This window comes from Pinus tabuliformis, chromosome 4_2 (genome assembly GCF_031772625.1).
Source record: "Pinus tabuliformis cultivar Carrire ecotype Pingquan chromosome 4_2, CPIR1, whole genome shotgun sequence".
In the NCBI taxonomy this organism is placed as follows: Eukaryota; Viridiplantae; Streptophyta; class Pinopsida; order Pinales; family Pinaceae; genus Pinus; species Pinus tabuliformis.
The window spans coordinates 929,788,674-929,860,762 of record NC_142304.1 but is presented as its reverse complement, the minus strand read 5'-3'; the positions used below and the strand labels follow the sequence as shown (position 1 = coordinate 929,860,762).

At 39.9% G+C, this 72,089-nt stretch overlaps 2 pseudogenes; both read left to right on the top strand.

Moving 5' to 3' along the window:
• The first annotated feature begins 31,186 nt into the window (after positions 1 to 31,186).
• Positions 31,187 to 66,468, top strand: LOC149172748 (uncharacterized; annotated as a pseudogene).
• Positions 66,469 to 69,468: 3,000 nt separating this feature from the next.
• LOC149172747 (leucine-rich repeat receptor-like serine/threonine-protein kinase BAM1 pseudogene) lies at positions 69,469 to 70,641 on the top strand (annotated as a pseudogene).
• The last annotated feature ends 1,448 nt before the right edge of the window (positions 70,642 to 72,089 follow it).

Genomic DNA, 72,089 nt, shown 5'->3' with positions numbered 1-72,089 from the left:
GAACAATATATTTTTAATTACCGTAAAGAATATGAAATCTAACCTTGAGTGAAACCATTCTATTCTTATTAAATTTTGAATTATCAATGACCATGGTCAATGGAATTCATCACATGTGACTGTGTGATGTCTCCATGCGATGTTGTTCAATCCTTTAACTAGAAATGCGCAACATGTCTTTAACAAATTGAATTTTGAGAAACATTGAGGTGGTATTGGGTTGCTTTTTAGTGAAAAACAAAACAAATATTTCAGTGACGAACCTCAACGATAAGATTCAAATATGTCATAGTCATCCTTTAGATGTAGTCAAAGTCCAATCAAAATGTTGAGGAACAACTTGAGATACTTCTTTTTAATAGAAATATAGCAAAACGTTCCATTCGTCATTACGTCTAGTTTTGTTTATGAAATTGGACACAGAGATTAGGCACTTCAGTGGAGCCTGTTGGAGGTACTACACACCTAGGACCTTCATTATTGGCACATGCGGACACTTAGTTAGAGCATTCATTGACATGCAAGGCTTCAACATTGGAATATTCACCAGATTGGCACCTATGACTGTCCATGCATGCATGGGACTACATGCAAGATCCTTTCTGCATGAATTACTCCCTGATTTGCTCCTCCTTTCACTCCGCAACTAGCTAGTTCTCTCCAGAACTTGTTGTAGGTGTCGAGTCCTCTCATTGATCACCACTATAGCGCATTACCTTGGGATCTTCACCCAGTGATGCGTATTAGTTGACTCTCATTTAGTATATCATGAGCATTGTAACCTATTTTTTGTTAATCAATCATTCTTTTTGTTTTTTCGATTTTTTAGTGTTTTTGCTCTATAAAACTTTGTGTTCAACCTTTACTAGCTAGATTCATTTGTGCAAGTTTTCTAAAAAATTTACATGGTATCAGAGCCCACAGGTTGCTAGATAAAAGGTGGACCAGTACTTTATTTTGCAGGTATTACAGCTTGGAGATCGAAGATCAACAAAGAATGGAGTTTCCCAAAGCATCTATCCTAACACTGTACAACTATCAAGAATGGAAGAACCAAATGGCCCGATACCTTTATCAGAAAGTGTTGTACAGGATTACCATGGTTGTAGAAGTGGAACCCACTTCAGCCATAGAGAAATCCAAGTACCTCAACCGCATGGATGAGGCCCATGAATCCATATGCATGTGCATCTCCCCGGAGTTTCATTTTCATCTATCTGTCTGCAGTACTCCCAATGAGATTTGGAAAAAGGTTGAAGAACTCTATGGGAAACAAGATGAGATGAAAGGAAATCTACTCGAAGTGGAGCTGCTCTCATTAGATCCACGAAACTATGACAAAATTCAAAACTTTTTCACCAAATATAATGATCTATTGTTGCAACTCAAGGGTTGTGGAATTGACAAATTCGAGGAGGAGAGTCACCAAGTTCTCTCTATTATGTCAAAGCTTGGAGCAGAATACTTCATCTTTGTGTCTACATTTTACTCAGTAAGGCTCGCAACTGGTAAATCCTACACTATGCCTTCTCTCAAAGAGTACATGGAGTCCCTCACTTTTGAGCAAGATAAACTCATTGGCATGGGGAAAATCAAACCTCCATAGCGCATGCACTTGTTGTGCATGATGGTAGCCACAATAAAAATCACAGATCTGATTCAAATTAGAAAAATCAATAGCAAAAAGACAAGGGAAAAGTGCATTCCCATTCAGAGAAGGAAGGGTACACCAATCCCTTCAATGACTCCTCCAGCTCCAGAAATGAGAAAGGGAAGAAAGGAGAGAAATGCACCTACTGTCACCAAGGATTCCATCCGGAATCCTCTTGCATGAAGAAAAAAATTGACCAAATGGCAGAAATCCTTCAGAAGCACAACCTTGGGGACCACATCCCTCAGGGCACCAAGAAGAAAACTAAGGATCTGCCACACAGTAAAGGTAACAATTTTCATGCTTTAGTTGCAATTAACTCTTCCCTTGATGCATGGATTATAGATTCTGGTGCATCACATCATATGGATGCTGCAAAGGAAGTATATTCCTCTTTGGATGCATGCAAAGGACCTCCCATCCTCATGGGAGATGACTCACCTATTGAGGTCTCTAGAAAATGTAGAGTGGAACTTTTACATGGAAGCTTTGAAGATGTGCTTCATGTTCCAAAACTTTCGGTAAACCTGCTTTTAGTTTATCAGATCACTCATTCCCGCACTGGAAAGAGAGTGGAATTCACTCTAGATGAAATGAACATATATGACCTACATAACAGCTCCAAAATCGCAACCGGTGAGGTAAACAATGGAGCTAGACTGTATACATTTTCTGAATTTATTGAATTTGAATCCTCCTTATTGCTTACACATGCTGATGATAGTAGTAGGATTTGGCACGAGAGGTTTGGTCACTTAAATTACAGGTATATGCAGCAGCTAAGCAAGCATGAGATGGTGGAAGGCTTGCCAAATATCAGTTTCTCCAAAGGGGTTTGTGAGGGGTGTGTCCTTGGCAAACATCCTAGAGAAAAGTTTAACACCGGCAAGACTCACAGAGCATCCTCTCCTCTAGATCTGATCCAAAGTGATCTCATGGGGCATTTTCCTCATCCTCCATCAATGAAGCAAGGTATGTGCTTACATTTATTGTTTATTTCTCACAGTATACTTGGGTGTATCTTCTTAGGGCCAAATCTGAAGTTTTTGTGCACTTTGAAGATTTCAAAGCACTAGTTGAGATACAGTCAGAGAGAAAGATCAAAGACCTCCATACAGACAATGGGGGGAGTATTTTAACACAACACTTCAGAACCTTTGCCTTGAGTCTGGCATATAGTTGCAGCACACAGTTCCATACACTCCGCAGTAGAACGGAGTTGCTGAGAGAAAGAACTGATCTCTCAAAGAGATGGCTTCTCGCATGCTGCATGCTAAGTCACTACCTCATAAGCTATGGGTTGAAGCATTTAATTGTGCTAACTACATCCCGAACAGATCTCCTCATAGATTTGTCAAGGATGAGACCCCCTTTTAGGCTTAGAGCGGAACTAAACCGGAGGTCACCCAATTCCGTTTTTTCGGCTCCTGAGCATGGGCCAGAATCCCTTCTGAAAAGAGGAAAGCTCTTGATCTACGGAGCATTGAGTGCATCTTTGTTGGATACCCTGATGGTGTGAAGGGATACCAACAATTGATTTCCTTCACGGACAAGCTCATCATTGAGCGAAGTGTCCAATTTTAGGAAAGTCTCTTGCATGCACCTCAATTGCCACATGTAGACAGCTTTTATCTACCTCATGATCGAGTTGATCACTCAGTACGCTCAGATCCAGATATAGAGCATGCAAATGCAGAGATAGAGTCTTCATATACAAATCCATTGCATGCATATGATGATCCACATCCAAGCCCAGATCGGGCTTCCAATAGTGAATCAACCTCCCCTATCATAAATCAGAGAACAAGGAGCTCAAGTGAGATATATGTACAAGACCACCCAGCTGCTAGAAATGGTCTTGTGGGGGATAATTATGATCCGTGGAGGACTAGCTCAGAGTTTATTGAGCCTCCTCTTGCCCTCACTACCACTGAACCAATGCCATCATGGCATTGTCATTTGGTTCAGTCTTCTGATCCGCAGTATTATGTTGACACTACTGGGCATCCCTCTTGGGAGTCCGCCATGGAGGAGGACTACAACTCCCTCCTCGAGAACCAAACCTAGGATCTGGTATCCCTTCCTTTAGAAAGGAAACCTGTCCGATGAAAATGGGTCTACATGACTAAGAGTGATGCAGATGGGCAAATCACTAGACAGAAAGCCAAGCTAGTAGCCAAAGGCTTCCAACAAGTGCATGGAATTGATTATGATGAGACCTTTGCTCAGGGAAAATTTTAGGGGCTAATATTCGCCCATGGGCTAATTTTCTATACTTTTTCCAAAAAAAAGATTCGTTAATCTCCATTTTTTTGTAAAAATGGTTCACCCAAATTTTATAGAATGAAATCATTTTACCCTAAAATTGCCAAAAAATTATATATAGACTATATAAAAATATTACAAATTTGAATATTTTTACAAAAATATCTCCAAACATTTTATAGATTGCATATTATGGACTCGTGGGATTCACCAAGGTTTCTAAACTTTAAGATAAATTTCCATCCTTAAAATTTTCCCTGCCTTTGCTCCAGTAGTAAAGATGGATTCCATATGCCTTGCACTTTCCATTGTGGCTGCCCAGAGGTGGGAAGTACATCAGATGGATGTGAATAATGCCTTTCTTCACAGAGACCTATCTGAGGACATCTACATGGAGTAACCACATGGTTTCATTCAGGATTCATCTTTAGTCTGCAGACTAAAGAAGTCTCTCTACGGCCTTAAGCACACCCTGAGAGTTTGGTATGTGAAGATTGATTCTTTTCTCTTATAAAAAAACTTCGAAAGATGTAAGTCTGATCCAAATGTTTACATGCTCAAGACACATGACTCTCTTCTCATCTTTTTTTCGTATGTGGATGATCTCCTGATCACCGGCAGCTCGGCTTCAGCCATTGCTGCAGGCAAGAGGACCTTGCATGATAGGTTCTTGATGATGGACATGGGTTCATTACACTTCTTTCTTGGTCTTGAGATCAGCCAAGATGATACAGGCATCAAACTCTCTCAGGCTAAGTATGCACGGGATCTCCTCGAGAGATTTCACATGACTGACTACAAGCGAGCACCAACTCCTTTTCTGTCTGGGGTTCGCCTTGAGGATGGAGGTACTCCATTATTTGACAGTACCCTCTACCAACAGCTAGTGGGGATCTTATTGTACCTCACCCACTTTAGACCAGATCTCTCATATGCAGTAGGAGAAGTTTCCAAATACATGCAAGAGCTGCATGAGCTACACTAGAAAGTTGTCGAGCACACCCTCCGATATGTGCAGGGCACCATCACCTTCAGGATTCATTATGCAGCAGGCACTACATTGAATCTCCTTGTCTTCACAGATTTTGATTGGGCAGGTGACAACATTGATCACAAGTCCACCTCTGGATATTCACTCAGTCTAGGGTCTGGCCCTATCTATTGGTCGAGCAAGAAGTACGCTGCTATTGCTCTCTCTTCAACTGAGGCCAGTACAGAGGAGTAGTCAACATCACCATTCAAGCTCTGTGGCTACATGTTAAGTTATGGTATGTTCTATGCTTATAAAAGTTTACTTCTTTTTCTTATTATATTCCATGGATTAGAAATCACATGTACATAAAGTAAAGTGTAGATAGAACATTAAACGATCGACAGAAAACAAGCCAAGACAAGAGACACAAGATGTGGTGGCTAGCCAGGGACAAAACCCACAATGTGTGGGGAAACCCTTTTATCAAATATTCTTTTATCTTCAATAATTCAGCAGAGAGAAATAGTACAATAAATCTGATTCATATCAGCAGTAGCAAACCCTAGATCAGTAGCATCAACATTAGCGGCTTCATTATCAAACTAGGGCAGACCATATCTCACAAACCGACAATCGGATTGACTTCATTCCACCACCAAAAGTTTTGGCTTCCAGAGACGTTTCAGATGAACCTACAACGCAGTTCAGATGAGGAGATCTTCTAGGCCACGCAAGTCAATTTTCACTGCTGCAGTTGCAGCTTTAGTTTCAGCAGTTTTCGGCTTCAAACTAGGGAAGTCGATATCTTGCAAACCGTTCGTCAGATTGACTTCATTCCACCACCAAAATTTGCGGCTTTCAAAGGAGGTTCATACGAACCTATAGGCCAGTTCCAAAGAGGAGATATTCTAGGCCACGTAAGTCAATCTTTACTTCTGCAGTTGCAGCTTCAAATTCAACAACTTCCGGTTTCACATGTGTGAGAGAGAGAGACCCATTTCAGCGCAGTAGAGAAGAGACTCATATCTGCGCAGTAGAGAGAGAGAGATGTGATGAGATGAGTGAGTCCAAATGAGGAAAATTCCTCTTATATTTATACACAATGTTGGTATGTGAATAGATGCGACTGTTGGGCTTCTGAGCCTACATGAGTTGTAGGTTGGCTTGATAATAATTCCACAATCAAAATAAATTCATATCTCCATGAATACTTATCGGAATTGGATGATCTTTATATCAATCCTACACCTCTCGACGAGAGGAATCTAATAAAAATATTATTAGCCATGAATAAGATGACCCACATGAATTTTTGCCCTGGTTGCCAATTTTAACACTCCCTCTCAACCATGGAGAACTTCATCTACAATCTGTCTATCAGTCATTACTATTCATCCATCAAATGCACTGCCCTATACAGCCTGACCCTTGCCCTGCTCTGCTCTATTCTGCTTGTTCTACTTTGTCTTGTTCTGCCCTACACTGATTTGTATTGTTTTGCTCTGTTATGCTCTGCTCTTGCATTTTTCTGTTCTGCTCTGCTTTTGTATTGTTTTGTTCTACTCTGCTTTTGTCCGAATTATGAAGAAGAAGAAATGATCGAGGATGTATCATACTGACTCAAAGTCAGTCTCAGAGTATGTACCAATGGTCCCAGACCAGTCTCAACCAACCCAAAGTCAACGTCATAGTGAGTACAACTCCAATGGTCCCAGACCAATATCATCCTCCACTGACTCAAAGTCAATCTCAGAGTATGTACCACTAATCCCAGACCAGTCTCAACCGACCCGAAGTCAGCATCATAGTATGGTACAACTCCTACCACTGGTCCCAGACTAGTATCATTGATCCCAGATCAATGGAGGTCATCCTAGCGTAGGGAGTATGGTAGTTACAACGATGCGTCCATCGGTACTACTATGGTCCCTAACTTCATTTCCCTGCTCATTGATCAGATGAGAGGTACTTCCCATGAGTCCTAGACTGCATGGGTAGGATGCCTCGACATGAGAACTAATAAATCCTGTCCTCACAGGAGAACACATCAATCCTGCTACAATTGCCATGGAGAACACATCAATCCAGGCCTCACAGGAGAACACATCAATCTTGTTACAATTGCCATGGAGAACACATCAATCCAGGCTGCCATGGAGAACACATCAATCCAGGCCTCACAGGAGAACTAATCATCCTGCTACACAGGAGAGCGAATCATCCTGTTCCACAAGAGAGCGAATCATCTTGTCCCACAAGAGATCGAATCATCTTGTTCCAGTGTGCACCACCAGGGGAGGGTGAGTCACCTTGTGGTCATATGTTGCTCCAGTAGGAACCGCAAGCCCTCAGAGCTCCCAGAGCTCAATGTATGCAACATACAGGACCCTTGTACAAGGGTTTCTTTCCGACTCCAAGTCGTTTGGGAAAATCATAGATTAGATCTTTCTTCAAGGCTTTGATAAGGTGTATCAACCTGTACATCATCTTGATGTGATGTAGCTTCCTTGCTAATCAACTTACCATATCCCAGATGATGTCTATCTGCTGGAGAAATTGATGAATACGGGATTCCTCAATAATCGAATCCCACCTCTGGTTGTTACAAAGAGTCACAATGGTATCCAATGTAAATCCAAACAGCTCACTAAAGAGCTTTCATAACCAGACTGCCTCACACGAGGTTATGCTAGCAACAATATATCTTGCTTCGGTGGTGCTCAAAGCCACCGACTTCAGCTTCCTGCTCATCCAGGATATCGAAGCAGATCCCAAGGTGAAACAATACCCAGAAGTGCTCTTACGGTCCACCACACTGCCTGCCCAATCAACATCAGTATATTCAAGTAGTCTCACATCTCCGGTAGTGTAACTTAATCCATGAGATATTGTGTCCAGAAGACATCTCAGAAGATTCCTGGCATCAATCCAGTGAGGCTCAACCAAATATGAGCTCACAATGCAAACTGCAAAACATATGTTCGGATGGAGGTTCACCAAGAACATCAATGCGAATGAGTTTTTGAAACTCAGAGGCATTTCCCAAGTCTGGTCTGACATCACTACCATATAACTTCTAAAAGTTAAGATCCTCGAGGTAGTCATAGGCTTGTAGTCCATCATACCGATTCTTTCCAATATATTTACCACATATTTTCCTTGAGATAGGAAAATTTCCCTTGGCTTCTACCACACTTCAAGTCCTTGGTCCTTCATTTCAAATTCAGCAGCCATCTCCCTCTTACATTTGTGAATGAGAGGGTTTGCACCTGTTAGAAAGAGGTCATCCGGATAAAACACCAGTATGAGAGGCTTGTCATCTTCAACCTTAAATTAAAGGTTAGGATCAACTTCACTCCTAGTGAATCCCATCTTCATCAAGTAGCTATCGATCCTCTCATACCATGCTCGGGGTGCTTGCTTCAACCCATAGAGAGCCTTCTTCAACCTACGTACATGAGATTTTTAATCATAAATCTCAAATCCTTCAGGTTGCTCCACATAGACCTCTTCTTTGATGAAACCATGCAAGAACGTGGTCTTAACATCCATCTGATGTAGGTTTCATCCTTGTGAAGCCACAAGGGCTATGATCAGGCGGGTGGTCGTATATCTGGCAACATGTGCAAATATCATTGTCTATACCTCCCTTCTGGGATAAACCACAAGCAACAAAATGAACCTTATAATTTTCCATACTTCCATTTGATGCATGCTTTATCTTGTAAAGCCATTTTGAGGTAACAATTGTCTTGTCCAGGGTCTGGGAACTACTTCCCAGACATCATTCTCCATAATAGACTCATATTATATGGTCATAGCATCCTTCCATAGTTAATGCTTGATGACATCTGAGAATGATGAAGGTTCATTTTGTATGATCGTGCTCATGATGGTCAGGTATCCCTGATACCTGTTAAGTTTCTTACTTTGATGTAAGGTTCCTCGGGGTGCAGCATGTCCTTTACCATCATCAAGTATCCCCCTAGGCCATGAAGGCCTCTTCCTAGAAGAGGAAGGCTCATGTGGATGAGGATCAATCAGATCCATGGGTTCTTCTACATCAGGCATTGATTCATCATCCTTTTCTTTCGGTTCCCTAGTGTCAGCTTCTTGAGAGCTACTCAAAGTCAACAGATTGTCTACCTTGCTGAGAGCCATATCCTTGTCAAAGGTGACATCATGAATAATCACGACTTCCCTTTGACCGGTGGTGAACATTTCTTCAGGAGTTTAGGAACCCAATGCTTGATGAGGGCATCGAGTTTGTACATATACAGTGGTGATTGTAGTTTCAACCCATAGAAAATTTGGAAGTCTTTGATCATGTAGCATGGCCCGGGCAGCTTCCATCATCGTGTGGTTCTTCCTCCCCACCACACCATTCTACCAGGGGTATGTGGTGTAGTATTCTCCCTCTTAATGCCAACCTCAGGTATGCCTGAGTGAACCAACTATAATATATCAGAGGTCTTGCTTTGACTTGAAGGGAATGGTCCCCTTTTGAGCTTTCCTTCGGCACATCTCGGACATACACCTTCTTTCTCTACTTGGAATTTAGGCATCCCTGTTACCATCTGTCTTACATCGGGTAGAGCTTTGTAATGAAGGTGGGCAAACCTTCGACGCTAAAGTTCGGACTGAAGCATTGTGTCACAAGACATGACGCCTAGCGGACTTCGACCGACCTGATATAAAGAATCAACTCGAAACCCAAGAATGAAAGCATATTTAACATTAATTTTCCATATACGTACCTTGCCATCGCTGAAGGTTACCTTGTAGCCTTTTTCTTTCGTTGCCGAGATGGAAACTAGGTTCTTTTTTTAGGTCAGGTGCATTTAATACATCATAGACTTTCTAGCCTTCTTGAATGGTTGTCCTCTTCCTCGATTCCCAGCTCTCCTCTTACCTTTGCTATTGAATTTTTCATTCCTTTGATTACCATCAGAGGGATTTTTATCATCATCCCAATGTGAATGCTTCCTTGCATAGTGACCTGCTTCATCACAGATGAAACATCATCCTTTTCTTCCACCCTTAGATCCATCATTTCCTTTTGATTTAGACCCAGAATTATTTCTTCTCTTAGCATGAGAAGAAAAAGCAGCATGAGGACTTTTAGGCATGGGCATTTCTTGCACTTCTTCCCTTGTTTCTTCTTGAATGCATCTAGCCATTAATTCCTCGAAACCAGGAATTACATTATAGTTCAAAAGAGTAGTCCTGAACACATACCATTCAGATGGTAATCCTCCGAGAGTTGTGAGTGCCATTTCTTTGTCAGTAATGGTTTCCCCAATAGATACGATATCGTTCATGATCTCGGTGATTCTTAAGAAGTATGCTTGCATACTTTCATCTTTACCCTTCTTGATTTCTCTCAACTTATTTCTAAGAAACAAAACTTGATTTGCATCATTAACTTTAAATAAACTCACCAGTCTATCGTAGATTTCCTTGGAGGTGTCTAGATCAGAGATGTAGGCCACCAAGCGCTTGTCGACAAAGTCCCGGATGATCTTCTTTGTTTTGACTTCTCCATTTTTCGATTTGTTCCAGGCAGCAGCAGATGCATTTAATGAAGGCTCAACAATATTGCCTCTTACATGGTCCAGCACTCCTTGATCTTCAAGGGTTAGATCAATAGACATCTTCCATCCGTGATAGTCAGCTTTCTCACGGAGCTTGTATTCGACAGGAAAGAGTGTTGAGGACCCCATAGTTCTTTTAGGATAGCCTTGCCAATCTTCTCTTCAATGATTGCTCTTGCTCTTGCTTGGGCTTTGTCTTCACCTCAGCGCTGATACCATGTTAATTTATGGTATGTTCTATGCTTATAACAGTTTACTTCTTTTTCTTATTATATTCCACGGATTAGCAATCACATGTACATAAAGTAAAGTGCAGATAGAACATTAAACGATCGACATAAAACAAGCGAAGACAAGAGACACAAGATGTGGTGCTAGCGAGGGAAAAACCCCACAATGTGTGGGGAAACCCTTTGATCAAATCTTCTTTTATCTTCAATAATTCAGCAGAGAGAAATAGTACAATAAATCTGATTCATATCAGCAGTAGCAAACCCTAGATCAGTAGCATCAGCATTAGCAGCTTCATTATCAAACTAGGGCAGACCATATCTCACAAACCGACAGTCGGATTGACTTCATTCCACCACCAAAAGTTTCAGCTTCGAGAGAAGGTTCAGATGAACCTACAACGCAGTTCAGATGAGGAAATCTTCTACGCCACGCAAGTCAATCTTTACTTCTGCAGTTGCAACTTCAGTTTCAGCAGTTTCCGGCTTCAAACTAGGGCAGTCGATATCTTGCAAACCGTTCGTCGGATTGACTTCATTCCACCACCAAAAGTTGCGGCTTTCAAAGGAGGTTCAGATGAAACTACAACGCAGTTCCAAAGAGGAGATCTTCTAGGCCACGCAAGTCAATCTTTACTTCTGCAGTTGCAACTTCAAATTCAACAGCTTCCGGTTTCACATGTGTGAGAGAGAGAGACCCATTTCAGCGCAGTAGAGAAGAGACTCATATCTGCACAGTAGAGAGAGAGAGATGTGATGAGATGAGTGAGTCCAAATGAGGAAAAGTCCTCTTATATTTATACACAATGTTGGTAGGTGAATAGGTGCAACTGTTGGGCTTCTGAGCCTACATGAGTTGTAGGTCGGCTTGATAATAATTCCATAATCAAAATAAATTCATATCTCCATGAATACTTATCGGAATTGGATGATCTTTATATCAATACTACACCTCTCAACGAGAGGAATCTAATAAAAATATTATTAGCCATGAATAAGATGACTGACATGAAGTTTTGCCCTGGTTGCCAATTTTAACACTACAACACTTCCTCACTGAGTTAGGTATCCAGTTCCACCAGCCCACTGTCATCTGGTGTGACAACCAGAGCACTCTCAAATTTTGCAGGGATCCAGTACAGCGGCAGCGGACGAAGCATGTAGAGATCCATATGCACTATATCAGAGACTTAGTACATGATCGGGTCATTGATTTTCAGTTTTGTCCTTCAGCAAAACATACTGCAGACATCTTCACCAAGACATTCACTGAGCAAATGTTTGAGTCTCTGCGTGATATCGTCTTGGAGTGAAGGACACAGTTGCTTAGCAACTGTCTTTTCTTCCTCTTTTCTTTTGATTACATTGTATGTTGAGGGGAGGGGAGCGGGGGGGGAGGAGGGCTTCCCACGATGTTTTCCCTCTTTCCTCAATTTTAGTACAAGTTGCACTATATTTTGGGTGACCTTTGGCCTTGGTTTCCAGGGCGCATTTTCTATTTTTCCCATAGTGGTGTTTAGGGGGGGTGTTGGAGGTACTACACACCTAGGACCTTCATTTTTGGCACATGTCGACACTTAGTTAGAACATTCACTGACATGTAAGGCTTAAAAATTGAAATCTTTACTAGATTGGCACCTTTCACTGTCCATGCATGCATGAGACTACATGCAGGATCCTTTCTGCATCATTTACTCCTTGATTTGCTCCTCCTTTCACTACGCAACTGGCTAGTTCTCTCTGGAACTTGCTGTAGGTGTTAAGTCCTCTCATTGATCACCACTATGGCGCATTACCGTGGGATCTTCACCCAGTGATACGTATTAGTTGACTCTTATGTAGTATATCATGAGCATTGTAACCTATTTTCTGTTAATCAATCATTCTTTTTGTTCTTTCGATTTTTTAGTGTTTTTTCTCTGTAAAGATGTGTGTTCAACCTTTACTAGCTAGATTCATCTGTAGATGTTTTCTAACACATTTACGGAGCCGTTGAGCTAGTCACGCATAATGTACAATAAAAGTATTGGAGGTGGGCGTATAATAGAAGTTCCAAGCATCTTCACATATTTTATTGAGCATCCACAAAGTCATCACCACTTGCATCTTATCGGCGTGCCCGCATTAAGATAAATCCCGACATGGTTAGAAATATGTTGGAAAGGAGGATTGCAAAGTGTATATAAGTTCACATTCTGTGACATGGTTAGAAAAAGGTTGGAAAGTAGGATTGCAAAATGTACATTTTATTTGCTTGTGGATGATAAGAATAAATCAGTGGCTCATTATGTCGGCTTCATGACATTCCTCATAATTTTCTTCCAACCAGAAACTAGTGCCACCATTCTATTATGATTATGAAATTCAGACTTTGACCTAGAAAAAACCATGGTCAAGCAACAACATTTCTTTTTGTAAATAAAAAATTTCACATCTTTGTGTTTAACACGGAGCATTCGAGAATCTTTGACCTGGGATAGCCAGGTGTTGGCCAATAAAACGAAACGAAATCCTGCAGAAACCATCTGAATTGATATTCAAAGATGGCCTACTGTTCTTCATCCATGTAATCAAATTCATCTTAGCCATGGAAAAAGGTTAGATGCTTAATAAAATAAGAATATAAAAAAGAATTCACTCTATTCGTCCTTATATTAGATAATTTTTTCCCTTGCATTTAGATTGGAAATATTCCAGAGAGAGTGGAGATTAAGCACTATCAGCGGTTTACTAGTTCAGATCGAAGGAAGTCAAGTAAGGCATTATGATTTTATATATGAAGTGGTCTACTCGCATATTAGCAATACAGGTTAATGCAGTGACACAGAAGAAGAAGAAGAAGTATGGATTTTGAGTGTGATTCAATTGTTGTAGTGCGGTGAGAATGTCATTATTGCAAACGTAGATATAGTCACTGCAAGATTGTTTTGACATCGTGCAAGATGAGGTTTCTTAATCTTCCCTTGGCTATGTTTGTTTTCCTTGGCTTTTCCTTGTTTCTATACCCATCCGCTGCTGTCCACAACTCTTCACTCCATGGAGATGTCACAACCCTCATATTAATGAAAGCAACAATTATTGATCATAATAATCTTTTAGATAGCTGGAAGGTTTCCAATCATACCACCCATTGCTCATGGCCCGGTGTCCAATGTAACCGTATTGGCCAAGTAGTAGCTCTAGATCTAATGGGGCCAGCCCACGTGGTCCCGCCGTTGATGTGCTGAGGTGTTATACGACCGTAATGAATATAATAATGTTTTGGATTTTTTGGATATTTATGTTGGTTGATTTGCAATCGGCACCATATTGATTTTGTTTTATGAAGGTCTGTACCTTAATGGTTTTCCCGTTGAACACCTGTCCCTCCTCGAGATCCCACGAATCCGCCCAGGTTTGGGGTTTTTACTCCTTCGCGCTCATTTCATTCTCGTTGTTTCGCCTGGTCTTTTGCTCTGTGAGCTCTGCAACTTTGGTGGTTTGTTTGTTTTGGATGTGGGTTCCTACGATTTGTTTACACGGTTTGCTGGTTGTGGCTCCTCGTTACCCTTTCGACTTCGGTCATTGGTTTCTGGCCTAGTATGCCTCTGCTCTTCTGGCGTTTTATGAATACTTTGGTAAGTTTTGCATGGCACTATTCCTCGGCTTGCATGTCGATTACTATTGTGATTTGGGGTTTTGTTTTTCTTTCGAGGGTCCCCGTCTCTGTGTATGCTATTTGTATCCTGTGAGTGATTTCAATTTCTCTGTTAATAGCTTCCGCCTCTGTGTGTTGCTGTTTGCTTCCAGTGAGGGTTTAAGCTATACGACAGTTGTGTAATGTTTGCTATTTATTCCAACACTGGTTCAGCTTTTTTCACAGTCTTTGGCAATCCGATGGCGGCGTCCTCAGTTGGGGTCTCTGCAAACTCATTTGGTAAGTTTTTGGTTTTATGCCGGAATTTTTGCAATCCTCCTTTACCTGTACCTGATGTCTTGGCTCCTTCGTGAGCAGGGGTCTTCTAGGGGTCGGCTGGAGGCTATGGTTCACCGAGCAGTTAGGGTGCCATTTCCTTTTTTTTGCTTATTCCTTTCAATTTCTATTTAACTCGGTTGATGTTGTTGCTTGGTCTAACCACTCCTGTTCATGCTCTTGTAGGTGTGACCATTCGAGGGTTCCGGTGTTTGAGCTCTTGGCTGTTCGGGCAAACACGGGTAGTTTCTATGTTGTTTGGTAGCTTGTTTATAGGGGTGTTTCGACTTTATTTGCTGAACTTGGTTTGTTGGCCTTAGGCTGCTCTCTGTCTGTACTTAACTCTTCTTTAGTCGCTGGGCACGACGTGGGTTGTGATTCTGAGTCATACGGGAAGTTGGTTTCTTGTTTGCTGTAGGAGTTAATGTCTCACGACTGTGGATTTAGTCCAGTCTTCTATTTCGGACAGTATGTAAACATATATGGAAATTTTGGCCGACTGTGTTATGTATTCATATGAATTTAATGATGAATAGTTAAGACTTGTGTTGTATTTTCCACATACCTGTTACGAGGTCTTTCTTTTATGGTCTGGTTATATGGACTCGTGTTGTTGCTTGTCGTCCAACTGGTTTATCTTTCCCTCTGGGCCCTGAACCTGTAGCAACACATTCAGCAGTATTTGTATAATAATCTACTAGTGAAATTACACAATCTTTGAGGACACGATAGGAATATATGTGCACAGAATGTTTTTATTAATCTCTCTGTTCTTTTTCATACAAAGTCGAACCCCTGTAATGGTTTGTTTCACACCTTTTGTAACACTGTTTTCAAACAGTTTTGTAACTGTTGTTAGTTGTGTTGTTGGTTATATCAGTTATTTCATATACGAGACTTCTCCATAGCTAGTTAGCACATTCTATTTTACATGCATTTACAACCGTAATTCAGCTGTTTGGGAAACAAAAGATTCTAACTAATCACTATTGCTCCTAATTAAAAGTCATTAAATTATTCTTAGGCAATTTAAAAAGAAAAGTAAAATAAAAATAAAGACAGATATACTGTCCATCCAACGAACTGTGTTCTCTGTCCTTTTCAGAAACCATTGCCCTGTTAGCCAGATGCTCCTGCATCAGGCTCCCGGGGTAAAAGAAATTCATGGCTCCGTTCCATGAGTTCCTCCACCGAATAGCCAGCCTTTTGTATCTGCGCCGCATCGAGCCATGAGTTTTCCTCCATTGGATGGTCTCTCCACTTGACGAGGTAACATAGATATTCTTTCCTATGTGTCTTCTTGGCTACCTGGGTACTGAGGATCCCTTCAATCTCATGGGACTGGGCCGAAGGAAATTGTTTCTTCCAAGAACTGTCTCCAAGTTGGGTGTTCCGTTCTGGCCATACCACACTATCATCCTCTACCTGGGCATTATAGGGGAATAGGTCTGCCATATTGAAAATAGGTGATATGCCTATGTCAGGTGGCAGCTGAATCTCATAAGCATTGGCTGAAAATTTACGTAAGATCTTACATGGACCAATTTTCTTATATTTTAGCTTATTATACGTGCCCTTAGGAACCGTTCCTGACACAGGTGTGCAAGGACCTCATCTCCAACATTAAAATGCACTTCTTGTCGCTTTGAATCTGCTTGCTGCTTGTATTTCTGTACGCTGTCCTGCAACCTTACTTTAACTTTTTCATGAAGTTCACTCATTGCTTCAGCAAAGTCTTCCCCATCCACACTTCTTCGCTCCAACTTTCCCAAATCTCGCAGTTCATGTATTCCCCGAGGATGCATGCCATACAAAATCTGAAATGGGCTGTGTCCGATGCTACGATTGGGCGAATCGTTATAACCGAATTCTGCCTGGGCCAGAGCTCGATCCCATAATCGTGAATTTTCTCCAGTCAAACTTCGTAGTAAATTCCCCAAGCTCCTGTTCACCACTTCCGTTTGTCCATCAGTCTGTGGATGATACGCAAAGCTGAAATTTAGTTGCGTGCGCAACTTTTTCCACAGGGTGCGCCAAAAATGTCCTGTGAATTTTACATCCCTGTCTGAAATGATAGATCTCGGTAAGCCATGTAATCTAACAACTTCCGTGAAAAATAGGTGTGCCACATACGTGGCATCACTAGTTTTCCGGCAAGGAATAAAATGAGCCACTTTCGAAAATTTGTCTACCACCACCATTACTGAATCATATCCCCGTTGCGTTCTAGGAAGTCCTAGGACAAAGTCAATGCTGACTGAGTCCCATGGCCTGCTTGGAACAGGTAGTGGTGTGTAAAGTCCAGTATTTTGACTGTGTCCTTTCGACAGTCAGCAGACTTTACACCTATTTACATATCTCTGTACATCCCTGCCCATTTTAGGCCAATAATAAAAATGTCCGAGTTGCTCCAAATTTTTGTTGATGCCAAAATGTCCCGCTAATCCACCACTATGCTTCTCCCATACAATATTCTCCCTCATTGAACAGTCTGGGATACATAACTGCCCACCTCTGAACAATAATCCTTCCTGTAAATTATAGTCCAACCATGGGCTTGCATTCCTTAATACGGGATTTTGGCAGGCTTCAAAAGCTTCCTTGAAATCTGTGTCGGTTTGGTACAAATCCTTCAAATGTTCGAATCCCAGCACCTGTATGCTACTCTCCTGTAAGAGCAAGGCTCTTCTGCTCAAGGCATCCGCCACTTTGTTGGCTTGCCCACTTATGTGTTTTATCACGAAAGTGAAACTCTTCAAGTATTCTACCCATTTGGCATGTTTATGATTTAACTTGTGCTGCTGCATTACATATTGTAATGCCGAATTATCAGAAAATAAGACGAACTCATTGCCTAGTAGGTAGTGCCTCCAATGTTTTAAAGCTTGTACCACTGCATAAAATTCCTTGTCATACGAGGAATATTTCTGCCGGCTCTTGTTTAGTTTTTCACTAAAAAATGCCACTTTTCTGTCTTCCTGACTGAGCACAGCGCCAATAGTTGTTCCACTTGCGTCACACCGAACTTGGAAAAGGTTATTGAAATTGGGCAGCCTCAAGATTGGCCTCTCCCTGATCTTTCGCTTCAAAAGCTGAAAACTATCTTCTGCCATCTTGGTCCAACAAAAAGGCTGACTGGCCTTTTTGATGGTCTCTAACATTGGTGTGCAGATTTCACTGAAATTTCTAATAAATTTTCGATAAAAACTTGCCAGTCCGTGGAAACTACGTACCTCAAATAAGCTTTTCGGTGACGGCCAATTTATAATTGCTGCAATCTTCTCGAGGTCCATTTTCAATTCATTTTCTGCAACTACAAACCCCAAATAGACCATCTCCTTCTGCAGGAAAGTGCATTTCTTTGAATTTATCAGCAGTTTGTTCTACTGTAACTTCTCTAACACCCTTTGAACATGTTGAAGATGCTCTCTCTTTGTTCCGCTGAAAATTAAGACATCATCAAGATAAACTATCACGAACTTGCCAATAAATTCCTTTAACATCTCATTCATCAATCTCATAAAGGTACTAGGAGCGTTGCTCAATCCAAATGGCATGACCAGCCATTCGTACAGCCCTTCATTAGTCTTGAAAGTTGTTTTCCACTCATCTCCTTCCCTAATCCTAATCTGATGATAACCACTCTTCAGATCAATCTTTGTAAAATAAGATGCTCCACTAAGACAATCCATCATGTCGTTCATCCTGGGTAAGGGAAATCTATATCGAATAGTGATTTTATTAATAGCCCGCGAATCTGTACACATTCGCCATTCTCCAGCCTTCTTAGGTGCAAGCACTGTTGGTACTGCACAAGGGCTCAAACTTTCTCTGATTAGTCCCTTATCCAGTAACTCCTGCACTTGTTTACGAATTTCTTCATTGTCTTTCGGACTCATCCTATACGCTGCCTTGTTTGGCAAGCTTTCTCCAGGTATAAAATCAATATGATGGCTAATACTCCTCTTGGGAGGAAACTTATCTGGTAGATCGTAAACTACAATGTCTTGAAATTCTTTTAATAGCTCCTGAATTTCTACAGGCAATTCTGATTTTTCTGTGTTTAGCAACATCGGTTTTGTCCTCCTTACAATCGCATAATTGACCTCATTTTCCTCAATCTGCTTCACAAACTGTTTTCCTCCAATTAACAATGCCTTTGTTCCACTTGATTCTGTTGCATCCTCCTCTTTGATGGGTACAAGCGTATGTTTGACCCCATCTGTTGTAGGGAAAAGTATCCGACTCGGATGACCCTATCCCACTCTAAGGGTGATAGTACCTCAGCAACAACTGTAAAACAAACTACTTAAGGTTTACTTCTTTATGAAAGCAAAAAGAGAATGGAGAAATGCACTAACCGTTGCCTTGCGCTTAATGTCGAATCCAAACTCTTCTCTTTGGCTGCTTACTCCCAGCTCCTTGCTCTTTTGCTGGCCCAGCTACGACGAGATCCTGCAAAATAACAAAGAAGGAAACTACAAGAAGCATGCAATCATAACTGGTTCAAGGATTAGTGTAAACCAAACATGCAATTATCACAATATATTATTGAAACAAGAGCACATAGAAGAACCTCAATAGCTTTTATTAATGAAGAAGTAAAGGTTCTGAGAGTATTACAACCATTGAAGGCTCCAATCCAGCAACACCTCCCAGCAGAAATAATTTCTCCTCTTCACCTCTCTCAAACAATCACCCAATAGCTCTATAGTGAAACCAACAGCATATCATTACTTTGCACAAAATTCCAACCCCCTGAGCTCATAGGAGAGAGCTCAATATATAGATGAATTGAGAAAGGATGAGTCAGCTTGCAACTGATGTGTAGCTGCCTTGTGTCCTCTCTCTCTTCAGTTAATCTTTAGTTGATCTTCAGTTCTTGAGTCCACTTGGAGGACCTTTCTTCCACTTGGAGAAACAGAGCCTCTGACTCATCACAAGGCGAAATCCCTGATCCAAGTGTCATTTTTGGAAGATTCCAGAGCAATGACTCATTGTGCCACTTGTCCCATCTCGCTCAGCGCAGGTGGCCTTTGTTCCACTTGCTTTGCAACGCAGGTACACCATGGAGCAACTGAGTTTCAGCGCAGAAACCTAGTGGAGCACCTGCTTTGATTTTAGGATTGCTTGTTTTTGAGTATTTTCAGGTGGAGAACTGATCTGAGAGCTGTTGGTTTGCTGACCTTGTTCCTCTAGGGGTAGGAACATCATGTTTAGGGAACTTTGGATCCCTTGGATTATTGACAATTCATGTCTGTTGCTGTAAGGCACAAAATTGTCTATAACAGATGCCCCCTAAAGTATGAGGTCGTTTATCGGGTGAAATGCTTTATTGAGAGGATCTGAAGTTCATTCAATCTGCTGAGAAGTGTCCTGTAATAAGATACAATACAATACATTATTTTTCATACATTTTCATGATCTAGCTGAGGCGGGCATTCCCATGCTCAGCTTTTATAAATACATTTTGGTACATAGAACAGACGATCGTCTGATTGTAGACTGATAATTCTCTGCTGAAATTATCATCCTTTGAGAAGGATGATCATCTGCTGTAATGATGTACATATCAAATGTCTTTATGTCCTGAATATATATCGCAGCCCGGATGGATGAAACTAGATCCGGGGTCTTCAATCTCTTCCGATCTTCACTCGATGTACAAGTCGATCCATGTGAGAATTTCTTGAAGTCGAACATGGAAAGACATCGCTTGATTACCGGTCAATGATGTAAACCGTTAACAAGCGCGAGAGGAATCACCGATAAGGGTGATGACCCTCAAGGTACGGCAGTACAATTCACATGGTGGGAATAAAGGACTTGGCATCGACCACCATGCAAAATCTTCTGGTCGAAGGTCATTGATGTATACCTGTCGCCGAAAGTGAGAAACTTGCCATTGAGGTATGCAAGCTTCAAAGTACTGAAGGGGTTGTTCCTAGATCAACTCCTTGGATAATGAGCTGATGTCGACAAGGAGCGATCCGTCAAAGGAGGGCCTTAATGAATCCCACATCAGTGACACGGAATGGAGCTAGTGATTGTGATGAGGTGAAAACAAACTGTGATGTATGATTCAGGGTGGCGGTCATGAAATGGATGAAGGACAATGTATGGCAGTGGATGGGACACGGTTGACTCTTTGCAGAACCACATCTCTTGAACATATAACGACACTGATGTGATGGATTGGTAGCATTACCCCAATTGTGGATGGTGTGGCGAGGACCATGGTTATGAGACCGGTGAATGAAACAACCCAACCCGATGTGATACGGAGGACAAAGTGCCATGTTCAAGAGCGACTTGCTACCATTAATGCTGTGAGGTTCTCCCAATTTTTCCCCAGTCATTGCTGACCAGTACCTCTTTATTTTTGTCAAGCTTGAGGAGGATAACATATGCTTGTTCTATAACCTGTCCTTCGGGCAAGCCCATCGCTATGTTTTAACGAGCCTAGCGATAGGGAAACCCGTTCTCGTCTAAAGACAAGTTTGTCGCTATTTAATCATTTTAACGAGTCTAACGACAAGGAAAACTCGGTCCTTTTCATTTTTAGAGAGTCTGAAAAGGTACGAAAAGTTAACTCCAAAATTCCTTTTTCGTCTTCTAATCCCTTAAGTCCGAAAAAGTATAAAACCATACAGAAGGGATGAATTTTCGATTTCTTTAACGAGCCGAACAAAACAAGCGCTCGATCTTTTTGTGCAATAATCCCTCAGGTCCAAAAAGATTAAAATCTAGAGGAGGGATAGCTCTTCCGGTCCTTTTAACGAGCTGGAAGGCCAAAACTCGGCAAACTTTTCATATTTTACGAGTCAGTGAAAAGAGCTCAAAGAAGACTCGTCTTTTGAGGAACGAGTGATAAACGGGGATAGCAGCAGATTCCAGGTACAGGTTGGAATTTTCCAATCACGGCAGTGTCACAAGGATGGCTAAGTGAAATCACTCTTCGCAGCTGTTCCTCAAAATGGGTAAACAAACATATGGAGATGAACGATTGGCCAAATGAACGGATGGAGGTGATGGCATATAAACACGACCAAGGGCTTTTAATATGGCTGTCAAAGGTTACATTTACCAAGGTTATTTACCGGTTCATTTTTCTGGGTGAGCTTGAACTGTTAGGGAAAGATTGCTCACAGCTTATGTTTATTTTTTAACGAGCATGAACTCTATACAAAAACTGCTCGATTCTTGCGTTTATTTTTTAACGAGCATGAACATTGCTAAAACTGCTCGATCTTGATGCCCCCAGCATAAAAATGCGGACGAGGCATATGTCCTCTAATTCTTAAGGGGACATTTCATTTTTTAATGAGGTTGACATCGTAAAGAACTATCCTCTTTACTCTTTATTTCATTTTTTAAACGAGGTTGACTTGAGATAGGAACTATCCTCGAAACTTTTAGATCCATTAAAAATAGAAGGCTTCATATTCCGTTGCACCCATCTCCGTAAGATTACTTGGTGGTGGTGGGGCAAAAGTGCCCATTAAAGAAGGGCCTTTTAGGAAAATTACTCCGATATATTGGAGAGGATGATTGCCCCCATGGATCGTTGGAATGCTTCTTGTATTGGATGGCGGCACAGCTTCTGTCGAAGTTGTTGTCGAACTGCCTGATCGACCTTTTCTCTTGCCATCCAACAACTGTGAATTCCCATGGTTTTTGTTTAATGTTGAAATTAAAGCATCATCTTGGCGCTTAAAACTTGAAAACATCATAACTTGTGATGGGGAAGCATTTCCACTATCAACCAGATTTTGACTTGGGTCGGGAAAAGGATCAGTCAACACAGCTGGAGTATGCGGATTTTTTACGAATCTTTTAAACTCAGCTTTGTACGGGCAATCTGCCATCCAATGATCATCGTCACATATGTGACATCTCCTAGGTGTTTTCTCCTTTCTACGAGGATTTTTTCGAGGAGGTGACTTTCTTTAATCTTTCTTCCCTTCGTTTTGATTCTTCTTGCTTCCTGGTTGATTGGTTTCTTTGCCCTTATATGTCGATACAACATCTACCTCCGAAGCAAGAACTTCTTCATGCGCATTTTGATTCGAATCCTTACGGGCCTTCTTTTGATGGGTCCTTTTCGGATTTGTGTTTGCCGTGCCAATCACGCCATCGCCGGCATGAGAGTCACTATTTGATTTAGGAGGAGGAGGGATTGAAAACTCTGGTCTAGGGGCGTCTGGTATTTTGTCATAGAGCGTGCTGGACTGAGTATATACTAAGTCCAAATATTGTGCACGAGCGATAACCTGCTCTTCTGTTACGACTCCCCCCTTTGCTACATCTTCCGTTATGGCCGGAAGTAACGACTTTATAAACCACTCAGCTAAAAGCTGATCAGGGATGTATGTTTTAACCATTCTTCGTCGACGTCGCCACTCATGTATATGATCTGATATATGAGTTGCGGTTGTCTGTTTGAAGTTAGTCAATATCTCTGTTCCTGTTTCATACCTTATTGGTAATTGAAAGTGGGTTAAGAATGTCGTGGCAAGGGAGCTAAAATTGTCGAACGAAGCTCTTGGCAATTCTATATACCATTTTGCCGCTGGACCTGTCAATGTCCTCTGAAAGAGGCGAAGCCTTATCGAATCATCATTTAAAGTGTTCGACGAACACCATAGATGAAAAGTCATCACATGATTTGACGGGTCTTCACCTGGATTTCCATTGAATTTAGGAATGTCAGATGGAAGTTTGTGCGGAATCACTGGCCACCATGGGGCGTAAGCAATTGGATCATTAGTTAACCGATGTAAATCAGGCAACTCTAAAGTCGCCACGAATGGTAACTGTTGATTCAAGTTAGGTGAAGCGTAACCAGGATACGATGGAATCGCCTGAACAGTCGGTCTTTGCATACCAGCATAATGGAGTTGATGCTGGTATGATTGATACGGTTGATGGACTTGACCACTATAAAGTGGTTGATTTTGACCATTTTGAATATATGGTTGTCCAGTATTCGCAAAGATTTGTTGTTCAGAACCTTGGTACACTTGTTGGAATTGTGGCTGTTGGTATTGCACTATCCACGGTTGTGATACCATGGGTTGTTGTGCTACACTAACCATTGGACCAAGATGTGGGCTAGTTGTACCCGATTGTACTTGTGTCGCCCCACCAGTAGGCGATTGTGGTTGGGTCGCCGGGTCAAGGGGCTGTTGCATGAGAACCTGAGAAATCTGAGGTTGACATACAACAGGCATCGTTTGAACTTGCGACACGGTTACAATAGCCGGTGTAGTTGGGATGTTCGTCACAGGTACACACTGTTGCATGGAATATACAACTCTTGGTGGCTAGGATAGCATAGGTACCCAGCTACTCGTTGCAATTCCACCATAACTTGAATAAGGTTGAGAACTCCCGTATGGGTACCCTCCGGGAGGGGATAATGAAAGGGCATACTGCCCCCCATACGGTAGCAATCCAGAACTCAAGGCAATTGATTGTCCTGGAGGACTGGATGGCCTAATTAGATTCCCAAAAGGGTCAATTTGATGAGTCTCACCATGAGAGTTACCAGACATCACTCCGGAACAAACAGGAACAGACCATACTGTTGAGATAGTCTCTTGGTGGACTCCTTCTAGCGATTGAGAGCTAGTTGGGACAGATGGTATGCCGGCGAACATTGTTGGATTTGCAGCAGGTAATTTTGCTGTCGCCGTGTTATTTGACACAGTCCTAGATGTTGACGGTTGTTCAGACATTTTTAGTCTATCCAATTGATCGCCTAGTGATTCTACAGGAACTTCCACTGGTGATGGACAAACTTTTGTTGTAGCAGGAAATAGAGTGACCCCTACTCCAAACTGAATTGGAGTGGATACTTGCGGTTCCTCTATAATTTCCTCTATCGCAATCAGACCAGGTGGAAGAGGAAGACCGTCAGGCCCGTAAAAGATTTCCGGTGCCGAAGAAGGGGTTGTATCAAAAGCGACAGATGTTTGAGGCACAAAACTCTCTGGACCAGTTACAGATGGAACTGGTTCAGTCATACAAGTATTTGCCCCCAGACTAGGATCAGTATTACTGTCCCTCTGTGGCGGTTGAACTTCTTCTATGGAGGCAGGGTTTCCGGAAATGTTTGGAGTGACCAGAATCTCAGATGTTGTTGGAACACTTGTTCTAACTTTTAAAGGAGATTTTGAACTGGTTCGACGAGTTCGCTTTGCCCGGATTGTTTTCGATTCCGGAGACAAAGACGGTTGACTCGCAAGCCTCCGAGAACGACGGATATTCAATTGACTTTCTTCCACGATTGCGGATTACTCGATCAACTAAAATATAAAGGGGAAAATTTGTGTTTCCGATTTGAATGAATTTTATTAGACGCTTTTAAACATAACTTTGCTTTTTCATGTTTTAAGAGTCGAGAAAAAGCTAAAGATGACTCTAGTCTCCTTCGATGTATTAACGAGCCCGAAGTGACAAATGCTCGGTTGGACCTTTTAAGTTATAGAGTTTGAAAAGGGCCAAAAGAAACTGCTCTGGAGATCTAGGCAGAGGGTGTGCCAAACCTTTCGCGAAACCACAGAATACGTTTTACGGTACGGGTGGTCGATCTTCGTGAATGCTGTGTTCACTGCATCACGATCAGTAGGGCGGCCGACACGGCTTCCTATGGATAAAGGATAATTGCCTATAGGGGTCTCCCAATATATACGCGACGGTACGTGGGAGCACAAGTCCGTATTAGTGCCACCGACTCTCAGGAGGAATCACCCACCTTCGTAGAGATCGACAGTCACTATGTTTAACGACGCCGGAACACGTCTCTACCTAGACCTCTAGATGTTTGCGTTATGTTACAATGCGTTGTTAGGTTCATTCAGTATATTTTAAGTTGATCTTTTTAAAGTTTGCCTTTCAAGGTTCACCACGAGATGTATATGACAAATTCCTAAATGCAGCCTAAGATGAGAAGCAAGCTTTTTCAAATCTTTTTGACTGATGAAAATCTTAACTACTGAGAGAGAAGAAAGGCAAATTCTTTTCACACAGTTCATACAGCACAAACTAATGCACTTTCTCCTAAATCATCATGCAAACTTTTTCAAATGCAAAATCCACAATGCATGTATTTTCTTTTCCCTTTCTTAATGTTGATGGATTACAAAAAGAAAGTCGTTATATAACTTTGATTTCGATTTAAAGCGAAAGTAAACAAGCTTGTCCAAAATCAAAAGACACCTTAAGATTTACTTGCTTAATCACTGGAAATGCATGAAATCAAACCATAATGACGAAAGTAAAATGACTAATCAGCTATGGACAGCAAACAAGCTAACTCTTTAGACCAGCAAAATGCCTAACACAGGTTCAGATCTAAGAGGCCAAAAGCAAGACTATTTTACTCTTCGTTATGGGAAATTGTAAATGAGTAAGAAATACAAAGAACAAGTACAATTTCGTTATATAACAGAGGCAAAATGATGGCAAGTAATATTGGCTTCAGAACAGGTGCAAGACTGGTAACTGGCAGCCAAATCAATGGTGAAAACAGGCAAGAGAAAAGGAGGAAACCCCAACAGCACTAGGCAAAATTGGGCCAACGCAGGTGCTGCACAGCCAGTCTGGCTCTCAGCGCAGGTAGCCCCTTCGGGACCTGCGTTGCAAAGCAGGTAGCCTGTGTACTACCTGCTTTGGAAAACGAGAATTGCATTTTCACAGTTTCCGGGTCATAATTTTCTCAAAAATGCACAGTTTTTGCTTAAATCAGAGACAATCAGTCAAGCACACTCAAAGGGATGATTAGGAAGGTGAAAAGCTATCACTAAGAGCTTACAAGGATCCTTGTAGATCAGCTCTTCAAATCACGAACTTGCTCAGAAATGAGCTAGAGTAGCTGCCCTCTACTTCGCTTTTGATATAGTCAAAAGCTTTTCGATTTGGTACTCTTTTGTTCAGGAAATGAATAGCAAAATACTACAAACACAATCAAACGGATACGATCCCCAGTGGAGTCGCCAGTTTGTTGTACGGAAAAGTATCCGACTCGGATGACCCTATCCCACTCTAAGGGTGATAGTACCTCAGCAACAACTGTAAAACAAACTACTTAAGGTTTACTTCTTTATGAAAGCAAAAAGAGAATGGAGAAATGCACTAACCGTTGCCTTGCGCTTAATGTCGAATCCAAACTCTTCTCTTTGGCTGCTTGCTCCCAGCTCCTTGCTCTTTTGCTGGCCCAGCTACAACGAGATCCTGCAAAATAACAAAGAAGGAAACTACAAGAAGCATGCAATCATAACTGGTTCAAGGATTAGTGTAAACCAAACATGCAATTATCACAATATATTATTGAAACAAGAGCACATAGAAGAACCTCAATAGCTTTTATTAATGAAGAAGTAAAGGTTCTGAGAGTATTACAACCATTGAAGGCTCCAATCCAGCAACACCTCCCAGCAGAAAGAATTTCTCCTCTTCACCTCTCTCAAACAATCACCCAATAGCTCTATAGTGAAACCAACAGCATATCATTACTTTGCACAAAATTCCAGCCCCCTCAGCTCATAGGAGAGAGCTCAATATATAGATGAATTGAGAAAGGATGAGTCAGCTTGCAACTGATGTGTAGCTGCCTTGTGTCCTCTCTCTCTTCAGTTAATCTTTAGTTGATCTTCAGTTCTTGAGTCCACTTGGAGGACCTTACTTCCACTTGGAGAAACAGAGCCTCTGACTCATCACAAGGCGAAATCCCTGATCCAAGTGTCATTTTTGGAAGATTCCAGAGCAATGACTCATTGTGCCACTTGTCCCATCTCGCTCAGCGCAGGTGGCCTTTGTTCCACTTGCTTTGCAACGCAGGTACACCATGGAGCAACTGAGTTTCAGCGCAGAAACCTAGTGGAGCACCTGCTTTGATTTCAGGATTGCTTGTTTTTGAGTATTTTCAGGTGGAGAACTGATCTGAGAGCTGTTGGTTTGCTGACCTTGTTCCTCTAGGGGTAGGAACATCATGTTTAGGGAACTTTGGATCCCTTGGATTATTGACAATTCATGTCTGTTGCTGTAAGGCACAAAATTGTCTATAACACCATCTTTCACAAATTTATAACAATTCGTCCGTCCATCGTGCGTCACCTTCCGATCATACTGCCACGGTCTCCCTAGTAGTATATGGCACACGTCCATTGGCATAATATCGCAGACCACCATGTCTTGATATTTTCCAACGTGAAATTCAACCTCGCAGTGTTCATCAACTAGTAGCTGGTGGCCTTTCTGTAGCCACGGCACCTTGTTAGGTGTGGGGTGTTTAAGCCGCTTCAGTCCCAGCTTTTCCACCATTTCAATGGCAACCAAATTTTCTGTACTCCCGCTGTCTATAATCAATTTACAACACTTCCCATGTGATTTGAAAACTGTTCGAAACAATGCCTTTCGTTGGGTCTGTTCAGCCATCTCCTTGGCTGGCTTCAACAGAACTTTGTTCAAAATTAAAGCTTCCCCTGTTTCTGCCACGTTTTCTATCTCCCAAGTTTGTGCTTCAACTTCCTCAGGCTGCACAACAAATGCTCCCCTCTGGCCAGCATGCTCAGCTTCCGAGCATTTGAAGGATCTGTGCCCCCACTTATGGCACCTGTAGCACTGGACATTAGTCCCTCTTCCGCGACCATTTCCTCTTCCCCGCTGATATGGCCAACCTCCTCTAGTGCTATCTCCCTTCTCTACTATCCCTGAAGCCCTGGAACTGCTGCCTTCCTCGTTGTTAGTGGCAGTTCTCCCTCTGCCATAGGACTGTCCTCGTCCTCTGCCATTTCCTCTCCCTCTCCTATTGTTCTGTTTCCTGTTAATTTTCTCTTCAGCCTTTACAGCACTCTGAAAGGCTTCTTCAATATTTCGGGGAGAGAGAATACTGATCTCGTCCAATATTTCCAACCTCAAGCCATTTACATACCTCACTGTTTTTTCTGGAGTATCATCCATATAACCAGCACGTAAATTTACTCGATAAAATTCCTCGGTGTACTCCTTTATAGTCATACCTTTCTGCCTTAAATTCTGTACTCGTCGATAAAGTTCAACCTGGTAGTCTTTAGGAAAAAACCTACCCTTCAATTTTGCCACCATCCTTGGCCACTTTCTTATCGGCAACTTGTTCATCCGTCTTCTGTCCGCTTGGACACTATCCCACCATAGGGCAGCGTGTCCTTTTAACTTAGTCGCAGCAAATCTAACTCTTTTGTCCTCACTGATCTCCTCATTTTCAAAATACTTGTCTAACTCACTCACCCAATCCAGCAAAACATCAGCGGACAGACTGCCATCATAGTTAGGGATCTCAGGTTTGGGTTTACTGCTGGCTAACAGTACTGATCTTAACAGTCTTAACTCCGGGCTTCTTCCTCTGACCCGTCTGTAACAGTTGCTGCCTCGTCTTCACTATCATCCCCAAGTTCTGGGTCCCTTCGCCTACCTGCCTCTACTGCTTCCAAGCGAGCAGTAAGGATTCTCAACTGTTCTCTCAAGCCCTCGTCTGCTACTCTGCATGCACCTCTTCCTCGTCCTCGTCTTTGTACTTCCATATTCCCCTGTTTCCTTAAAAACCTGACTCTGATACCACTTGACGGGGCCAGCCCACGTGGTCCCGCTGTTGATGTGCTGAGGTGTTATACGACCGTAATGAATATAATAATGTTTTGGATTTGTTGGATATTTATGTTGGTTGATTTGCAATCGGCGCCGTATTGATTTTGTTTTATGAAGGTCTGTACCTTAATGGCTTGCCCGTTGAACACCTGTCCCTCCTCGGGATCCCACGAATCCGCCCAGGTTTGGGGTTTTTACTCCTTCGCGCTCATTTCATTCTCGTTGTTTCGCCTGGTCTTTTGCTCTGCGAGCTCTGCAACTTCGGTGGTTTGTTTGTTTTGGATGTGGGTTCCTGTGACTTGTTTACACGGTTTGCTGGTTGTGGCTCCTGGTTCCCCTTTCGACTTTGGTCATTGGTTTCCGTCCTAGTATGCCTCTACTCTTCCGGCGTTTTATGAACACTTTGGTAAGTTCTGCATGCCACTATTTCTCGGCTTGCTTGTCGATTACTATTGTGATTTGGGGTTTTGTTTTCTCTCGAGGGTCCCCATCTCTATGTATGTTATTTGTAGCCCGTAAATGATTTCAATTTCTCTATTAATAGCTTTCCCATATGTGTGTTGTTGTTTGCTTCCAGTGAGGGTTAAAGCTATACGACAGTTGTGTATTGTTTGCTATTTATTCCAACACTGGCTTAGCTTTTTCCACAGTCTTTGGCAATCCGATGGCGGTGTCCTCAGTTGGGGTCTCTGCAAACTCATTCGGTAAGTTTTTGGTTTTATGCCGGAATTTTTGCAATCCTCCTTTACCTGTACCTGATGTCTTGGCTCCTTCGTGAGCAGGGGTCTTCTCGGGGTCGGCTGGAGGCTATGGTTCACCGAACAGGTAGGGTGCCATTTCCTTTTGTTTGCTCGTCCCTTTCAAGTTCTCTTTAACTCGGTTGACGTTGTTGCTTGGTCTAACCACTCCTGTTCATGCTCTTGCAGGTGTGACCGTTCGAGGGTTCCGGTGTTTGAGCTCTCGGTTGTTCATGCAAACACGGGTAATTTCTATGTTGTTTGGTAGCTTGTTTATAGTGGTGTTTCGACTTTATTTGCTGAACTTGGTTTGCTAGCCTTAGGCTATTCTTTGTCTATACTTAATTCTTCTTTAGTCGCTGGGCATGATGTGGAGTGTGATTTCTGAACCATACGGGAAGTTGGTTTCTTGTTTGCCGTAGGAGTTAAAGTCTCACAGCTGTGGGTTTAGTCCAGTCTTCTATTTCAGACAGTATGTAAGCATATATGGAATTTTTGGCCGACTGTGTTATGTATTCATATGAATTTAATGATGAATAGTTAAGACTTGTGTTGCATTTTCCACATACCTGTTACAAGGTCTTTCTTTTATGGTCTGGTTATATGGACTCGTGTTGTTACTTGTCGTCCAACTGGTTTATCTTTCCCTCTGGGCCCGGAACCTGTAGCAACACATTCAACAGTATTTGTATAATAATCTACTAGTGAAATTACACAATCTTTGAGGACACGATAGGAATATATGTGCACAGAATGTTTTTATTAATCTCTGTTCTTTTTCATACAAAGTCGAACCCCTGTAATGGTTTGTTTCACACCTTTTGTAACATTGTTTTCAAACAGTTTTGTAACTGCTGTTAGTTGTGTTGTTGGTTATATCAGTTATTTCATATACGGGACTTCTCCATAGCTAGTTAGCACATTCTGTTTTACATGCATTTACAACCGTAATACAACTGTTTGGGAAACAAAAGATTCTAACTAATCACTACTGCTCCTAATTAAAAGTCATTACATTATTCTTAGGCAATTTAAAAAGAAAAGTAAAATAAAAATAAAGACAGATATACTGTCCATCCAATGAACTGTGTTCTCTGTCCTTTTCAGAAACCATTTCCCTGTTAGCCAGATGCTCCTGCATCAAGATCTGTCCACCATGGATATTTCAGGTCCATTCCCCAGCCATGTCAAAAACCTGCGAAACCTTCGACTGCTCAACGTCTCCTCTAACTTCCTCAGTGGAAGCCTTCCCTCCAATATATCAAATTTGAAAAACCTGGAGGTCCTGAATGTTTGGAACAACAATTTGTCGGGGACATTGCCACCGGATTTGTACCATCTTTTGAAGCTCAGGCATTTGAATTTGGGGGCAAATTACTTCTTGGGCAGAACTCCTAGTGAGTATGGGAAGCTGAAAAATGTAGAATATCTTGCATTGGATCGAAATGAATTGAGTGGAAGGATACCAAGATAACTTGGAAATATGCAGAACTTGAAAATGCTTTTGTTGGGATACCACGATTCATTGCAGTGTAGAATCCCTCCCCAGCTAGGAAATTTGAGCAAGCTTGTAGTTTTGGATATAGCTGATTGTAATCTTATTGGCACAATGTCTTCTGAGCTTGGCTGTGTCAAAAATCTGTATTCACAGTTTTTGCATGTGAATGGCCTCACTGGCCCTATTCCTCTTCAGCTAGGCCATCTCGTAATTTTAAAATATCTTGACCTATCCAATAATGATATGTACAATGAAATACCCATGGAACTCTCAGAGCTAAAAGAACTCAGATGGTTGAATCTGTTCAAAAACAGACTAAATGGCAGTATTCCATCTTTCATTGGGGACTGGCCAAATTTAGAGGTTCTTAGTCTTTGGGGGAACAATTTCACAGGTCTCCTTCCTCAGGAACTGGGTGTAAGCGGAAAGCTTCTGCAAGTGGATGTTTCCTTAAACAACCTAACTGGTTCCATCCCTCCAAATCTCTGCAAGGGTGGAAAACTGCAAATATTGATTATATTCGATAATTTACTTGTTGGTCCGATTCCTGAATCTCTGGGCACATGCAATTCTCTGGTTGAAGTCCCGTTGGGCAAAATCGCTTAAATGGTTCGATACCTATGGGCTTTGTTGGGAATTTCTGTTTATTTCAAACACAAAAGAAATAGCACAGAGAACAACGCTCTGTTTCAAATACAGGATCTTTATAAAATACAAAAAAAAACTGTTACAAAAATTGTCTTCCTCTTCTGAGGGATTACATCAGAAACGCTCCAGTTCCAGAAACCAATTTCATTATCTTAGAAAACTAAAAGTTCAGCACTGTTGTGCATTGCAAAAGAAAAAAAAAACAACTCTTTCTCTCACTCACTTTTTTCTAGAACTGCTGTTCATTACACATTATATAGGTTAAAATCCTATCTGATTCTGAGTGATAAGATAGAAGAAAAATATCCTACCTGCATTTACCAACCGCAGTAAATAGCATTGATTACTCGGCTGAAAATATCCTATCTATATTTAATGCGGGCTTATCACAATATCGCACCATCGCATTGCGCCATTACAAACACGGCAAAGTTGGCCGCCGGCGGAACTGAAATATTATACAGCACAATGCTATATGCCCGTCGGGTCTGGCTATCAGATCGCAAACATATCTGTGCAAAGGGCCTACCACCTTTTGAAAGCGCCGATGCGATATCGGCGATGCGATATCGCAATGCTATTGACGATACGTCCGATGCTCCATCCCGCCGATACGCCGACTCGCCGATATGCCCATCGGCGATTGCTGATCGGCAATGTCCCATATCGTTGCCGCTACACAGTAGTTGGAATTAATATTCCAACACTCCCCTTTAATTTCAACTGCCGGGCGTTCAATCATACCCAGACATTTCCTGAAATGATCAAAGCTTTTCTTTGTCAATGGTTTTGTAAAGATGTCGGGCAACTGATCCTCTGTACTGCAGTGCTGCAAAACAATCTCACCATTGTTAACCATTTCACGTATGAAGTGAAATTTGGTGTCTATGTGCTTTGTCCTTTTATGAAAAACAGAGTTTTTAGACAATGTTATTGCTGAGCTATTGTCACAGTAAATGGTTGTGCCTTTTTCTTGTTCATGACACAAATCTCCGAGAACTCTTCTCAGCCATACTGCTTGGCATGCTGTTGCTGTTGCTGCCACGTACTCTGCCTCTGCTATTGACAAAGACACAACTGGTTGCTTCTTGGAAGCCCATGAGATGGCTCCCGATCCCATATGGAACACATATCCTGATGTGCTTTTCCTATCATCAACACTTCCAACCCAATCACTGTTAGTGTAGCCTGTCAAAATGAAACTTTCAGAAGAGGAGTATAAAATACCAAACCCCTTCGTTTCATTTACATACCTTAGAATCCTCTTGGCTGCCTGCCAATGAGTCTCTTTCGGTCTTTCCATAAATCTGGAGATTAAACTCACAACGTGCATAATGTTCGGCCTAGTTGCAGTCAAGTACATAAGGCTGCCAACTATGCTCTTGTACAATTTTGAATCAAAATCCTTGCTGCTGTCTTCTTTGGTCAATTTCAACCCCATTAAAGTTGGAGTCACAGCTGCCTTGCTGTTCTGCATGTTAAATCTCTTCAACACTGCTTCTACATATTTATCTTGAGAAATGAAAACACCATTTTCACTTTGGTCTACTTCAATTCCAAGAAAATATCTGAAGAAGCCCAAGTCAGTCATTTCAAATTCACTTTTCATGACTGCTTTAAAATCAGCGATGAAAGAAGCATCATTGCTAGTAAAAATCAGATCATCTACATATAAAACAACAATAATAATCTTATCGTCATTCTGTTTTATGTAGAGTGTGGGTTCACAATCACACTTATCAAACCCATTCTCAATCAGATAAGCATCAATTATGTTGTACCATGCTCTTGGAGCTTGCTTAAGCCCATAAAGAGCCTTCTTCAATTTACAAACTTTATGCTCTTGGCCTTCAACTTCATAGCCCGGAGGTTGATCAACATAAACCTCTTCTGTTAACACTCCATTCAGGAATGCAGATTTAACATCCATCTGATAAATCTTCCATTTGTGTTGTGTTGCAATAGACAACACTGTTCTCACTATTTCCATCCTTGCTATTGGTGCAAAGGTTTCATCATAGTCTTTGCCTTGTTGCTGCTTGTAGCCTTTCACAACAAGCCTTGCTTTGTGCCTGTCAATCTTGCCTTCAGCATTGCTTTTGGTCTTATAGACCCACTTAACTCCAATGGAATCCTTGCCTTCAGGGAGGTCCACTAACTCCCATGTTTTACTCTTCTCAATTGCACCAATTTCTTCATTCATTGCTTCAATCCATTTATCTTCATAATGAACTGGGTCATCAACATGACAATACAAAGCGAATAATGAATTCAGACCGGTATTGTTACTTACCTCTCCTTGTTCATAAATCTCATTCAGATCTCTGAATCTTGATCTTCTTGGTGTGCTAGGAGTTCCATCCGAACTTGAGGGTATTTCTGATCCCTGTGATGTGCTTGGAGAAGCACTTCCTTGGCTTCTCAAGGCTGTTCGAATTCCAGCTTGTGGTGTGGTTTGTTGTACTTGCTGTGGTGGACGAGGAGCCACCAAGGAAGTATTATTTGCTGCTGTCCCTTCCTCTTGTTCTTCGTGAGACACAATTGTCTTCACATTCACTGTCTTCTCTAAGCTTCCATCCCAAGCTTCATCTTCAATGAACTGCACATCTCTGGTTACTATTAATTTCTTGGTGGATGGATTATAGAGTTTGTATGTTTTTGACTCATCACAATAGCCAATAAAGACACACTTCTCCCCCTTACTATCAAGCTTTTGCGTTAGCTGATCCGGTACATGTGCATATGCTACACAACTGAATACTCTCATGTGAGTGACGGTTTGTTTTTGACCACTCCATCCCTCTTCTAGTATTTTGTTCATGACAACTTTGGTTGGGCATCTATTCAAGATGTAAACTGCGCAAGTGACAGCTTCTGCCCAATACTCATGCGGCAAGTGTTTGCCTTTAGCATACTTCTGACCATATCAAGAATGGTCCTATTCTTCCTTTCGGCAACACCATTTTGCTGAAGTGTATACCTAGTGGTGAACTGCTTTTGTATGCCATTCTCTCTGCAAAAACACAGAAAGTCTTTGGAGATGTACTCTCCTCCTCTATTTGTTCTGAGCACTTTGATATAATGCCCACACTACTTTTCAACAAGAGTTTTGAAGTGGCGGAATTTCTCAAACACTTCACTCTTCTATTTTAGCATATACACCCATGTCTTTCTGGTGTAATCATCAATGAAAGTTAAAACATATTTATTTCCGGAAAATGATGGTATTTGCATCGGTCCGCACACATCAGAGTGAACAATTTCCAAGGGTGCTTTTTCCCTTATACTCTTCCCTGCTAGAAAGCTTTCTTTGTGTTGCTTGCCCAAGATGCAGCCTTCACAAAGGCTGTCTGGTTTCTCAATCAACGGCAATCCCTTTACCATTCCCTTTCTGTACAATAGATTCAGGCCTCTGAAATTGAGATGTCCAAATCTCAAATGCCACAACCAATTCACATCTTTCACTTGTTCCTGAAAGATTTCTTGTGTTACAGCCGCAATAGTTCTTCCTTCCTTCAAATCTGCCCTGAGTTTGAGAGGAAACATTTTATTGCTGGTCATCTGCACCTGTGCAATGATCTTCTTACTTTGAGGTATGTCTCTGATAGTACACAAATCATCTTTGAAGAACACGTTGTAACCTTTGTCTATGAGCTGTCCAATGCTCGAAAGATTACATTTTAGACCGGGTACATAGTATACCTCTGGCACAATCATCTGTTCTCCATCTTTTGCTCGAATACTGACTCTGCCCTTACCCTTGACAGATATCTTATCATCAGTCCCTGTTGTTACCTCAGACTTCACATTTTCATCCAAATTGGCAAACATTGCAATATTTCCAGTCATGTGATTACTACAACCTGAGTCTAAGAACCAAAAATCTTCTCGTTTGTTTTGTGCTATGTTACATGTTAATAGCACGTTCTTTGGGTTCTTATCTTCTTCATTTGCAAAATTAGCATTTTGCCTATTATTCATGTCACTTTGTTTTTTCCTACATTCATTGGCATAATGCCCATATTTTTTACAATAATGACATTGGTCTTGGGATTTGTGATACCTTTGTCCATGAGCTTGTTGTTTGCTTGAATCTTCAGCTTGGTTTTGATTGCAGCTCCTTCCGCTTGTGCTAGCAGGATAATTTCTGCCTCTGTTTTGGCTTCTTCTAGGAACTCTGTTATTTGCTCTGCCTCGACCTCTTCTTTGGCCAATAGACATCTGAGTCTTGAATGCTTTCTCAAAAGAGGAATCTGTTCCTCTACTCAGTCTATGTTCATGAGACAAAAGAGAAGCACTCAGTTCATCTATTGTGAACTGTGAGAGATCCTTGTTTCTTCTATTGCTACCACAACAGCTTCAAACTTTGAGGATAAACATCTCAAGATCTTCTCTGCAATCATTCTTTCTTCAAGAATCTCACCATGAGATCTTATCTGGGTTATCAAGCAAATAACCTGAGTGAAAAATGAATCTATTGTATCAGATTCCTTCATGCTGAGATTTTCAAAGTCTCTCCTCAACATCTGCAACTTTGCAGTCTTCACCTTTTCCATGCCTTCATAGGCAGTTTTGAGAATATCCCATGCCTCCTTAGATTTTGTTGCCGCTGCAATCCGCGGAAAAATACTTTCATGTACTGATTGGAAGAGGAAAAAGAGGGCTTTGGCATCCTTCTTTCGGTCGCCCTTCAACTGGTCTCTTTCTGCTACTGTCAAAGAAGCCAGTGCTGCTACATCTGCAGGTTCAGCATAGCCAGTTTCAACCAGCTCCCATAGTACTTGAAAAGCAAACAATGTTTTCATTATTATGGACCAATAACCGTGATTTTTCCCATTAAACTGTGGCAGTTGGGAATTTGTCAAACATGTTCCAGCATCTGCCATCTTAACCTGTATAAATAAAAAGAGATACTCACTGTATAATGAAAATAAGCAAGGAAAACTTTCTCTACTTGATAAGCTTCTTACAGCTCCTACAGTGAAAAACAAACTCTGTTTTTGACTCACTGAGTGCCTAGACTAGCTCTGATACCATGTTGGGAATTTCTGTTTATTTCAAACACAAAAGAAATAGCACAAATAACAATGCTCTGTTTCAAATACAGGATCTTTATTAAATACAAAAAAAAACTGTTACAAAAATTGTCTTCCTCTTCTGAGGGATTACATCAGAAACGCTCCAATTCCAGAAACCAATTTCATTATTTCAGAAAACTAAAAGTTCAGCACTGTTGTGTGTTGCAGAATAAAAAAAAACAACTCTTTCTCTCACTCACATTTTTCTAGAACTGCTGTTCATTACACATTATATAGGTTAAAATCATATCTGATTCTGAGTGATAAGATAGAAAAAAATTATCCTACCTGCATTTACCAACCGCAGTAAATAGCATTGATTACTCGGCTGAAAATATCCTATCTATATTTAATGCGGGCTTATCACAATATCGCACCATCGCATTGCGCCATTACACACGGCAAAGTTGGCCACCGGTGGAACTGAAATATTATACAGCACAATGCTATATGCCCGTGGAGTCCGGCTATCAAATCGCAAACATATCTATGCAAAGGGCCTACCACCTTTTGAAAACGCCGATATGATATCAACGATGCGATATCGCAATGCTACCGCCGATACATCCGATGCTCCATCCCGCCGATATGCCGACTCGCCGATATGCCCATCGGCGATTGCTGATCGGCAATGTCCCATATCGCTCTCGCTGCACAGTAGTTGGAATTAATATTCCAACAGGCTTGCTATACTTACCCAATCTGACACGCATCGAATTGAACGGCAATTATCTCAGTGGGAGCATCCCGGAGAAAATCAATCGTACATTCTCCGTGCTAAAGCGGATCGAAATTTCTAAGAACAATCTGAGTGGCTGTCTTCCGTCATCCATAGGTAAATTATCTGCTTTGCAGACACTTCTGATCAATGAAAATAAATTAACAGATAATGTACCGCCAGAGATTTTCCAACTGCGCGGTATTTTTAAGATCGATTTCAGTAAAAACAAGCTTTCAGGTATTATTCCTACGGAAATTAGCGAGTATTTTCTTCTGACAGACATTGATTTTAGCCAGAACGAGTTCAGCGGTCCGATACCAGTGGAAATCACCAGCATGGCCAGTCTGATCTCTCGGAATGTATCCAGAAATCGGTTAAATGAGAGCATCCCCTCAGAATTTGAGGACATGCCTAGCTTGAGCTCTGCTGATTTCTCATACAATAACTTTTCGGGCCTTGTTCAACAGGGTCTGTTTTCTGAATTTGGTGCAAGAGTTTTTGCACATAATCCATTCTTATGCGGACAACACTTGCGAACTTGCAGTTCTCCTGCCAATGGATCGCCCGTCCCTGTCCGAGGACAGATAAGCTTGGACTTCTGTTAGGAATGTTAGCACCCAGACTTTTCCTCTGCTTGCTGGCGTTAGCAATTGGTTAGTCATAATTGGATCAGAAAAGCGATGTGTACAGCTTCGGTGTGGTTCTGTTTGAACTTGTTACCGGGAAAAAGTCAGTAGGCGATTGTGAATTTAAAGAGGGTATGAATGTGGCAGAGTGGGTTAAGAAGAAAACGAAAGACAACGAAATCTGCCAAAGAACAAGTTTGGAAGATTATAGATCCAAGGCTTACGAATGTTCCCATGGAGGAAGCCATGAATGTATTCTTCATGGCCTTGATCTGTATGAAAAAACAGAGTGTCCGCAGACCCACAATGCGCGAGGTAGTTCATCTGCTAACATTCTATAATCCCACGGAAGGGAATCGAAGAAGCCAAACTTCATTGTTAGTGTCCATTCGATGTCTTTGCTCAAATGGTTCGCTGAATTGGTTTTGATTTAGTGATTTGAAGAGTTATTTATGAATATGAAAAGTGACAATAATAAGTTTGGTACATAGTTGTATTTATGATCCGTCCCAAAACTTGTTGCTGTAACGTAAAGGATGTAGGCATTCAAGCGTTTATGAAGGGATGGAATAAATATTTGTATTAAGTAGCCTGGGAGGTATCAACATTAGATCGGTATACCTTTCTTGAGCAAATCGTATATTTTTGTGTGTAAAAGCTTGATGCTATAAAGAAAAAGGATCCCAGCACGGATTCACTTAATAAGTAATTGATTAAATATTTGTACTGGGATTCAATAAATAATTGAATTTTTGACAATAATTTGAGATATCATAGTGCATGTTTTGAGCATCAAAAAGTGTATCCGCAGACGAAGTAAGTTTGTTTCTGTAATGAGATGAAGCATCCAAACAGCTATTAAGTGGTGAAATAAATCTTCTTTTCTTAATTATAATTGAAAATTTGTTGGTGTAATCTATGAAACGTTATTAAGCAATTATGTTGTGTTATGTAAACGTAAGCATCAAAATAGTGATTAAGCAATTGAATAAATATCACTTCTATTCAAAATTGTGAGATGTACCTCCAATAGAATGGTAATTATATCTTTATTTTACTTGGAGAAAAAAACAGTTTGAAGTTGGAATTTGACATAAATATTCAACTGTGAAAGAATAATGGAGAATAACAGAGGCACCTGAGGCAGGTAATATGCCTTCAATAAATCACATTTAAATACAAAGGAATTTATTTGGCCTAATTAGTTGGATTTTGACATAAATAATCAACTGGGAAAGAATAATGAAGAATAACAGAGACACCTAAGGCAGGTAATATGCCTTCAATAAATCACATTTAAATACACAGAAATTTATTTGGCCTAATTGTACACAAATGGGTGTTCTGTGGCCTGTCCTTTTCTCTCCTCTTCCTGCCTCTCGGTCTTTCTATTTCCTACGTTTTGGCCTATAAGATTACAATGTCCATTTAGCTAGGAAAAACTAACTTCCAACGCATCAAAAAGTTTTCTATATATTTGAAATCAATTTCTAATTATATTAATCTATTCTTATTACCTAATATACCTTATCTCTTACATTAACGAATTGAGATTCATCATCAAATGCCTAGACCCTTATGAATCTAATCAACCAATGAATATGCTCCTACGTTTTATTAAAAAAAAAAAAAATGTGTCTAACTCTGAATGATATTGATGCCAAAACCCCTTTGCGAGTTAATCAACGACTGTTTGAACCACTCAATATGCTTTCAAAGATGGGCAAAAATATTGTCTAATTCTACAATGAGCTTTGAAATATTTTGTTAACCTGGGTTCTTTAATTCTTTTTCCTCACTATATGAATTTGAATGATAAAAATATTGACATAATTCGATTATGAACGGGATTTTTTTAATTAAACTAGGATTATATTCTTATCAAAACTGAAAGCCTACACTCGTTTTTAATCAAAACTTTATTAAAAACTTAATTTTGAAATCACAAAAGTTTGAACAAAATGTTTTTTAAAAAATGTTTGTTTGCAAATAAAATGGATATAAACTCTAGTATTCAGTGCAACCATTTTATTATTATTGAAGACCTTGGTCAATGGTTTTCGTCTCTTTTCCTTCTTCTTCTTTTTTTAGAAGAGAAAAAGATTGACTTTTATATATTAAAAAGAGAGTAAAAGTACATAGTTGTTTGACCTTTTTTCTCATCCTCACTCTTACAAAAAGATAAACAAACATCTTGATTCTTACATGTAACATATGGGTCAAAATCCAAAAAAGCTACATATTGCAGTGACTACTAATCCTTCATGAAAACAAATTTTCCATCATATTGCCAAGGATTAAAACAAGAAAAAAAGTAGAAACTAAGATAAAGGTATACTGCCAGTAAAAAGTAGACACTAGGATAAAGGTATACTGCCAGTATCAACCCTATTGTCATGCTTGTATAATGCATAGTGGATCACCCCAAGTGCTTCTTTTAATCCCCTTTTAGAAAGCATACCAACGATATTGTTATGTTCCCTATGTATGTTCTCCTAGAAGATGTGTAGGAAGGAGTGCTCTAAAATGCAGGTGCCCTTCTTCTAATATGATAGCAGTGGAGGATGAAAGCAGTTGAGCCCCTTGATCTAGTCTATGCAAGCTTTGGAATATCCTAACACCTATAAATCATTGATCTTTACCATGTTAAATATATCAAGAGCTTACATATGAAAACACAAAATAAAAATGAACAAAAGCTAGAGAACTCTGGTTCTCAATCCATGCCCTCAACTCTCATTTGAATCTCATGTATTCATGGGAGCAATGAATACTTCATTATATAGCCAAGATATTTCTAATTGGATTATCAATTATTTGACTAACCTCTAATTCTAATCTACTGCCCTCATCCAGGTGGATATTGGTGGCCACCCGCTTATTCCACTTGGACCCCCACCATTGTTTCTTTGAGTTTTTCAGTTTCCTTATTTGTAGCACAATTTACTATTTTTGGCAGTTTTTCGGGTCATGAACTTCCAGATCCGTTTTGAGGCCCTAAACGACGTTTTTTAGGAAACCCGGGAGCAACATGGGTAAAATATCAATGTTTCTCTCTCAAAACTTGTATTCCTCAGATAGATCTTTCTAACGAGGTATTATGCATGTCAAACAGATTTCGTTTGTCAAAGTTACGACCCCGGGAAGTTGATGTACAAATTTACCCAAACGGGGCCCATAGTTTGATGCTTCATCTCCTAGGGTTAAGTTTTTGGATGTTTAGGGTTTTTCATTGTTTATCAACAATAAATAGGCCTTTTAGCCTCATTGTAACACAGTTCAGAGACAAATAACCGCCACTTCTCTTCTCAGAGATAAGCTACCATCCCCGAGCTAGTCTTATTTCTATTTTGTTTGTAAGCATATTTCAGTATTTGATATTAATGAAATGAAGTGTTATTTCTACTGCATCTTTGTATTTATGCTTATATCTGTAATTTTTTGTGTTCCTGTTTAAATTCAGATCAGTGGTATCAGAGCGGTCTGCTCTTTCTCTGTTTTTCTTTGCATGTCCCCAACGAGGTCAGGATATAAGGAGTTAGGGCTTGAACTGGTCGAACCTTTACAAGACTAGCCTCGCAAATCCTGACGGCCTCCCATGGCATATGAAAAGAAAGACGAGGGGGCAGGAGATCCTATCAAAATCTTGCTCGAAGAAGCCCTCGAGTGATAAAGAAACACGATGGTGGACAACTTTGCCCAGATCCTTCAGCGACTACCCAGGGGCGATGCATCTACTTCTGGAAGATACTCTAGAAGCACCACACCCTTTAAGGTACAAGTTAACTTTGACATTCCCATATTTGAGGGTCAGATAGATGCAGATGTTGTAGATAAATTCTTAAATCTTCTAGAAGGATATTTCATCCATTCATGATTTTTCCAGCCGGGAAAAGATCACCTTTTCACTTCTCAAAGTAGCCCCCCACATCAAGGGCTAGTGGGAAACCTACTGCGAGCAGAGGGATGAAAGTACGGACTCACTGTTTTCGACCACACCCACTTGGAACTCATTCCGGGATGCTATCAAGGAGCAGTACTACCCTGTTAGGAGCTATGAGGATAAATACATAAAGTGGACAACGCTGTGACAAGGAAGGGACCATGATGTGTCGGAGTTTGCTAATTCTTTTCATACCCTTCACATGAAGTTGGGTATCAATGATTCTGAGAAGAATTTGGTTCTCAAGTACTACGACTGCCTACACAAGTACATCCAGGATGAGATGGAGTTCCTGGACATCTCCTCGCTCGGCACAGCATACAGATATGCCCTCAAGATCGAGCAAAATTTTAAACGAAGAAGCGATACTTTGGATCTGCGAATCTGAAGCAAGGGAAAGGTGCTCCCAAACCACAGAACAAAGGCCAAAGCCAAGGTGGGGCGGCCCAGGACAGCCTGCCAAAGCCGCAAGCAAAGAATAACACCATAATACCAAAGAAGGACATTGAAAAGTGGTGTGAGTTCCATAAGAGCTCCACTCACAACACGAGTGTCGGGCCGAGCAGTCACTGGTGGCCGAGATAATGGCTTCGAAATCAGATGCATGTTTCAACTATGAGTCAGAACCTGACAGCGAGAATGACAAAGGGAAGCAGGTTATCGATGCGGAGCCCAACGCCATTGTTGCCATCATGAAGATCCAGAAAGAGGAACCTGAAGATCCAGAGGAGGAGGAGCGCCTCTTCCACTCCTAGATGTGGGTAAAGGGTTCCCTGCTACAGTTCATTATCGACAGCGGGAGCCAAAAGAACCTCATTTCGACAGAGGTCATGAAGCAGCTGGGCTTACCAACCACATCATATCCATAGTCGTACACCATCAGATGGCTTCACCAAGGACAAGATCTTTGCATAAGCCAGCAGTGTCACCTTCCATACAACATCAAGCCCTTCACAGATGAGGTGTTATGTGACGTTGCTCCCTTTGATGTTTGTCATGTATTATTAGGCCAACCATACTTATGAAAGCGACATGTTGTGTATGAGTCAAGGCCTCGTGTTGTTATTGTTACTTTGGGAAATAAGTTGTACAAGATATGAGAGGTAGCACTGTCTATTGCCATCTCTTTGGTTACTGCAAAACAGTGCAGTAAGTTCATTTCAAAAACTGAGAAATTTTCTTTCCTGATGATATGCCCTCAGGGAAAGAAGAATACGGTGGCCATGACCTCTAGACAGGGCCCCTCTGCACAACAACAACAGATGGACAAGGTCGTGGAGGAGGACAAGGACATCTTCACCTCCCCCGCAGGGGTGCCTCTACACTGCCAAGTCAAGCACTCCATCGATCTGACCCGAGGTGTGTTGCTCCCCAATGGACCAATCTATTGGCATCCTATTCTGGAGAGCGACAAAATCAAGAGGCGAATTCAGGAGCTACTACAGAAAGGTCACATCCGGCCGAGTTCATCGCCCTGTGGGAGCCTGATCGTGTTGGTATAAAAGAAGGATGGGACTTGGAGACTCTGTATTGACTATCAGGCACTAAACAAGATCACTGTCTAGAATAAGTACCCGATCCCATGGCTTGATAACCTTCGGGACCAACAGAAGGGGGCAAAATATTTTAGCAAGATCGAATTGAAATCAGGATATCACCAAGTACCAATCAAACCCTCCAATGTGTGGAAGACTACCTTCAAAGCCAGGGAGGGCTTTTTTGAATGGTTGGTTATGCCTTTCGGGTTGACGAATGCTCCTGCAACCTTCATGAGGTTGATAAATGACATCTTAAGTCCATTCACAAACTCATTTGTAGTGGTATACTTGGATGACATCCTGATCTTCAGCTAGAGTTGGGAAGATCACCTCCACGACATCCAACAGGTTCTCCAAACACTGTGGAAACACAAACTATGTCCCAATTTGGAGAAATGCACTTTTGGCATGACCAGGTTTTGTATCACGGATACATTATTGATTAATAAGGGGTGCATGTGGATCCATCCAATATCCAAGTCATTCAAGATGTTTCTTACCCAAGATGCATCATTCACATAGGTTGTTCGGTTTTTCTATGAGTGGTAATCCCTTCACCATGCCTTTCCTATGTAGCAAATTCAAACCTCCAAAGTTGAGATGTCCAAATCTCAAATGCCATAACCAGTTTTCATCTTTGACCTCTACTTGATAGTTCACTTGTGTGACAACTACCGCTTTTCTTCCATCCTCTTTTGAGTTCATAGATAGTTGTGCTTGTGCACCTTCTTTTTTTAAATATGATATTATTTTTAGGGGAAACATTCTATTGTTTGTCATCTTAACCTTTGCAATCAGTTTTCTGCTTGGAGGCCTATCCAAAATTGTGCACACATTATTTTTTAATAAGGCATTGTAGCCTTTATGCATGAGCTGTCCAACGCTCATGAGATTATGTCTCAAAACGGAGAAAAAGTAAACATCTGAGATGTATTTCTTCTCCCCCTTCTTTGTTAGGATATTAACTCTTCTTTTTCCCATGACAAAGACTTTGCTATCAATCCCTAATGTCACTTCATATTTCACATTCTCATCTAGATTAGAAAACATTTCTATGTTTCTTGACATGTGGTTGCCACACCCTGAATCTAGATATGATATATCACTCTATTTTTCTTGTTCTACATTACAAGCTAAAAACATGCTATCATGGTTATGATTTTCTCTTTTGAAATTTACAGTTGGTTTGTTACTAATTTCATATTTCTTCTTTCTACATTCATTTGCACAATGACCATACTTCTTACAATAATGACATTGAACTTGAGGTTTATCATACCTCTGACCTTGTGCTTGATTTTGGCTTGGGCCTTGAATTGGATTTTGATTGCTACCTCTTCCATTTGAGCTTGAAGGGCTACTTCTTCCACCTCTGTGTGGTCTTCTTCCTCTTCCTCTAGCATATGATCTTCCTCTGCCTCTACCTTGACCAAATGATACTTGAGTCTTGAAGGCATCCTCCAATGAGGAGCTTGTTGCTCTATTCAGTCTATGTTCATGAGAAATCAGTGATGCAATAAGATCATCCACTAAGAACTGTGAGAGATCCTTTGTCTCTTCTATGGCCATAACAATGGCCTCAAACCTTGCTGGCAAACTTCTCAAAAAAATTTCAACTATTCCTCTATCCTCAAGTGTCTCACCATGAGACCTGATTTGAGTAACCATCCCACTTACATGTGTAAAAACCGATTCTATATTCTCAGACTCTTTCATACAAAGTGTTTCAAAATCTCTCCTCAACATTTGCAGCTTTGTTGTTTTGACTTTTTCCATGCCTTGGTAGCCTGTCTGTATGGTGTCTCATGCTTGCTTGGACTTCATTAATGTTGCAACCCTTGGGAAAATACTTTCATGAACTTCTTGGAAAATATAAAATAGGGCTTTTGAATCCTTCTTCCTGTTGTCCCATAAAAAATCTTTTTCTTGTTGAGATAAGGCATTGTATGCTGCTGCATCTGTTGGTTCTTGAAAACCATTCTACACCAAATCCCAAATGCCTTGAGAAGAAAACAAGGCCTTCATTGTAATAGCCCAATATTCATAATTTTTGCCATTAAATTGAGGTAGATAAGGATTAGTCAAGCTTGTGCTTGATGTTTCCATTTCTGAGCGTAAAAAAAAACCTTTTTAGCTGCTGGTAAATATGCTAAAAACAATCTACCCTCAAAATAATTCTTACTGCTAGTAAAAACACTTGTTTTTACACTAACAATATTTAGCCCACTGTGATACCGCATTAGAAAAAATTTAGTAAATTTAACTTTCATGCATGGGCAGAGAGTTATGATTTTCGCGAAGCTACTTTAGTGCAGCTAGCTTCATGCACAGCGAAGCTGATTTCGCGCACCGCAAAGCTAATTTCACAAACTCGGATTTCGCGGACTTGGATTTTGGATTTTCGGAGCTATTACAGAGACTCAAAGATGAAAGATTTACTCATGGAAAAAACTGAGAGTGAAACAAGATAAGGTTGGAGCAACACAATAAAAACTTAGTATTGAATTCTAAAAAATGAAAATACATTCACATGAGGCTGTGGCTCATTCACCAAGTAAAAGCAAAGGTTTTATGGTGATTTACACTTACGCAGAGTAACACACAATAGAAACACAGTAACTGTTGTTTTCACGCACTCACCAAAATTTTCTCCACCATTTTCTCCTCAAAGACTTGCGCTCTATTTTTTCTCCAACTCTCTTACTCTCTAACCTATCAAAATGAATTTTTTACGTTCATATTTAACTCAACATACAATTTTACATTTAATTCATGAAAGAGCAAATTTAATATGATGTTTTTGTTGAGTGCGATCGGAGTCACGCAGGTGTTTGTAGAGTGTGGGGAATAGGCACTGAAAAAATGCTTTCCCATATCTATTTACCAAAGTACATTAACTGCTTTAAATTCCTTGTTGCATTTCGGAATGTTTCATGTCTGGCTTCAATCCTTCAATCTTCAAACAGAGACACAACCTGCAAAAATACGTCTGACAAGTATGGCTAGTGTCAGGCTGTTTATTGCGGTGGTTGGGATTATTATTTTCGACACTCCCCCTTAATCACAATTGCCACCATTGACAATTCCCAAATAGTTTCTGAGATAAGAAAAGCTTTCACATGCCAATGGTTTTGTGAAGATGTCAACAAATTGTTCCTGTGACGTGCAGTGCTGCAACACAATTTCATCATTGCTAATCAACACTCTAATAAAATGATATTTAGCATCAATATGCTTGGTCCTCTTGTGAAAGGCAGAATTCTCTGACAATGCAATTGTTGAGGTGTTGTCACAGAAAATAGTTTCCGCGCCCTCTTGGTCATGACGAAGATCCCTCAACATCCTTCTCATCCAGACTGCTTGACACACTACTGTTGTTGTTGCAATATATTCAGCTTCTGCTATTAACAGTGACACTATTGGCTGCTTCTTCGAGGCCCATGAAATGGCTCCAGAACCCTAATGAAAAACATATCCTGACATGCTCTTTCTTTCATTGACACTGCCCGCCCAATCACTGTCAGTGTAACCAATTAGCCTGAACCTTGACACCAAACTTACTACACACACTATATCCGGCCTAGTGGTGGTCAAATACATCAATCTGCCTATCATGCTTTTGTATAATGTCAGATTGACATTGTTGTTGCAATCTTCTTTTCTCAACTTCAACCCTATGACAATTGGAGTTGGTGCGGATTTGTTGTTCTGCATTTTAAACCTGTCCAAAATTTCTGCCACATACTTTGCTTGAGAGATAAAAATGCCATTTTTTGTTCGCTTCGCTGTTATGCCCAAAAAATATCTTAACAATCCCAAGTCAATCATTTCAGATTCACGCTTCATGACTTGTTTGAAATCAGCGATGAGGAAATCATCACTCCCTGTAAAAATCAAATCCTCTACATATAAGATGACAATGAGAATCTTACCTTTGCTCTCTTTGATGTAGAGAGTAGGCTCACCATCACATTTGTCGAAACCATTGTCCAAAAAGTAGGAATCTATCCTCCTATACCATGCACACAGTGCTTGCTTCAACCCATAAAGCGCTTTCCTCAACCAACACACTTTGTCTTCTTGGTCTTCAACCTCATAACCAGGCAGTTGTGAGACATACACTTCCTCTTTCAGCACTCCATTCAAGAATGCTGATTTTACATCCATTTGATACACTCTCCATTTGTCCTGCATGGTAATCGCCACAAATGTGCACACTATCTCCATCAGCGCGACTGGCATGAACGTCTCTGCGTAATCTCTTCCATGCTACTACTTGTATCCTTTGACAACTGGCCTTGCTTTGTGCCTTTCAATCTTTCCCACAATGTTGCTTTTGGTCTTATAGACCCACTTCACTCCAATGACATGTTTTCCTTTCGGAAGGATCACTAACTCCCATGTGTCATTCCTTTCTATTGCTTCTATTTCTTCTACCATTGCCGCAACCCATTTTCTTCTTTGATTGCATCTTCAAACTGAATTGGGTCATCTACATGACAAAATAATGCAAATAAGGAATTCATACCTGCGCTACTATCAACTTCATCTTGCTCATAATTTTCATTTAAATTTCTCAATTTTGGTCTTCTTGTGCTTTTTGAAGATGGGCTTGACATGTCACTTGGTGTCGCACTTCACGGTGTGCTTGGAGAAGCACTTGCTTATCTTCAAAGTGGATTGGGTCATCTACATGACAAAATATGCAAATAAAGAATTCAGACCTGTGCTACTATCAACTTCATCTTGCTCATAAGTTTTATTTAAATTTTTAAATTTTGGTCTTTTTGTGCTTGTTAAAGATGGGCTTGAAATTTCACTTCGTGTCGTGCTTCGCGGTGTGCTTGGAGAAGCACTTGCTTGGGTGCGCGAAACTGTCATATTATTTGTTGATGGCGTTTCTTGCTGCCTGCTTTATTGTGCTTAAATAGGAGTAGAGGGAGTCACTGTTGAGGAATTACTTGCTGTTGTTAATTCCTCTCTGCCCTCATGTGGTATACATGCTTTGACATTGATTGTCTTCTCTAAACTTCCATCCCATGCTTCCTCTTCTATAAACTGCACATCTCTGCTGATTATGACTTTCTTGGTTGATGGATTGTAGAGCTTGCATGCCTTGGATTCATCACTGTATCCAACAAATATACATTTCTCCCCCTTGATGTCCAACTTCTTCCTTAACTCATCCGGGACTTGTGCATACACCACACATCCAAAAACTCACATTTGAGTGAAATTTTACCTTCTTCAACTCCATGCCTCTTCAGGAACAATGTTTTGTATGCTTTTGGTTGGACATCTATATAAGATATATGCTACACAAGTGACAGCTTCAGCCCAATAGTCATTTGGCAAATGCCTTGCCTTCAACATACTCCTTGTCATCTCCATAATGGTCCTATTCTTCCTTTCTGCCACACCATTTTGCTGCGGTGTATATCTTGTTGTAAATTGCTTGTCAATTCCATGCTTCCTAGAAAATCGGAGGAAGTCATTTGAGATGTATTCTCCACCTCTATCAGTCCTAAGGACTTTGATGTAATGTTCGCTTTGCTTCTCAACAAGAGCCTTGTATTGTCGAAAGCGCTTAAACACTTCACTTTTCTTTTTTAGGAGAAAGACCCATGTCTTCCTTGTGTAGTCATCTACGAAGGTCAATACATATTGGCTGCCACCAATTGATGGTCTCTCCATTGGTCCACATAAATCCGAGTGGACAATCTCAAAAGGTGCCTTTTCCCTTATTGACTTTCCTGCTAGAAATTTCTCCCTATGTTGCTTTCCAAAGATGCATCCTTCACATAGGCTGTTCGGTTTTTCTATGAGTGGTAATCCCTTCACCATGTCTTTCCTATGTAGCAAATTCAAACATCCAAAGTTGAGATGTCCAAATCTCAAATGCCATAACCAGTTTTCATCTTTGACCTCTGCTTGATAGTTCACTTGTGTGACAGCTACCTCTTTTCTTCCATCCTCTTGTGAGTTCATAGATAGTTGTGCTTATGCACTTCTTTCTGCAAATCTGATATTATGTTTAGGGAAAACATTCTATTGTTTGTCATCTAAACCTTTGCAATCAGCTGTCTGCTTGGAGGCCTATCCAAAATTGTGCACACATCATTTTTGAAGAAGACATTGTAGCCTTTCTACATGACCTGTCCAATGCTCATGAGATTATGTTTCAGACCGAGGACAAAGTAAACATCTTAGATGTGTTTCTTCTCCCCCTTCTTTGTTAGGATATTAACTCTTCCTTTTCCCATGACAATGACTTTGCTATTAGTCCCTAATGTCACTTCAGATTTCACATTCTCATCTAGATTAGAAAACATTTCTATGTTTCCTGACATGTGGTTGCTACACCCTATATCTAGATACCATATATCACTCTGTTTTTCTTGTGCTACATTACAAGCTAAAAACATGCTATCATGGTTATGATTTTCTCTTGTGAAATTTACACTTGGTTTGTTACTAATGTCATATTTCTTCTTTCTACATTCATTTGCATAATGACCATACTTCTTACAGTAATGACATTGAACTTGAGATTTATCATACCTCTGACCTTGTGCTTGATTTTGGCTTGGGCCTTGACGTGGATTTTGATTGCTGCCTCTTCCATTTGAGTTTGAAGGGCTGCTTCTTCCACCTCTGTGTGGGCCTCTTCCTCTTCCTCTAGCGTATGATATTCCTCTACCTCAACCTTGACCAAATGATACTTGTGTTTTGAAGGCATGCTCCAATGAGGAGCTTGCTGCTCTATTCAGTCTATGTGCATGAGAAATCAATGATGCATTAAGAACTGAGAGCTGTGAGAGATCCTTTGTCTCTTCTATGGCCACAACAATGGCCTCAAACCTTGCTGGAAAACTTCTCAAAACTTTTTCAACTATTCTTCTTTCCTCAAGTGTCTCACCATGAGAACTGATTTGAGTAACCAACCCACTTACATGTGTAAAAATCACATCTATATTCTCACACTCTTTCATACAAAGTGTTTCATAATCTCTCCTCAACATTTGCAGCTTTGTTGTTTTTACTTTTGCCATGCCTTGGTAGGGTGTCTATAGGGTTTCCCATGTGTGCTTGGACTTCGTTGCGGCTGCAACCCTTGGGAAAATACCTTCATGAACTGCTTGGAAAATATAAAACAGGGCTTTTGAATCCTTCTTCCTGTTGTCCCTTAACAAATATTTTTCTTGTTGAGATAAGGCATTGTATGTTGCTGCATCTGCTGGTTCTTGAAAACCATTCTCCACCAAATCATAAATGTCTTGAGAAGAAAATAGGGCCTTCATTGTAATAACCCAATAATCATAATTGTTTCCATTAAATTGAGGTAGCTAAGGATTACTCAAGCTTATGCTTGATGTTGCCATTTCTGAGCGTAAAAAAAAACTTTGTACCTGCTGGTAAATATGCTAAAAACAATCTGCCCTCAAAACAATTTTTACTGCTAGTAAAAACACCTGTTTTTACACTAACAATATTTAACCCGCTCTGATACCATGTTAGAAAATATTTAGTAAATTTAACTTTTGCGCAACTATGTTAGAAAATATTTAGTAAATTTAACTTGTAGAGAGTTAGGATTTTCGGGAAACTACTTTCGTGCAGCTAGCTTCGCCCATCACAGAGCTGATTTCGCACAGCTACCTTCGCACACAGCGAAGCTAATTTCATAGACTTGGATTTCGTGGATCTAGATTTTGGATTTCGCGGAGCTATTACATTGGCAGAGCTATTACAGAGAATCAAAGGTGCAAAATTTATTCATGGGAAAAACTGAGAGTAAAACAAGATAACGTTGGAGAAACATAATAAAAACTTAGTATTGAATTCTAAGACATGAAAATACATTCACACGAGGTTGCGGCTCATTCACCAAGTAAAAACAAAAGTTTTACGGTGATTTAAACTTATGTGGAATAACACACATTAAAACACAGTAACTATAGTTTTCACCCGCCCACCAAAATTTTCTCCACCATTTTCTCCTGAGAGACTTGGGCTCTCTTTTTTCTCCAACTCTCTTACTCTCTAACCTATCAAAATGAATTTTTTACATTGATATTTAACTCAACATACAATTTTACATTTAATTCATGACATAGCGAAATTAATATGATGTTGTTGAGTGCGATCGTGTTTTTAGAGTCTGGGCAATAGGAACTAAATAAATACTTGCCCATATCTATTTACCAAAGTACATTAACTGCTTTAATTTCCTTGGTGCATTTCAGAATGGTTCATGTCTGGCTCGCAAAAATAGTCTGACAAGTATGGCTGGTGTCAGGTTGTTTATTAGGGTGGATGGGATTATTATTTCCAACAGTGGAAGATGACGACCTTCCAAAGCCTGAACTTTAGAAACGATGACATCTTGGAATTCTTAAAATATGAGAATGTCATCGGCAGAGGAGGAGCGGGTGTTGTGTATAGAGGTATGATGCCCACTGGCGAACAAGTAGCAGTGAAGAAAATTGTGGGGATTGGAAGAGGCTCTTTAAATGATCATGGTTTCTCTGCGGATATTAAGACTCTGGGAAAATCCGCCACCAGCACATAGTTAAATTGCTGGTGTTTTTCTCCAACCATGACACTAATCTTCTGGTGTATGAATACATGCCTAATGGAAGCTTGGGGGAGCTACTTTGTGGGAGAAACGGCGAACCTCTGGATTGGCATACGAGACGCATAATTGCAGTGGAAGCTGCGAAGGGGTTGTGCTATCTCCACCATGGTTGTCGCCCACTTATCCTCCATCGCGATGTGAAATCAAACAACATTCTTGTGGATTCCAACTTTGAAGCCCAGGTTGCAGATTTTGGCCTAGCCAAGTTCCTGCATCATTCTGGCGCTTCGGAATGCATGTCTTCCGTTGCAGGCACCTTTGGGTACATAGCACCAGGTAAACTAGCATTCCATTTTTAGTTTCTGTTTTTTCTCGTAATCTACAAGTAGAGTGAAAGTATACATCTACGGGGAAGGCGTGCATGTATTTGGTATGTGATATTGTTATTGAATTTAATCCAGTGAAAACCATGGTTTTTAATTTTTTAAATAACTATTAATTTCACCATTGTCATTTATTTCCTTTGAAATTCGAACAAAATATTAATGATTGAATAAGAGTACGTGTACACGTTGAATGTGGACGAGAAAAGCGATGTGTACAGCTTCGGTGTGGTTCTGCTTGAACTTGTTACCCGGAAAAAGTCAGTAGGCGATTGTGAATTGGAAGAGGGTATGAATCTAGCAGGGTGGGTTAAGAAGACAACGAAATCCGCCACAGAAGAAGTTTGGAAGATTATAGATCCAAGGCTTACCATTGTTCCTAAGGAGGAAGCCATGAATGTATTCTTCGTGGCCTTGCTCTTTATAAAAAAACAGAGTGTCCGCAGACCCACAATGCGCAAGGTAGTTCATCTGCTAACATTCTTTCCAAAGTCTAACGCCTCACATTAATTTGCAAGTTTCTATATTCGCACGGAAGGGAATCGAAGAAGCCAAACTCCATTGTTAGCGTCGATTCGATGTCTTTGCTCAAATGGTTTGCTGACTTGGTTTTGATTTAGTGATTTGAAGAGTTGTTTATGAATATGAAAAGTGACAATAATAAGTTTGGTACATAGTTCCAAACTTATTATAGTTCTCCTGAAGAAAAGTTTGGTACATAGTTGTATTTATGATCCATCCCAAAATTTGTCGCTGTAACGTAAAGGATGTAGGCATTCAAGCGCTTATGAAGGGTTGGAATAAATATTTGTATTATGTACCCTAGGAGGTATCAACGTTAGATCGGTATACCCTTCTTGAGAAAATCGTATATTCTTGTGTGTAAAAGCTTGTTGCTATAAAGAAAAAGGATCTCAACATGAATTCACTTAATAAGTAATTGATTAAATATTTATATTGGGATTCAATAAATAATTGCATTTTTGACAATAATCTGAGATATCATAGTGCATCGTTTGAGCATCAAAAAGTGTATCCGCAGGCAAAGTAAATTTGTTTCTGTAATGTAAGATCCAAGCATCCAAACAACTATTAAGTGATGAAATAAATCTTCTTTTCTTAATTATAATTGAAAATTTGTTGGTGTAACCTATGAAACGTTATTAGGCAATTATGTTGTGTTGTGCAAACGTAAGCATCAAAACAATTATTAAGCAATTGGATAAATATCACTACTATTCAAAATAGTGAGATGTACCTCCAATGGAATGGTCATTATATCCTTATTTTGCTTGGAGAAAAAAACAGTTCAAAGTTGGAGTTTGACAGAAATATTCAACTGTGAAAGAATAATGAAGAATAACAGAAAATAATGAAGAATAACAGAGGCACCTAAGGCACGTAATATGCCTTCAATAAATCACATTTAAATACATAGAAATTTTTTTGGCCTAATTATACACAAATGGGTGTTCTCTGGCCTCGCCTTTTCTCTCCTCTTCCTGGCTCTCGGTCTTTTTATTTTCTATGTTTTGGCCTATAGGATTACAATGTCCATTTAGCTATGGAAAACTAACTTCAAACAAATCAGAAAGTTTTCTATATATTTGAAATCAATTTCTGATTATATTAATCTATTCTTATTACCTAATAAACCTTATCTCTTAATGAGCGAACCTTCTAAAAGAACTATTTATTAAGTTAAAATGTAAAATCATTTACATTAATGAATTGAGATCCCTCATCAAATGCCTAGACCCTTATGGAGCTAATCAACCAATGTTTGAAGCAATGAATATGCTCCTACCTTGAAAAAAAAAAAATGTGCCTAACTTTGAACGATATTGATGCCAAAACCCCTTTGCGAGTTAATCAACGACTGTTTGAACCACTCAATATGCTTTCAAAGATGGGCAAAACTATTGTCTAATTCTACAACAACCTTTGAAATATTTTGTTAACGTGGTTTCTTTGATTTTATTTTTCCTCAATGTATGAATTTGAATGATACAAATATTGACATAATTCCATTATGTAAGGGATTTTTTTAATCAAACTAGGATTATATTCTTATCAAAACTAAAAACCTACACTCGTTTTTAATCAAAACTTTATTAAAAACTTAATTTTCAAATCACAAATTTTTGAACAAAATGTTTTTTTTTAAATGTTTGTTTGTAAATAAAATGGATATAAACTCGTGCAACCATTTTATTATTATTGAAGACCGTGGTCAATGTTTTATTATTATTATTATTTATTTATTTGTTCAGAATAGAAAAAGATTATCTTTTATATATTAAAAAGAGAGTAAAAGTGAATAGTTGTTTGACCTTTTTTCTCCTCTTCACTCTTACAAAAAAATAAATAGACATTTTGATTCTTACATGTAACATATGGGTCAAAATCCAAAAAAAATACATATTGCAGTCATTACTAATCCTTCATGAAAACAAATTTTCCATCATATTGCCAAGGCTTAAAACAAGAAAAAAAGTAGAAACTAGGATAAAGGTATACTGGCAGTGTCAACCGTGTTGTCATGCTTGTATAATGCATAGTGGATAACCCCATGTGTTTCTTTTTATCCCCTTTTAGAAAGCATACCAACGATATTGTTATGTTCCCTGTATATGTTCTCCTAGAAGATGTGTACGAAGGAGCGCTCTACAATGCAGATGCCTTTCATCAAATATGATAGTAGTGGAGGATGAAAACAATTGAGCCCCTTGATCTAATCTATGCAGACTTTGGAATATTCTAATACATGTAAATCATTGATGTTTAACCTGTTAAATCTATCAAGAGCATACATATGAAAACATTAAAAAAAAAAAAACAATGAACAAAAGCTAGAGAACTCTAGTTCTCAATCCATGACCTCAACTCTCATTTGAATCTCATGCATTCATGGGAGCAATGAATACTTCATTATATAGCCAAGATATTTCTAATTGGATTATCAATTATTTGACTAACCTCTCATTCTAATCTACTACCCTAATCTACTACACAGGTAAAATACCGATGTTTCTCTCTCAAAAGTTGTATTCCTCAAATAGATATTTCTAACGAGGTATTATGCGTGTCAAACTGAGTTCGTTTTCCAAAGTTATGACCCCGGGAAGTTGATGTACCAATTTACCCAAACGGGGCCCATAGTTTGATGCTTCATCTCCTAGGGTTAGGTTTTTAGATGTTCAAGGTTTTCCATTATTTATCAACAATAAATAGGCATTTTAGCCTCATTGTAACATAGTTCAGAGACATGTAGCTACCACATCTCTTCTCAGAGATAAGCTACCATCCCCCAAGCTAGTCTTATTTTGATTTTGTTTGTAAGCATATTTCAGTATTTGATATTAATGAAATGAAGTGTTATTTCTACTGCATCTTTGTATTTATGGTTATATCTGTAATTTGTTGTGTTCCTGTTTAAATCCAGATCAGTTGTATTAGAGCGGTCTACTCTTTCTCTGTTTTTCTTTGCATGTCCCCAACGAGGTCGGGATATAAGGAGTTAGGTCTTGAACTGGTCGAACCTTTGGAAGAATAGCCTCGCAAATCCCGACGACCTCCCATCGCAGATGAAAAGAAAGATGAGGGGGCAGGAGATCCTATCGAAATCTTGCTCGAAGAGGCCCTCGAGTGAAAAAGAAACATGATGGTGGACAACTTTGCCCGGATCCTTCAACGACTACCCAGGGGCGACGCATCTACATCCGGAAGCTACTCTGGAAGCGCCACACCCTTTAAGGTACAAGTTAACTTTGACGTTCCCATATTTGACAGTCAGATAGATGCATACGTCGTAGATAAATGGTTAAATCTTCTACAAGGGTATTTGTCCGTTCATGATTTTTCCAGCCGAGAAAAGATCACCTTTTCACTTCTCAAAGTACGGACTCACTGTTTTCAACCATACCCACTTGGAACTCATTCCGAGATGCTATCAAGAAGCAGTAATACCTTGTCAGTAGCTATAAGGACAAATACATAAAGTGGACAACACTACGACAGGGAAGAGACCAAGATGTGCCGGAGTTTACCAATGTTTTTCATACTCGTTGCACGATGTTGGGTATCAATGATTCTGAGAAGCATTTGGTTCTCAAGTAACATGATTGCCTACATAGGTACATCCAGGTTGAGATGGAGTTCCTGCACATCTCCTCACTCAGCATGGCATACTGATATGCCATAAAGATTGAGAAAAAGTTTAAATGGAAGAAGCGAGACTTTGGATCTGCAAATCTGAAGCAAGGGAAAGTTGTCCCCAAACCGTAGAACAAAGGACAAAGCCAAGGTGGGGCGGCCCAAGACAACCTGCCAAAGCTGCAAGCAAATAACAACACCGCGAAGCCAAAGAAGGACACAGGAGAGTGGTGTGAGTTCCAAAAGAGCTCCACTCACAGCACAAGTGAGTGTTGGGCCAAGCAGTCATTGGTGGCTAAGCTAAAGGCTTCAGAATCATATGCATGTTTCAACTCTAAGTCAGAACCCAACAAGGGGAATGACAAAGGGAAGAAGGTTATCGATGCGAAGCCTAATGCCTTGCCATCACAAAGATCCAGAAGGAGGAATATGAAGATCCAGAGAAGAAGGAGTGCTTCTTCCACTCCCAGATGTGGCTAAAGGGTTCCTCGCTACAACGCATTATCGATAACGGGAGCCAAAAGAACCTGATTTTGGCAGTGGTCGTGAAGCAGCTAGGCTTACCAACCACAACACAGCCACAAATGTACACCATTAGGTGGCTTCACTGAGGACGGGATCTTCGTGTGAGCCAGTAGTGTCGCCTTCCATAGAGCATCAAGCCCTTCACAGATGAGGTGTTATGTGATGTTGCTCCCCTTGATTTTTGTGATGTATTATTAGGCCAACATACTTGTGGAAGTGACATGTTGTGTATGAGTCAAGGCATCATGTTGTTATTTTTACTTTGGGAAATAAGTTGTACAGGATACCAGAGGTAGCACCGCCTACTGCCATCTATTTGGTTACTGCAAAAGAATGCAGTAAGTTCATTTCCAAAACTGGGAAATTTGTTTTCCTGATGATATGCCCTCAGGAAAGAAGAAGACTGTGGCCACGACCTCCAGACAAGGCCCCTCCGCACGACAACAAGAGATGGACAAGGTCGTGGAGGAGTACGAGGACATCTTCATCTCCCCCACAGGGGTGCCTCTACACTGCCAGGTCAAGCACTCCATCGATCTGACCCCGGGTGCGTCACTGCCCAATCGACGAATCTATTGGCATTCTGTTCTAGTGAACGACGAAATCAAGAGGCAGATTCAGGAGCTGCTACAAAAAGGTCACATCTGGCCGAGTTCATTGCCCTATGGGAGTCCGATCGTGTTCGTATAGAAGAAGGATGGGACTTGGAGACTCTGTATTAACTATTGGGTGTTGAAAAAGATCACTGTCTAGAATAGGTACCCGATCCAATGGATTGATGACCTTCTGGACCAGAAGAAGGGGGCAAAATATTTCAGCAAGGTTGACTTGAAATCAGGATATCTCCAGGTACCAATCAAACCCTCTGATGTGTGGAAGACTGTGTTCAAAGCCAAGGAGGGCCTTTTCGAATGGTTGGTTATGCCTTTCGGGTTGACGAATGCACCTGCAACCTTCATGAGGTTGACCAATGACATCTTGTGTCCATTTACCAACTCATTTGTAGTGGTATACATGGATGACAACCTGATCTTCAACCAGAGTTGGGAAGAGCACCTCCACGACATCTAACACGTTCTCCAAACACTGCGGCAACACAAGCTATGTGCCAATTGGAGAAATGCACTTTTGGTATGACCGAGGTTCAGTTTATCAGCTACATTATTGATGAACGTGGGGTGCATGTGGATCTAGCCAAGATCCAAGTCATTCAAGATGTTGCTTACCCAATAAGCATCCTTCACATAGGCTGTCTAGTTTTTCTATGAGTGATAATCCCTTCACCATGCCTTTTCTATGCAGCAAATTCAAGCATCCAAAGTTGAGATGTCCAAATCTCAAATGCCATAACCAGTTTTCATCTTTGAACACTGCTTGATAGTTCACTTATGTGACAGCTGCATCTTTTCTTCCATCCTCTTGTGAGTTCATAGATAGTTGTGCTTGTGCACCTTCTTTCTCCAAATCTGATATTATTTTTATGGAGAAGATTCTATTGTTTGTCATCTGAACCTTTGCAATCAACTGTCTGCTTGGAGGCCTATCCAAAATTGTGCACACATCATTTTTGTAGAAGACATTGTAGCCTTTCTGCATGAGCTGTCCAAAGCTCATGAACATCTAAGATGTATTTCTTCTCCCCCTTCTTTGTTAGGATATTAACTCTTCCTCTTCCCATGACAGAGACTTTGCTATCAATCCCTAATGTCACTTCAGATTTCACATTCTCAGCTAGATTAGAAAACATTTCTATGTTTCCTGACATGTGGTTAATACACCCTGAATCTAGATACCACATATCACTCTGTTTTTCTTGTGCTATATTACAAGCTAAAAACACGCTATCATGGTTGTGATTTTCTCTTGTGAAATTTACACTTGGTTTGTTACTAATGCCATATTGCTTCTTTCTACATTCATTTGTATAATGACCATACTTCTTACAGTAATGACATTGAACTTGAGATTTATCATACCTCTAACCTTATGATTGCTTTTGGCTTGGGCCTTGACTTGGATTTTGATTGTTGCCTCTTCCATTTGAGCTTGAAGGGCTGCTTCTTCCACCTCTGTGTGGGCTTCTTCCTCTCCCTCTTTCATGTGATCTGCCTCTGCCTTGACCTTGACTAAATGATACTTGTGTCTTGAAGGCATGCTCCAATGAGGAGCTTTCTGCTCTATTTAGTCTATGTTCATGAGAAATCAGTGATGCATTAAGCTCATCCACTAAGAATTGTGAGAGATCCTTTGTCTCTTCTATGGCCACAACAATGGCCTCAAACCTTGCTGGAAAACTTCTCAAAACTTTTTCAACTATTCTTCTTTCCTCAAGTGTCTCATCATGAGACCTGATTTGAGTAACCATCCCACTTACATGTGTAAAAAATGAGTCTATATTCTCAATCTCTTTCATACAAAGTGTTTCAAAATATCTCCTCAACATTTGTAGCTTTGTTGTATTGACTTTTGCCATGCCTTGGTAGGTTGTCTGTAGGGTGTCCCGTGCTTTCTTGCACTTCATTGCTGTTATCAAACCAGCTCAAAAAAATATAGAAAAGATAGATCAATGCCTTAGAAATAAGCCTCTTCGAGGGGGAAACCTCCTTTACATTACACAAATGAACAATTCTTGGATGATACAAATGACAAGACCTCCTTTCTATATATAAGAGTCTAAGGGGTCATAATATAATCAAAGACGACATAACAATAATAATGTAAGGGCATAATAATAAAAATAGTGGGCTTCTATGGGGCACAATAATAACAATATGGGGACTACATGGGTACAACAATATAATAAGCGGGTTTTACTAATAACAATAAGGGGTTACACTAGTCGTATAAGGGCCTAACATGCCCCTCTTCTTCAAAAAGTGTTGTCCTCAATGCTTGAGTAGTTTTTGATGCTTCTGTATAAATTATTGTCCTCCCATGTGGAATCTTCGGCGGGTAAGTTCTTCCACTTGATGAGATACTCTGAAATTGATCGATTTCGTAGCTGTCAGGTTCTTGTTTCTGTGACTGCTCCAGGTTCCAATATGATTTTTCCTTCCTCTTCAACTTCTGGCAATATTGTTTGAATTGGGATATTTTGCAACTTTTGAATGAGTGGCCACACTTCTTCGTCCTTCTTCCATTCATCCCTTGCTTCGTTTATCCAATCTGGTTGGGTAATAGAAATAACACAAAACAATGCTTCCACATCCTCATCCTTTCTTGAGAGTGCATCTGGAACAAAAATTTTCTTCCCTTTTTTGTAGATGATGTCAAAGTCATAACCAAACATATCTGTGACCCATTTTTTCTATTCTTCTAAAGATAATATTTGTTCTAAGAAGTGTTTAAGACTATCATGATCCATTTTTACCTTGAAGTGTCTTCCCATTGGGTAAGGTCGTAATTTCTTAAGTGCATGTAGTATTGCCGACATTTCCTTCTCATAAATAGTTTGCTTGAGATGTAGCCGTAAAAATACCCAATCACTTACATCAAAAAAAATTTCACTGTGATTTTGATCTACTTGTTGTTTCATTCGATTCTGCACCAAAGTGGCGTTATCCTTTAAAAGTTGGAGAACTTGTTGTTGATGTTCGATGTGATCTTTCACTGCTTGAACCTTTTTATTCTTGATATGTCATTCTATCTTGAGAGTTTGAGGAGTGGTAATTTCTTTCAATGCTTTACAAGATATGGTCGGATTCATTTCTTGATGCTCGATGTGATCTTTCAGTTCTTGAACATTTTTCTTCTTGATATATCCTTCTATCTTGATAGTTTGAGGAGTGGTAATTCCGGCCAATACATTACAAGATATGGTTGGATTCATTTGTTCTTTCTCGATGTGATCTTTCACTTCTTGAACCTTTTTCTTCTTGATATGTCCTTCTATCTTGAGAGTTTGAGGAGTGGTAATTCTTAGCAATGCTTTATAAGATATGGTTAGGTTCATTTCTTCTTTCTCTGGGGTTGGGTCGTTCTGTATATCCTCTTCTTTTGATGTTTATTGATCCTTTTCTTGCTCCTCTTCATACTCTATGTAAAAAAATTTCTTCTCAGCATGCTTATGAGCTTTAGTGGATTTGTTATCACAATTGTAACGAAGCCCTTTTTCTCTTTTTTCTTCCAATTGTTGTGGTGTAAACCTTGTAGGTCATGGAAAGCTAGGAGAAGAAACTTCCATAATTATAGTCATGAGTGGTGGGATTCCTTGTTTCCATAATCTCGCTTTCAATTTTTCTTGCCCACCTGAATGCCTTGTCCAATGAATTAGGTTCCCCAAGATGAACCTCATGTTGAATGTTATCCTTTAAAGTACCTATGAAGAAATAAATCCTTTGCTTCTCTACAATATCATTTACCCTCATTCAATTTTTGAAAGTCCTCAATGTGCTCTGCCATTGAACACTTTTGTTTTAGATTTATCAGTTGGCCAAAGAAGGTGTTTCTCTTTGTATCCTCATAATGTGCTATCATTTCCTCCATGAAAATTGACCACGTAACAAGTGGTTTAAGAGAACAAAGCCCTTTATACCATAAAAATTGATCCTGTTCTATATATGAAGATGCAATACGTACCTTTTGTCATAGTTTCACCTCATGTAGATCAAAATAGTGTTCAATCTGTAGTATCCAATTTACTGGATCATTGCCATCAAACTTCCTCATATCGTATTTTCTTGATTTTAGGAGCTCGATCCTGAAACGACTATAACTCTGTAATTTCAGCTCTTGCAGTTCTGAAATTGCGACTTGCAGTAGCCCTCTGCGTCCTCTTTCCAATGCCACCGGTATGATAAAAATTAGATTCTCCACGAAAGAGTTATGCACAATCTTCGAAGATGACCTGATTATATACCTTTTCAGAAGAGCAAACTTGTATGAAGTGCCACATATCATTGTTTTGACCTTTGGATCTGAAAAATATAGAAAACAAACTACGGTCTATCCTCTTTCTATAACTTCTTACGATATTTCAAGATGATGCTCAGAGAGACAATTATGAAGCTTTTCCCAAGGTGACCTGTTTAGAATGTAATTCGGGGTTCTGCAAAAACACTAAATTCCTCAGACTATATATCCGAAACAATAGCGAGACAGAATCTGAAATTCAGAGACGAGGTTCATACTGATTTATTCTCAAATGGGTTATTTGTTTAGCTTCTGAAACTTCTTAGCGAAAGAGTTATAGCAAAAATCCCACGATGACCTGTTTTAGTTGAAATTACGGAGCTTGCAAAAACCCTAACTTCCTCAGATCATATCTCCAAAGATAAAACGAGACAAGCTCTGAAATTTAGACCCGAGGTTCCACGTGAGTTTGTCTCAATTGGGTTTTTGTTTTCGCTTCTGAAACATCACAAAAAAATTTTATAGTGAAAATTCCACGATGACCTATTTGGAGCAGCGAAATCCTAGAATCCAAAGCTCTGATACCAAATGTTATGAAACTAGCTCACAAAAAGATAGAAAAGATAGATCAACACCTTATAAATAAGCCTCTTCGTGGGAGAAACCTCCTTTACATTACACAAATGAACAATTCTTGGATGATACAAATCAAAAGACCTCCTTTCTATATATAGGAGTCTAAGGGGTCATAATATAATCCGAGCCGACATAACAATAATAATGTAAGGCCACAATAATAACAATAGTGGGCTTCTATGGGGCACAATCATAACAATATAGGGACTACATGGGTACAACAATATAGTAAGGGGGTTGTACTAATAACAATAACGGGTTACCCTAGTAGTATATGGGCCTAACAGTTGATGTTGCAACCCTTGGGAAAATACATTCATGAACTGCTTGGAAAATATAAAACAAGGCTTTTGAATCCTTCTTCATGTTTTCCCTTAAGAAATCCTTTTCTTGTTGAGATAAGGCATTGTATGTTGTTTCATATGTTGGTTCTTGAAAACCATTCTCCACGAAATCCCAAATGTCTTGAGAAGAAAACAGGGCCTTCATTGTAATAGCCCAATAATCATAATTTTTTCCATTAAATTGAGGTAGTTGATGATTAGTCAAGCTTGTGCTTGATGTTTCCATTTCTGAGCGTAAAAAAAACTTTCTACCTGCTGGTAAATATGCTAAAAACAATCTGCCCTCAAAACAATTCTTACTGCTAGTAAAAACACTTGTTTTTGCACTAACAATATTTAACCCACTCTGGTACCATGTTAGAAAATATTTAGTAAATTTAACTTTCGCGCAGGGCTAGAGAGTTATGATTTCATGAAGATACTCTCGTTCAGCTAGCTTTTCACACCGCAGAGCTGATTTCACGCAGCTACCTTCGTGCACCGCAAAGCTAATTTCGTAGACTTGGATTTTGCAGACCTGGTTTTTGGATTTCGCGAAGCTATTACAGAGACTCAAAGATGAAAAATTTACTCATGGAAAAAACTGAGAGTAAAACAAGATAAGGTTCGAGAAACACAATAAAAACATAGTATTGAATTCTAAAACATGAAAATACATTTACATGAGGCTGCGGCTCATTCACCGAGTAAAAACAAAGGTTTTACGGTGATTTACACTTAGGCGGAATAACACAGTAAAACACAGTAAATGTTGTTTTCACATGCCCACAAAAATTTGTTCCACCATTTTCTCCTCAGAGACTTGCACTCTATTTTTTCTCCAACTCTCTTACTCTCTAACCTATCAAAATGATTTTTTTACATTCATATTTAACTCAACATACAATTTTACATTTAATTCATGACAAAGTGTAATTAATATGATGTTGTTGTGGAGTGTGATCAGAGTCACGTAGGTGTTTCTAGAGTGTGGGAAATAGGCGCTGAATAAATGCTTGCCCATATCTATTTACCAAAGTACATTAACTACTTTAAATTACTTGCTACATTTCAGAATGGTTTACGTCTGCCTTCAGTCCTTCAATCTTCAAACGAAGACACAACCTGCAAAATACGTCTGACGAGTATGGCTGCTATCAGGTTGTTTATTGGAGTGGTTGGGATTATTATTTCAAACACTCCCCCTTAATCATAATTTCTGCCATTGACAATTCCCAAACAGTTTCTAAGATAAGTAAAAAATTCACATGCCAATGGCTTTGTGAAGATGTCAACAAATTGTTCCTGTGACCTACAGTGCTGCAACACAATTTCATCATTGTTAATCATCTCTCTAATAAAATGATATTTAGCATAAATATGCTTGGTCGTATTGTGGAAGACAGAATTCTTTGACAATGCAATTGCTGAGGTGTTATCATAGAAAATAGTTGTCACACCCTCTTGGTCATGACGAAGATCCCTCAACATCCTTCTCATCCAGACTGCCTGACATGCTGCTACTGTTGCTGCAACATATTTAGCTTTTGTTGTTGATAGTGAAACTATTGGCTGCTTCTTTGAGGCCCATGAAATGGCTCTGGAACCCAAATGAAAAACATATCCTGATGTGCTCTTTCTGTCATCGACACTGCCTGCCCAATCATTGTCAGTGTAACCAACCAGCCTAAAATCACTTGTTGTTGTGTACAAAATGCCATACTATTTTTTCCCATTGACCTACCTCAGAATCCTTTTCGCAACTTGCCAATGTGTCTCCTTGGGTGTCTCCATGAACCTTGACACCAAACTTACTGCATACATTATATCTGGCCTAGTGGCGGTCAAATACATCAAGCTACCTATCATCCTTTTGTATAATGTCGGATTGACATTGTTGTTGCAATATTCTTTGCTCAACTTCAACCCTATGATAGTTGGAGTCGGTGCGGACTTGTTGTTCCACATTTTAAACCTATCCAAAATTCCTGCCACATACTTTGCTTGAGAGATAAAAATGCCATTTTTTGTTTGCTTCACTTCTATCCATGAATTGTTTGAAATCAACGACGAGGAAATCATCACTGCCTGTAAAAATCAAATCATCTACATATAAGTTGACAATGAGAATCGTACCTTCGCTCTCTTTGATGTAGAGAGTAGGCTCACTGCCACATTTGTCAAAACCATTGTCCAGCAAGTAGGCATCTATCCCGCAATACCATGCGTGCGGTGCTTGCTTCAATCCATAAAGAGATTTCCTCAACTGATACACTTTGTCTTCTTGGCCTTCAACCTCATAACCAGGTGGTTACGCAACATACACTTCCTCTTTCAGCACTCCATTCAAGAACGTTGATTTTACGTCCATTTTATACACTCTCCATTTGTGCTGAGCGACAATCGCCATAACTACGCACACTATGTACATCCACGCAACTAGCGTGAACGTCTCCACATAATCTCTTCCATGTTACTGCTTGTATCCTTTGACAACTAGCCTTGCTTTGTGCCTTTCAATATTTCCCTTGATGTTGCTTTTGGTCTTATAGACCCACTTCGCTCCAATGACATGTTTTCCTTTCGGAAGGCTCACTAACTCCCATGTGTCATTCCTTTATATTTCTTCTATTTCTTCCTCCATTGCGCAACCCAATTTTCTTCTTTGACTGCATCTTCAAACTTGATTGGATCATCTACATGACAAAATAATGCAAATAAGGAATTCATACCTGTGTTACAATCAGCCTCATCTTTCTCATAAATTTCATTTAAATTTTTGAATTTTGGTCTTCTTGTGCTTGTTGAAGATCGACTTGACATGTCACTTGGTCTCGCCCTTCGTGGTGTGCTTATAGAAGCCCTTGCTTGGCTGCGCGAAACTGTCATATTATTTGTTGGTGGCGTTACTTACTGCCTAATTTGTTGCAGTTGAATAGGAGTAGAGGGAGTCACTGTTCAGGGGAATTACTTGCTGTTGTTAATTCCTCTCTATTCTCATGTGGTATACATGCTTTGACAATGACTGTCTTCTCTAAACTTCCATCCCATGCTTCCTCTTCTATAAACTGCACATATCTGCTTATCGTGACTTTCTTGTTTGATGGATTGTAGAGCTTGTATGCCTTGGATCCATCACTGTATCCAACAAATATACATTTCTCCTCCTTACTATCCAACTTCTTCCTTAACTCATCTGGGACATGTGCATACGCCACACATCCAAAAACTCTCATGTGAGTGACATTTTGCTTTCTTCCACTCGATGCCTCTTCAGGAACAATGTTCTAGACGCTTTTGGTTGGACATCTATTCAAGATATATGTTGCTCAAGCGACAGCTTCAGCCCAATAGTCATTTGTAAATGCTTTGCCTTCAACATACTCCTTGCCATTTCCATAATGGTCCTATTCTTCCTTTCTGCCACACCATTTTGTTGTGGTGTATATCTTGTTCTAAATTTCTTGTGAATTCCATGCTCCCTGTAAAATCAAAGGAAGTCATTTCAGATGTATTCTCCACCTCTGTCAGTCCTAAGGAATTTGATGTAATGTCTGCTTTTCTTCTCAACAAGAGCCTTGTATTGTCGAAAGTGCTCAAACACTCCACTTTCTGTTTTAGGAGAAAGACCCATGTCTTCCTTGTGTAGTCATCTATGAAGGTCAATACATAGTGGCTGCCACCAATTGATGGTCCCTGCATTGGTCCACATAAATCTGAGTGGACAATCTTGAAAGGTGCCTTTGCCCATACTAAATTTCCTACTGGGAATGTCTCCCTATGTTGCTTGCCCAAGATGCATCCTTCACATAGGCTGTCTGGTTTTTCTATGAGTGGTAATCCCTTCACCATGCCTTTCCTATCCAACAAATTCAAATCTCCAAAGTTGAGATGTCAAAATCTCAAATGCCATAACCAGTTCTCATCTTTGACCTCTGCTTGATAGTTCACTTGTGTGACAGCTGCCTCTTTTCTTCCATCCTCTTGTGAGTTCATACATAGTTGTGCTTGTGCACCTTCTTTCTGCAAATCTGATATTATTTTTAGGGGAAACATTCTATTGTTTGTCATTTGAACCTTTGTAATCAACTGTCTTCTTGGAGGCCTATCCAAAATTGTGCACACATCATTTTTCAATAAGACATTGTAGCCTTTTCTGCATGAGATGTCCAACGCTCATGAGATTATCTTTTAGACCAAGGACAAAGTAAACATATGAGATATATTTCTTCTCCCCCTTCTTTGTTAGGGTATTAACTCTTCCTTTTCCCATGACAGAGACTTTTCTATCAGCCCCTAATATCACTTTAGATTTCACATTCTCATATAGATTAGAAAACATTTCTATGTTTCCTGACATTTGGTTGCTACACCCTGAATCTAGATACCATATATCACTCTGCTTTTCTTGTGATACATTACAAGCTAAAAACATGCTATCATGGTTCTTATTTTCTCTTGTGAAATTTACACTTGATTTTTTACTAATGTCATATTGCTTCTTTCTACATTCATTTTCATAATGACCATACTTCTTATAGTAATGACATTGAACATGAGATTTAACATACCTCTGACCTTGTGCTTGATTTTGGCTTGGGCGTTGACTTGGATTTTCATTGCTTCCTCTTCCATTTGAACTTGAAGGGCTTATTCTTCCACCTCTGTGTGGGTTTCTTCGTCTTCCTCTAGCAAAGGATCTTCCTCTGCCTCGACCTTGACCAAATGATACTTGTGTCTTGAAGCCATGCTCCAATGTGTAGCTTGCTTCTCTATTCAGTCTATGTTCATGAGAAACCAGTGATGCATTAAGCTCATCCATTGAGAACTGTGAGAGACCCTTTGTCTCTTCTATGGCAACAACAATGGCCTTAAACCTTCTTGGCAAACTTCTCAAAACTTTTTGAAGTATTCTTCTTTCCTCAAGTGTCTCACCATGAGACTTGATTTGAGTAACCAGCCCACTTACATGTGTAAAAAATGAGTTTATATTCTCAGACTCTTACATATAAAGTGTTTCAAAATATCTCCTCAACATTTACAGCTTTGTTGTTTTAACTTTTGCCATGCCTTGGTAGGCTGTCTGTAGGGTGGCCCATGCTTGCTTGGACTTCATTGTTGCTGCAACCGTGGGAAAATATTTTCATGAACTGCTTGGAAAATATAAAATAGGGCTTTTGAATCCTTCTTCCTGTTGTCCCTTAACAAATCTTTTTCTTGTTGAGATAAGGCATTATATGTTGTTGCATCTGCTGGTTCTTGAAAACCATTCTCCACCAAATCCCAAATATCTTGAGAAGAAAACATGGCTTTCATTGTAATAGCCCAATAATCATAATTGTTTTCCATTAAATTGAGGTAGTTGAGGATTATTCAAGCTTGTGCATGATGTTGTCATTTCTGACCATAAAAAAAAAATTTCTACCTGCTGGTAAATATGCTAAAAACAATCTTCCCTCAAAATAATTCTTACTGCTATTAAAAACACTTGTTTTTACACTAAGAATATTTAACCCGCTCTGGTAACATGTTAGAAAATATTTAGTAAATTTAACTTTCCCGCAGGAGCATAGAGTTATGATTTTCATGAAGCTACTTTCGTGCAGCTAGCTTCGCGCACCGCAGAGCTGATTTCACGTAGCTACCTTCGCACACCACGAAGCTAATTTCATTGACTTCGATTTCGTGAACCTGGATTTTGGATTTAGCGGAGCTATTACAAATACTCAAAGATGCAAAATTTACTCATGGAAAAAACTGAGAGTAAAACAAGATAAGGATGGAGCAACACAGTAAAAACTTATTATTGAATTCTAAAACATGAAAATACATTCACATGAGGTTGTGGCTCATTCACCGAGTAAAAATAAAGGTTTTACAGTGATTTACACTTACGTGTAATAACACACAGTAAAACACAGTAATTGTTGTTTTCATGCGTCCACCAATATTTGCTCCACCATTTTCACCTCAGAGACTTGCGCTCTCTTTTTTCTCCTCAGGGACGGCCTTCCAAAGCCTGAACTTTGGAAACGATGACATCTTGGAATTCTTAAAAGATGAGAAATTCATTGGTAGAGGAGGAGTAGGAGTTGTGTACAGAGGCATGATGCCCACTGGCCAACAAGTCGCAGTGAAGAAACTTGTGGGGATTGGAAGAGGCTCTTCAAATGATCATGGTTTCTCTGCGGAGATTAAGACTCGAGGGAAAATCCATCACCGGCACATAGTTAAATTGCTGGCGCTTTGCTCCAACCATGACACTAATCTTCTGGTGTATGAGTACATGCCTAACGGAAGCTTGGGGGAGCTACTTCGTGAGGGAAATGGCGAACCTCTGGATTGGCATATGAGACGCAAAATTGCAGTGGAAGCTGCGAAGGTGTTGTGATATCTCCACCGTGATTGTCCGTCGCTTATCCTCCATTGCGATGTGAAATCAGACAACATTCTTGTGGATTCCAACTTTGAAGCCCACGTTGTAGATTTTGGCCTAGCCAAGTTCCTACATCATTCTGGCTCTTCAGAGTACATGTCTTCCATTGTAGGCACCTTTGGGTACATAGCACCCGGTAAACTAGCATTCCAGTTTTAGTTTTTGGTTTTTTTCTAACCTACAGGTATAGTGAAAGTATAGCATGTATTTGGTATGTGATATTGTTATTGAATTTAATCCAGTGAAAACCATGGCTTTTAATTTTTTAAATAACTATTAATTTCACCATTGTCATTTATTTCCTTTGCAATTCGAACTAAATATTAATGATTGAATCAGAGTACGTGTACACATTGAAAGTGGATGAGAAAAGCGATGTGTATAGCTTCGGTGTGGTTCTGCTTGAACTTGTTACTGGGAAAAGGTAATGGGCGATTGTGAATTTGAAGAGGGTATGAATCTGGCAGGGTGGGTTAAGAAGACAATGAAATCCGCAAAAGAAGAAGTTTGGAAGATTATAGATCCAAGGCTTACCAATGTTCTTATGGAGGAAGCCATGAATGTATTCTTCGTGGCCTTGCTCTATATAAAAAAACAAAGTGTCGAAGACCCACAATGTGCGAGGTAGTTCATATGCTAACATTCTTTCCAAAGTCTAACACCTCACATTAATTTGTAGGTTTCTATAATCCCACGGAAGGGAATCGAAGAAGCCAAACTCCATTGTTAGCATCGATTCGATGTATTTGCTCAAATGGTTCGCTGAATTGGTTTTGATTTAGTAATTTGAAGAGTTATTTATGAATATGAAAAGCGACAATAATAAGTTTGGTACATAGTTGTATTTATGATCCGTTCCAAAACTTGTTGATGTAACGTAAAGGATGTAGGCATTCAAGCGCTTATGAAGGGATGGAATAAATATTTGTATTACGTGGCCTGGGAGATATCAACATTATATTGGTACACCCTTCTTGAGCAAATTGTATATTCGTGTGTGTAAAAGCTTGCTTCTATAAAGAAAAAGGATCCCAACACGGACTCACTTAATAAGTAATTGATTAAATATTTGTATTGGGATTCAATAAATAATTGCATTTTTGACAATAACCTGAGATATCATAGTGGATCGTTTGACCATCAAAAAGTGTATCCACGGACAAAGTAACTTTGTTTCTGCGATGAAATAAATCTTCTTTTCTTAATTATAATTGAAAATTTGTTGGCGTAACCTATGAAACGTTATTAAGCAATTATGTTGTGTTGTGTAAACGTAAGCATCAAAACAGTTACTAAGCAATTGAATAAATATCACTACTATTCAAAATAGTGAGATGTACCTCCAATGGAATGGTAATTATATCCTTATTTTACTTGGAGAAAAAAACAGTTCGAAGTTGGATTTTGACAGAAATATTCAACTGTGAAAGAATAATGAAGAATAACATAAAATAATGAAGAATAATAGAGGCACCTAAGGTAGGTAATATGCCTTCAATAAATCACATTTAAATACACATAAATTTATTTGCCCTAATTATACACAAATGGGTGTTCTCTGGCCTGTCCTTTTCTCTCCTCTTCCTGCCTCTCGGTATTTCTATTTCCTCTGTTTTGGCCTATGGGATTATAATGTCCATTTACCTATTAAAAAATAACTTCCAACACATCAAAACGTTTTTTATATATTTGAAATCAATTTATGATTATATTAATCTATTCTTATTACCTAATAAACCTTATCTCTTAATGGGCGAACCTTCTAAAAGGACTATTTAATAAGTTAAAAAATAAAATCACTTATATTAACAAATTGAGATTCCTCATCAAATGCCAAGATCCTTATGGAGCTAATCAACTAATGTTTGAACCAATGAATATGCTCCTACCTTATTAAGAAAAAGAAAAAAAAAATTGTGTCTAACTCTGAACGATATTGATACCAAAACCCCTTTCCAAGTTAATCAACGACTGTTTGAACCTATGTTACCAAAAACGGGACGACGACCACCGTTTCTGCAGAAAAACGCATTAGAAACAAGAAATGGATCAATTTTTCTTACAACAGTGTTATGCCACCAGGTTTAGTCATCACCGGTTTGTCCTCGGTTACATCTTAG